The following is a 72,089-nucleotide window of genomic DNA, read 5'->3' as shown; positions in this document are numbered from 1 at the left end:
GAGAGTCGATATGTGTAAATTGGTAGATGGTCACCAAGTGGGTCTGGGAGGGTGCCATTATCAGAATAATGCTGACGGTGGGAGACTAAGATCCAGTCAAGTATGCTACCATTGGATAGGTTTTTTGAGGGGTGGGTTGTGGAGTTAATAAGCTGTGAGAAGTTGTAAAGGTTGATATTTAGCGGATTTGTGGGAGCTTGTATGGAGGCCCAATTGATATTCATGTCTCCCAAGACTATTATTTCATTTGAAATGTTAGCAGAGAGCCAAAGTAGGATATCTTCAAGTATTGCGATATTATCGCCAGGGGGAATGTAGAGGGAGGCTATGCATATGTGTTTGTGTATATTAACCTGAAATAATGCTAGGAGTATTTCAGCATTATTGAAGTGGGGAATATGTTTGTTATATGGGGTAACAGACAAGGAGGATGAGTATAGAAGAGCAACTCCACCTCCTTTTTTATTGGTTCTATCATTTCTTAAGATTGAATAGTTTGGTGGTATTATTTCAGAGTCTTTTATGTGGGGTTTTAGCCATGTTTCAGAGATGGATAGGAAGTCAGGTTTGTTGTAAGTAAGCCATCATGGAGATTTGGGATTTTGTTCACAATGCTTTGGGAATTTAGTGAGGTAAATAGAATGGCTTTATTTGTGGTGGATGAGGTGGGTGGGCCAGGATTGGGGTGTATGTCACCTGATAATAGTGTGGTAATTAGGTATAGGATTGGGTTGGAGAGGTATTTGGATTGTTTAAAGTATATGTTAGGCTTAATTAAGATGTTGAAGAGTTTATTAGGTGATGTGATAGAAGTATTTTTATTCAGGGTGATAGGTTTATAAGGAAAGAGTAGACGGTTCATAGGTTCATAGGTTCATACTAGGCTATCTGCCCTAGGGCATTTATAAGCCTAGCCAGAGTGTGTTTGGCTTTCGCCACCCATTTTAAATTAATTTTGCTATGCCTTTTTTTGAGGTTAGTATACTGTGCCTCTGTCTAACAGTGACACAGAAGTGATAGCCAGGGTAAACCTACGATCTCCCATCCACTCATCAAGATTCCTCTTGAAGAGAGTCAATGTGGGACTCTGCCTAACCTGGACTGAGATTTTATTCCAGAGTGAAGGGAGTCTCTGGGTTATGAATCTGTCCCTGCAGCATGTCCTATTTATTTCAGTGCTGAGGTTCAAGTCTCTCGAGCGCGTAGCTCGATGGGATTTGGATTTTCTGAGGTGCAGCATGTCCATTAATTCTGGGTTGGACATGGCTTTATACGTCAGGCACAGATCGCCTCTGAGCAGGCGGTATGCCACTGATTAGAGCTGGAGTTTCTTTAACCGGGCAGCATATGGCATCTGTTTGAGCCCTTTGATCCTCTTGGTGAGGTACTTTTGGGGTCTTTCCAGTTGCTGCAGGTGGCTGGTAAGGTACATCCCAAAAGGGGCATTGTACTCAATTATGGGCCTGATGAGGGATGAGTAAAGAAGTACGATGACCTCCCCTGATCTAGATATGAATCCCTTCATGATTAGATGGGCTATATAAAATGTTTTTCTAACCACTTTGGCCACGTGGTTGTCAAATGAGAGATTGCTATCAACTTGGGTCCCCAGGTCCCTAATGACTTCTTCTGTACTTAATGGATTACCACCTATGTGGTAATTTGTGGGCACTTTGTTTTTGCCAAAGGGGATGACTATACACTTTTTGGCGTTTAGCTTGAGGCCATGGCTCTGGCACCAGTTGTCTGTTTCTATGAGGCCCTTTTGGAGGATGCTTGTGTCGGCTGGAGAGTTGAGTATGGCACCCAGTTTGCAGTCATCTGCGAACTTGGTCAGCCACAGTCCTTCTGTGTTGGCCTGTACCGCCGAGAAATATATACCGAACAAGAGAGGTCCCAGGACTGAGCCTTGTGGGACACCACTTGTAACTGGTTTGGAGTCTGACATGGCTCCAGCAATTCTAACCATGTGGGTTCTGTCCTTGAGCCAGTTTGCAACCCATCTAGTGACATAGGGGTTTATATTTAAGCTGGTGAGCTTATCTATAATGCCCGAGTGGGGTATTGTATCGAAGGATTTTGCGAGGTCCAGGTAGGCTGTGTGGACCACCTTCCCCTCGTCAATGGCCTTGGTGACTGTTTCAAAGAAATCAACCAGGTTTAAGAGGCAGGATCTGCCCTTAACAAAGCCAAACTGGGTAGGATCCAGTGTCTGTAGGTCCCCAATATCTTTATTTATGAGGTCCATGATGATCCTTTCCATAGCTTTGCAGACCAAGCTAGTCAGGCTTATGGGGCGATAGTTTCCAGGATCCGTTGAGGCACCACCTTTGTGGAGAGGGACCACTGTTGCTGTACGCTACTCTTTGGGTACATATCCTGTAGTAAGGCTAAGATTGAACAGTAGTTTTATGTTTGGGTTTAGCTCTTCTTGGAGTTCATGTAGGACGCAGCCTGGGACACCATCTGGTCCCATTGATGCTGTGTTTTTTGCTTTGGAGAGGGCGGCTCTTACCTGAGCATCTAAGATGTCAGGGGGGCAGCACTCTGTTGGGATAGATATTTGCCCTTTTGGTGGGGAGGGGGGGGAGAAGTTTGCACTGAACCTGTCAGCTAGGATGTTGGCAATGTCTGTGGGCTTGGTGTATTTTTTGTCATTTTGGACTAATTCTGAGCATATCTGGGAATTCCCACCCAGGTTCCTAACATAACTAAAGAAAGCCTTGTGATTATTCTTAGTGTCCTGTGCAATTTTTCTCTCGAAGCTGGCCTTAGATGATTTTATGAGTGCCCATAGTTTTTTGCTAATACTGATCAGAGATGCCTTCCCTTTTTGGGATTTTGCTCTATCATGTAGTAGCTTCCTCCTTCTATTGTATAGTTTGTTTATGGCTGGGGTCCACCAGACAGGACGTCTGCCTTTGGAGGATTGGGTGTTGGTTTTATTTGGGATTGCATGATCCATGCATTCCTGAAGGTGTTCATAGAATGCGTTTATAAAGGATTCTGCGGTCTGGGCCGTATTTTCCACAGGCCCGGGGGCTTTGAAGGATTTCGCCTCGGTTTTGAGGCATGTGAAATTTGCTTTAGAGCAGTTTTTCACTGTGGTTTTCTGGGCAGGGGGTGGGGTCGGAATGTGAATATCCAGTGAGATTAGTTTATGGTCTGATCTTACCAGTGAGGGATACACTTCTGGTCTGGAGCATAGTGTCCCCATGTTGGTGATGATCAGGTCCAGTATGTTTTCCCCTCTTGTGGGAGTGGTAACAAGTTGTTCCATAGCATTTGAGTTTATAAATTCTAGGAACCTTTGGGCTAGGGTGTTGGAGCTAGAGTAATGCTCCCAGTCTATGTTTGGGTAGTTGAAGTCGCCCAATATAATGGTGTTTGGAGAGACCTTCATATTTTCCAGTATTCTCAGGAAGGCCAAGTGGGGTTCCTGTGTTTGGGAGGGTGGTCTGTAGCAGGCTATAAACTGGAAGGCAGTTTTACCCACAGTTAGTTGCACATGGATAGTCTCTGATGCTTCGTGCTGTGCCACCAACCTGGAGGTGTGGGTATGTTTGACGAATATTGATACTCCCCCTCCTTTTGTGGTTTGGTCCAAGTTTTGGGGCCGAAAAGCATGGTATGAAGTATAACCTGGTAGTGCTGGGGTGCTCTCGGGAGCCTTGAACCAGGTTTCTGTTACTGCACAGATATCGATGTTCTCCATGCTAAGGAGAGTTTCGAGTGCGTGCATCTTGAGGTTTAGACTTCTGGCATTGAGTAGCATTACTCTTAGTTTCTTATCCCTTGTGATACCTATGGAGGTGGGTTTGTCTTTTGAGTCTTGCCTAAAAAAGGCACTATGGGGTAGCAAGAGCCTTTGCCAATATCCAAATCCCAGGGTGACAGGTGCAAGCCGTCCCTAGCGAAGCATCGTGGCTTGTCGAGCATGTCATCCCAGGCTGACAGGCATTGGATCCCCTTTGAATGACACCAACACTTAAGCCAATTGTTGAAATTGATCATCTTGTCTTCATATTGTGGCATCATTTTTGGTGAGGGTAAGATGCTACTCAAGGTCAGGGTCATACCGGCCTGGGCTACATGCTCAGAGAGCTCCTCTATGTCTCTTTTCATGTAGTCCAGGGAGGTACATCTCAGGTCATTCACACCAGCATGGACAATGACTGAGTCATATTTGTACTTGCCTTGGAGTGACCTGAGTGCTTGTGTTATGTGGCGGATCCTAGCGCCTGACAGGCAGCTCACCGTGACCTTCTCCTTGTTCAGCCTGGTGAGCGGGACGTCAGTGTGCCTGATGATAGAGTCACCTATTACAAGTCTATCAGGTGTGTTGTTTAGCCTTAAGGGCTGTGACTGTTTGGCACACTGGCTTTGTGAGTTATGTGTTGCACGTGTTTTGTTTTGGGGTAGCGGTTGCTTGGGTGTCTGCTTTGGAGGTCTCTGCTGCTTAGGCAGATTTTTATTTAGAGCCTCCGAGTATGTTTTTGTGTGTTTATGTGTTTGGTTGCTGATAGTGTATAAGTGAGGAGATATTAAGATATGGGATTTTAGGGGAGGTGAGATGTGATGATTTGTTACATGAAAACATTGTGAGTGTATAGTGTGATTGGACTGAGTAAGGTAGTGGAAGTAGGATATAGAGGGAAGTAGTAGCAACAGCATGAGTAGAGATGGGGATTTGGAGAACATAATGGTGTGGAATGTTATAGATTGCAGTTGTGAAATAGTGTGAAGTTACTGAGTAGAATGTGGTTGTACATTCTGACATTAAATCCCTTCTTCTAAAGCTTAAACCATGTTCTCCCTCTACCGATAACCTACCTCCTACATTTCTCAAACGTGCTGCTGAATCTATACCCTATCCTATATCTATTCTGATTACCAGATCTATACAAGAGGCTACGGTTCCTGCTATCTGGAAATCCTTCTTTACTATCCCACTACATAAGGGTAGCAACTCCACTGATCCATCTAACTATCGTCCCATTGCCATTCTTTCTCCCATCTCCAAGATACTCGAGAAATGCATTCACTCACAACTTCTCAACCACCTCCTCCAACACAACTTTCTCATTCCCACTCAGCATGGTTTTCGTCCCCACCACAGCACATCCACCACCCTCCTCTCTTTCACTCATACCATAGCCAAAGCTCTTGACAACAATCAACTATCCTGCCTCTTCCTTGACCTTTCCAAAGCCTTTGATACAGTCTCTCACTCAGTACTCCTTTCTAAATAATCTAACCTCAACCTATCTTCTTCCCCCCTTGCCTGGTTCTCCAGCTATCTCTCAGGTAGGCAGCAATCTGTCAAATGGCTCTCCTCCTGCTCTCCCTTTATATCTGTTCCAATGGGTGTTCCACAAGGCTTTATCTTGGGTACCCTCTTATTCAACATCTTTACTAATGAACTCTTCACCTCTTGCAGACAATCTTCTCTTATACAATATGCAGATGACTCTACACTCATCTCAATCTCCAGTAGTATTATAGACCTTCTCTCCCTTACTCAAAACTCATTTATATCTACAGAGAAATGGCTATCTGCTGATCTTCATATCCTTAACCCCAAGGAGACCAAGCTCTTGCTCTTTCTTCCCCACTCACTTTCCAACCATAAATCTACATTTACTATAACATCCTCCAACAACACTATTATAAAACCTGAACCACACACAAAATTGTTAGGTGTTATTATTGATGACGAACTCAAATTTAACTTACACTTACTGCAAGGAATAAAAAAAACACACCAGAAACTTGGCTTGCTCTGTCACAACAAAGGATTTCTTATTCCAAATGCTAGACTCTCCTTAGCACAGTCCTTCCTCCTGCCCACACTTCTCTACGCAGCCCCAATACTAACCAATATACAAGCTACTACCATGAACAAACTGCAACAAACTTACCACAAAATTGCAAGATTCATTACAAATTCCCCCTACAACTCCCATCACTGCCTTGCCCTGAACTCATTACAATGGCTCAAATTCCCTCAACTACTGCTACTTTCTCAATTTCAGGTTATTCACTCCATTCTATACAGACATTCATCCTGTCCAGCTCTCACTACTTTTTTATCTACCTACCCCTCTTCTAGAACCTTCCACACCTCTAACCAACAATGTTGATCATCCAAAGAAGAACATAGGCAAACTACAATACAACTGCTCAATAACCCACACTTGTAACAAACTTCCTCGACACATACGCTCCATCATACACCCTGTACACTTTAAAAAGGCACTCAAACGTTATCTTCTCAATACCAAATCATGACCCTGCTTAGAACCTACCTAATTTTCTACTATATCCAATGGTGCTTTTTCTCTCTGAACTCCTGAAAGCATATATACCTTCCTAGGAATCCTAGGCAAGAAATCTGATCACTTGTATATAACTTGTTTGATCACTTGTATATAACCTGTTTGTACATATATAAAAAAAATAGTTCATATACTTATAGGTTCGTAGGTTAGTACTAAGCTAACTGCCCTTGTAAGCCATTTTAAGCCTAGCCAATTACCCCTTGTGAGACTCAAACCCTGCACTTTGTGTTTATAAGGCAAACATCTTAACCATTAGGCCATCCTCCCAACCCTTATTTCTTTTAGACTATTCTCTTAGGGTAATCTAAACATGTTTGATTCAAAGTTGTACTAATATGATTTGGAGTGAAACTTGGTTATGTTACTTTCTATTTTTGTTACCTATGTAATCCTTAATTGTTTTGTAACTGGAGCTTTTCCCCTTGGGTCTCCACTGAAAATGGGCCCCTGGCCCAGCTGGACCAACCCGGTTAACAAATGTCAATAAATACATAAATAAATAATTAAATAAAATACCAAGAAAGCAGTTTAGGAAATAGATAAATTCCTCAAAGTGTATTAAGCAGTAACAAGCTCACTGGATCTAAACAGTCTCCCTACTATGATACATGTTCCTTAGCTACATGATTACATTTATATAGTGCAGAGCACTGTAAGTATGCGACTGAGGTATTAAATCATTAGCATTCCTGAATACTGCAATCTGCACAAAGTGTGGGGAAGTTAAACAAGGTGCAAGGAGCTACACAATTACATGCACACGCCCTAGCACTGCAAGGCTGAGCATTGAGAAGTGTTACCTGCTAATGACTTGTAGGTGTCAGTTATTAAGTTGACTGCAGGAACAACAGTGTTTCATGGTCTCCCCTGTTTGATGTACTTTTCATAAGTGTGTGCCAAGGAAAAAAGATTTCCCAAAAAGTCTGGAAGTACAGTGACTGAATTAGGAGAGCAGTATTTCTAATATTCAAATGCTGTTTTAATGACCACAGTTAATGCTGTGCATATTCAACTGAGCACATTACTCATTAATAGAGATAACATATGCAATAAAAATGAGATAGCATAGTTATTAAAAAAACATAGATAAGGGAATGAGGCACCATAAATAAAGAGAAGAATACAATTGGCTGCAGTGTTTGCACTCTGTTTAATATTGTGTGAGTAAATGGTTATCCTAACTGTTGCCAATATCCCAGTCATCCAGACATTTACTGGCAAATGAGAAAGGACAACTTTCATAACTTATTTCTGTTTTAATTTCAATGAGACTTGATACAATTTCATATTCTGAGTACATTGAAACATTTTTTTCTCCTTGATAATATGTCTTTATCTGTGGCAAATATGGGAAATAATCTGAAATGATTGCTCTTAATATCCTGGTTTGATGGCTCTAATTCATAAAGGTTACTGTTGCAAGATAACAAAGTTGAGGAAACATCAGAAGTGTACAATTTGTTTCAAAATGTATCCTTTTTTGGTTTATCCTTTGACATTGCACTCCATTGACTGGCAGCAGCGGTCAGTAGCAGTGAACAGCAGTTCACTTTCCAAGGTAAAAACTGACAAATTTAATTTGGAATACCATCAGTCGTGCAATTGAGATTGGCATTAGTGAACTTTCCTCAGCAATCTGAAAAGTACTGAGTGAAGAAATTCAAGCTGTCACATACCTATCTCTGTGACATAAGGTGTTAATGAAGTGAGCTAGAGAAACAGTGCAGGAGATGCAGGGTTTGAAACCTGTTTACAGATCATTTTACTGAGGAAGTTAATAAATATTGACACTCATTTTGCTATTATGAATGTGTTGAGGTGGGTGGTAAACTCAAGTCATCTCAGTACTGCGTAAATTTGACAGACACATATGTCATTTGAAATGATGCCACTATTAATTTTGTGCACTGTCAAAAATTTAAATATTCTGCTTACCTCTGTCCCCTTTTCCATTGCCATAGAATTACTTAAAGTCCTGATATTTTGAGACAGAAGTTATAGTGATGTGACAAGGAGAGATGAGAAGGCTGGATGTGTCAGTGTAATGCTCTAGTAGCGATGCTCATTGCTAGATATACACTTTGATTCATTTCATGTTCCTTTAAATGATCTAAAAAGCCATTTTACTGCTTAAGGAAAATAGTGAAAATGTCATTTGGTTTGTCTTCAGTAGCACAGATAAGCCTGGTGGTGGTGCACGGCTATCAGCACCCTGAATAGTCATGACTGAAGAGAATGCACATGACTGGTGTCCACCTCTGTGGTGCAAGGTGCAAGTGAAGTTCATTGACAGAAATAAGGTAGATGATGCAGTACTTGAATCCTGCTTGAGATCATACTTTAATTATTCTCAATATGTTTTTTTAATTTACAATCTGCATTTACTTGCTGTTCAGCAGTGTGCAAACAGGGTTCACTACCAAAACATTTGGTGTCATTGTGCAGCTGTCAGCACTCCAAATAGTAATGACTGCATAAACTCTATCTATGTGTATGGCACAAGCTGTAAATACATTTGACTTTGGAGACATGACATAATGGAATAGCTGTGAGGTTCAAATCATTAGTAAAGATAGTTTTGATAATGGTGTCAGCTGCAAGGATAGACACACATTTTGGAAGATGAATTACACACCCAAAGTGTGTGTGATAAATGCTGAATATGTTACCTGTAGTCCTTATGTCTTGCTGTTACCAGTGTGCTATATTAGTAAAATCCTTTATACTTTTTGCTAATGCCAACATTCACAATACATGATGTCAGAAATAGTTTCTGAAGTGTGAGAACATATATTTAAGAACAGGATGAATGTTGCCTTTACCTGAATGATGATACAATCCAATGATGAAAGTAGTATTGACATTTAGTTCGTACTTTCATAACAATTTTATATAATTTACTTCCTTGCCTTTTTTGCATTTCTGTGCTGCTAAGTGGAGTACAAATAACGTTTTACTGCTAAAGGGAAAAAAGGAAATATTTTAATTTGGGCTGCCTTCTGTAGAGTGAACATTTCTGGCACTGATGCATGGATATCAGCAGTTTGGATAGTACTTAGTGAATAAATTCCGCATCTCAGATAACTATCCCTGTGGCACAGGGTGTTAAGTGAAGTGAATTGAGAGAATAAGACAGGTGATACATTTAATTTTGGCTGCCTTCTGTAGGGCAAATACACCTGACAATGGTGCACTTTTGTCAGCACTCTGGATAGTACAGAGTGGAGAAATTCCACCTGTCACTAATCTATCTCTGTAGCACAAGGTGTAAGCATAGTGCATTTAGATGAAGAACGCAGGTGATTAAAGGTTCAAATTCAGCTAAAAATAATTTTGCAAAGGAAGTCAGAATCCCATTTCTCACAACATACTGCAAGCAATGTATCAACAATGCTTGCATGCCTAAACTCTTCTATTTAGCATATATCATTAATGCTTCACATATAGCCTCAAGCTAATGGTGTAGAATTTCTTAAACATGGCAATGATCACATTTAATTTAAAATGTACTTTCATATGTATGATGGACACAATAGTTCTGTTATAATCATCATGACTCATTGCATGTGTTTAGGACAGTATGTGTTGTAAAGTATGTATATAACATATCCCAACCTGTATTACTGCACCTCCATCCATCTGAAATATATTTACAGACAGAAATGCTGACTATTACATAGGAATACATTCCCAGAATTACTTAAAATCACACACATACAGGCTTCTTTGAAGTATATCTCAATTCATTCTGAAATTAGTATATCCTCAATAACTATTCTTAAAAGGAATTAATAAGCTAACTTTCAATTTTTTGCATTCTTTATCCCAGTGGTTTAATTCCCAGATGGTAAAACATAATTTTAACAGTGTGTAAGACCCAACATCAAAATATGTCTCCTATCCCTTTTTTCTACCTGCAGCAAGCACTTTTATTGTACAGAGCATGATAGTATAATAATGAGGTAATAAGTTAGAGTAGCACACCCTGCAGATGGTCCTACATCTCCCACAGAAATATTTGTTTCTATTCCTCTCGCCAACTGTCTGCATTTCTCTCTCTTCACCCCTTCTGCTTCAGTAAAGTGGTCACTATCCTTCAATTGTGTTATTTAAAGTTCATAGGTTCATAGGTTGGCACTAGGCTATCGGCCCTAGGGCCTATACAAGCCTAGCCATAACAATTCCCTGGATATTTCTTCCCACAATATTTACTTCCCTGGACCCCTGTCTAGCAGGGTGACTGATATGATGCCTGGGGTGAACTTCCTACCTCCCATCCAATCGTCAAGGTTCCTTTTAAAGAGGGCCAAGGAGATACTCTGCTTGATATGTAGGGGCAGTCTATTCCAGAGTATGGGGAGTCTCTGGGTCAGGAACCTATCCCTCCAGCATGTTTTGTTTATTGTGATGACAAGGTTTAGATTCCTGGAGCATGTGGCTCTGAGGGATTGGGATTTCTTTAAGTGTAGCATGTACAACAGCTCAGGGTTTGACATGGCCTTGTATGTTAAGCAAAGTTCACCTCTGAGTAGACGATATGCCACAGAGTATAGCTGGAGTTTTTTTAGATGGTCAGCATAGGGCATCTGCTTTCAGCCTGTGATTCTTTTAGTGAGGTATTTCTGTGGCCTTTCCAGCTGTTGCAGATGTCTTGTGAGGTACATACCAAATGAGTCGTTGTACTCTATAATGGGTATAATGAGGGATGAATACAGTGGGACAATGACGTCCTTTTTTCTGGATGAAAAGCCCTTAGTGATGAGGTGTGCCACATAGAAGGATTTCCTGACTGTTGTGGAGATGTAGTTATGGAAGATGAGACCACTGTCCGCCTGTGTCCAAAGTCTCTCATCACACTTTCGGTGTTTAGTGTACTGCTACCTATGTGGTAATTCATGGGAACATGTTTTTTCCCAAAGGGGATAACTATACATTTCTTGGCATTAAGCTTGAGCCCATGGCTCTGGCACCATGCATCTGTTTCTGTAAGGACCTTTTGTAGAATAACTACATCATTTGGGGATTCAGTAATGGCTCAGTTTGCAGTCATCTGTGAACTTTGTTAGCCAGAGTCCCTTAGTGTTGGCCTGTACTTCAGAGAAGTAGATGCCAAACAAGAGCAGTCCCAGGACTGAACCCTGAGGTACTCTACTTATCACTTGTCTGGAGATGGATTTGGAGTCAGCTACTTTTACAGTCTGGGTTCTGTCAGTAAGCCAGTTGGCAACCCATCAAGTGACATAGGGATTTATGCCTAGCTTAGTATGTTTATCTATGATTCCAGAGTGGGGGATGGTGTCAAAGGCCTTGGCGAGGTCCAGATAGGCTGAGTGAACCACCTTACCCTCGTCCACAGCTCTGGAGACTGATTCAAAGAAGTCAATCAGGTTCAGGAGACAAGATCGGCCCTTCACGAACCCACACTGGGTGGGGTCCAGTGTTTGAAGGTTGCCAATGTCTTTGTTTATAAGTTCTATGATAATGCGTTCCATGCCCTTGCAGATCAGGCACATCAGACTGATGGGATAGTAGTTCCCGGGATCCAAGGTGGATCCCCCCTTGTGGAGTGGAATAACTGTTGCTGTGCGCCACTCATTGGGCACGAAACCTGAGGTGAGGCTATGATTAAACATGACACTTAGGTGAAGTGCCAGTTCATTTTATAGTTCATGTAGTACACAGCCCGGGATGTCATCTGGTCCCATGGATGCTATATTCTTAGCTTTGGCGAGTGCAGTTTCTACCTGTATGGCTGTGATTACCAAAATTTGGCAATCTTTTTGTATTGAGATGGGCCCTTTGGGGGTGAGAGGGAGGTGAAGTTGGCACTAAATCGATCTGCCAGGATATTGGCAATATCTTTGGGATCAGTATATTTAATGCCATTCTGTTGTAGCTCAGAGCAGATCTGAACATTGCCATTTAGATTCTTGACATAACTATAGAATGCCTTGTGGTTGTCTTAGGAATCTTTGGCAATTTTATTTTTGTAACTAGCTTTGGAGGATTTTATGAGGGATCTTAGCTTCTTACTGAGGCTGGTAAGGGAGTTTTTTGCATCCTGGGATTTTCCTCTTTTCAAGTAGAGTACCTCAGGGTTCCGTCCTAGGACCGCTGTTGTTTGGCATCTACGTCTCTGAAGTACAGACCAACACTAAGGGACTGCTTCTTCCTTCTGTTGTATAGTTTGTTTATGGCAGGGGACCACCAGATGTGCTCGTACAGTGCCTTAGTGTTGGATTCAGCAGTCGAACTTTCAGATCCCGTCTGCATGGGTGTCATGAAGTTTGTCACTTCTGACTTGAGTAGCATGAAGTTGGCTCTGGAGAAGTTTTTTACGGAGGTGTCCTTACTGGGGGGTGGGGTTGAGATGTGGATGTCAAGGGTGATTTGCTTATCGTCAGACCTGACCAATGAGGCTGTGACCACTGGTGTGGAGCATCTATCCCTCATGTTGGTAATGACCAGGTCTAGGATATTGGAGCCCCTGGTGGGACAATGGATTAGTTGATCCAGGGCACTGGAATTTATGAATTCCAAGAACCGTTGGGAAAAGGTGTTGGTCCCCGAGTAGTTTTCTCAGTTAATGGCAGGGTAGTTGAAATCACCCAGTATTAGGGTGCTTGATTGTATCTTAATATTTTCCAGTATGTTTAGAAAGGTGTAGTGAGAATCTTGGGGCATGGTGGGGGATCTGTAGCAGGCTACAATTTGGATTGCAGTCTTACCTAGTGTTAGTTGCACCTGGAGAATTTCAGATGCATTGTGTTGGGCAACTAGCCTAGAGGTGGAAAGATCCTTGGTGAATATGGACACTCCTCCACCTTTAGTGTTTCGGTCTTGGTTTGGTGGCCGAAAAGTATGGTAAAAGTTGTAGCCTGGTATTGCAGGGGTGCTCTCTGGAGCCTTGAACCAGGTCTCAGTTACTGCACAGATATCAGTTACTGCACAGATATCAATATCGTGTATGACATAGGAATTTATTTGTGGCTTGATGAGATAATGCTCAAATATGTAGACAGATTTTTGCATACTATCAAGTGCTCTAATCCAGGCATTAGCAAAGTATTACAGACTGTTTTAGTACACAATGTTATGTGCAGCAATTGGCTACATATTGTTACCTACCAACATTATCCTTCTGCTTCTGTCATAAGCTACTTGGTCCCTGCTTTCCTCTCACCCTATGTATCTTCTTCCTTCTGTGTCATCAGTCTATCACTTCTGTATTTACACAATGTCTGGCACTGAGCACCAAGTGCAGCTGAGGCTAAATACAAGTCCACAGCTCATAGCAAAATCTTGTGTGAGTTTTTGCCTTTGGCACATAACTGTGGTGCTCTTCTTACTGTTGTTCTTAGCTATGTATAGTCCATTTAATTTATTTTTCAATAATTTAAAGAGCTGAATGTACATCTTACAGTTGTCGAGAGGGTAATGAAGAAGAATACACCAATTCTCACTTTCTGCAATTTCCTGTCACATGGGAACCTTGTTAAGTATGACTTCCCACATGGTGTGTTTAGATAATATTTATGTATTAATTTTTTTGTGGAATGTTCTCAAGGTTCATATCTAGATATATGCAAACATGTTTTTAAATGTTTTGTATGACTCCTGTGGCTGTATATGTTGGCTACACCTTTCCTTAATACACCGTTATCCTGCTGCTGTATTAATGTGCTGCTCCCTATTGTGAAGCCTGTTGGACAGATCTTGCCTGAATAATTATAGAGATAAAGCAAACAGTAACAACTGGAATATCTGCAGAAATGAAACATGAACTAATGTGTTATCATGTCTGTTGTGCATTCCTGTCATGAAATCTCCACCACTTCCCATCACTTCTGTGTCATCCAGTAAACCTCCTGATTTCAAAATGTTTCCAGAAGCCATGTTTCCCCATCAATAACATGTCTGGCCCTTCACATGTTTCATAATACACCTGTAGTATTCATATAAGGATTGAATAAATGCAATTGTCATGGCAAATGTGTAAATCATGAAACATAAAACATGACCATAACACATATCTGTTCTGTATTCCAGCAGGTTCACATATGGTTGTATGTGTATAATGTTTCTTTGTGCAAAAGTCAGCAAAGAGCACCACAGAGTACTGATAATTCCCATTCTAAGTTCAACACCTCAAGATATGATTACGCATGTACGAATACTTTGCCATGAGCAGCACAAATGAGCTTGGCAGCACTGCTCTTCTGGCAGAAAGTACAAAAAAATACCACAAATAATTATTTGTTTAGGTTGTACAATGTTCGTATGCCTGTACTGAATTTTGACAACAAACTATCTTGATTCCAGAGTGATGCTGACTCAATTAATTCAGCCAGTTAATGTATGTCTGCTCTCCAATGGTTACACTAGCAACTGTGTTGGTTAACCTATTCATACATAATACATCACTGTTATTCTGCAGTGCACTGTCCTATGTAGAATATGTAGGAAGTGTCTGTCTTGTCAATGCACATTGTGCAACCATGAGGCAAGACCAGTGTGCAATCATCCGGGAATGAAGTGGCAGGAATGTTTGACTGATAATCCACTGATTTGCAACTGTGATTTTCGTTGTCATTCAATACTGTGAAACAAAATAAGAATATATACTTAGCAGCTTCCCAAAGCTGTTCCGCTTTTTATGTAGGTAAAATCAACAGAAAATTTAAAGAAAGGATTTTATGCCACGAGTAATATAAAGAACTGTGTGAAAATCAGTGCTCTAGCAAATCATGTTATGGAGCATGTTGGTCATTTGTTTAACTTTATGGTTCTTGAGACTCTTCAAGAAAATATAAGGGAAGGTGATGTACACAATAAAACAAAGATCAACGAAGTTAAATGGATAGCGGACTTGCGGGCTGATCAAAAGCCCGGTTTGCATGCAGTACTTCCAATAAAACCCGTGCTAAAGGGGCGGCACCCTTATTTAGAAGCACTGAATAGTCAGAAAGGAGTTGTCCTGTTCTTAAGCTTCTGATTGGTTGATTGTTGTACTTAAACAATTTGCTAAAGCAGAAGAAACTGATGATCTGAAGAAGGCTATTAAGCTGAAAGTCCTTATCCATTTTCTCTGCTGAAGCTGCAACTTATTTTTCTTTTGTTTTTATGGTTTTCAAGTTGTTTTATTAAAAGGATTTTAGCTCAGCGGTGGTCTGTTGTGGATATTTTGTTTGCTGTGTTTCAATACTATGAAACAGGTACATGTCCTCACAGTAACACAATATACAAGGTGGGATAATCTCTGGGATACATACCTGTCTCTTCAGCAGGTCCTATTTATATTACAGGCAAGTTTTAAGTCTTTAGAACCAGTAATTCTGGTGCTGTTTGTTTTGCATATATGCAGGAGCCAGAGTGGAGTCTGACAATGCCCTATATGCCAGGCGTAGATCTCCCCTCAAAAGCCTGTAGGAGACAGAATACAGAGACAGAGCCTTGAGGTGGTCTGCATAGTACAGTTTACTTAAGCCCTGTATTCTTTTAGTGAAGAACCTCTGTGAATGTTCCAGTTGTTGAATATGCCTGGTTAGGTACATACCAAAGGGAGCACTGTAGTCAATTGGTCTTATGAATGCTGAATACAGTGGAATAATGACTTCCTTGGACTTAGATGCCATAACTTTGTTTATAAGTTGTGCAACATAGAAGGATTTCCTTACTACTGTAGACATGTGATAGTCAAAGGCTAGATTACTATCTGTGTGTGTCCCTAAGTCTCTGACTACTGGGGTCAACTCTAAGGGGTATGTTATCAATATGATAGTTACCAAGGGTGGATGACTTCCCAAAGGACACTATTATGCATTTTTTGGCATGTAGTTTTAGTTCATGGCTCTGACACAATTTGTTTGTCTGTGTCAGTCCCTTCTGGAGAACATTTGTGTCAATGTGGGATTCAATGACAGCTCCTAATTTACAATCATCTGCAAATTTAGTCAGCCAGAGACCACTGACATTGGCCTTGACTTCAGAGAAGTAAATGCCAAAAAGGAGTGGTCCAAGGACTGATCCCTGAGAAACTCCAATTGTGACTGGCCTCTTTGTAGAAGTGGACTCCCCATTTCTAACTTCCTGGGTCCTGTCTGTGAGCCGGTTGGCTATCCACCGGGTGACATATGAGTTTGTACCTAACCTTTTGAGTTTATGAACAATGCCTGCATGAGGTATTGTGTCAAATGCCTTGGCCAGGTCAAGGTAGGTGGTGTGAACCATTTTGCCCTCATCCATTGCTTTGGTGACCTTATAAAAGAAGTCCACGAGGTTGAGTAGGCATAATCTACCCTTGACAAAACCAGACTCGGTTGAATCCAGTGTCTGGAGATTTACTATATCACTATTGATCATTTCCATGATAATTCTTCCCATTGCTTTACATATAAGACTAGTCAGATTTGTGGGTCTAGTTTCCAGGGTCTGTAGATGGTCCACCTTTGTGCAGAGGGATGACTGTTGCTGTTTTCCATTCATACTGCACAAAGCCTGTGTGGAGGCTATAGTTAAATAGCAATTCCAGAGGCTCTGATAGGTCATGTTTTGTGCTATTAGAAGACATCCTGGAATATTGTCTGGACCCATTGATGCAGTGTTCTTGGCCTTAGAGAGAGCACTGAAGACCTCTTCCCTAGTGATAGCAGGGGGAGTTATATTAGATAGTATTTCTGAGGGAAGGTTGAGGGAGAGAGAGGGGTAAAGTTGCAGCTGAATTTATCTGCCAGTAGGTTTGCTATATCTTCTGGTGGGTCTATATTAGATAAACAAACTTTCAAAAGTTCAACTGTCATATGGTCGACACCATATAATCAAACTTTTAAAAGTTTGAATATCTAATAAAAAAATGAACTACACAAATAACCTACCTGAACATTTTAAGCAAGGGGGCAAGCCCCTCTGCACCCCCAAACGTAGGGTGCTGCGCCCCCCACTCTTTAAATATACCAACTCCGAGATTGCACTACAATGCAAAAAAGGGAAATCTTTGCATTCCACGCTGTACAGAGAACTCCATTAAAACGTCCAAATTTTCAAAAATTCGATCATATGGTGTCGGCCATATGACACTCGAACTTTTGAAAGTTCGATTATCTAATATAGACCCTGTTCTGGCTTAGTAACCTAATAAATCAACAAATGAAATCAGACTATACCATAAAACATGTTTTTAGCCTGGAAAGCAAAATAAAATTATTGCCCAGTGTGTCACGCTATCAAACCTTTCCCTGGCTCATTCTCTCTACTACACATTCCAATAGGTGTCCTCAAACAATGCAAAACTGAATCTCTTACCATGTACTTTAAATGCACTTGCAAATGCCTAACAACCATAAAATGAATACCAATCACTAATTAAGCTCTTATATATGCAAACCTTCTGTTCCATAACTATCACTCAGCTCTTTCCTCTGCACTATCATAAAAAAGGTCAGAAACTCACCTAAAGCCACAGCATGTTCACCTCAGACATACCATTCATCACATAAGCTCTATACCACCACTGAAGCATTCTGTATTTCTTACTTTGTATGGTAAATGTACTCTCAGATGCTTAAGTACCATAAATGATTAGCAGTCACTGATTAAGCTCCTATCAACTCACATATACAACCACCTTTTCCTTAACTAATGCCCAGCACTCATTTCTGCATTATCAAAAAACACATCCAAACATTCAAAGGCACAAAACATTCACCTCACACTTGGCATCCATCACAGAAGCTCCATACCAATACAGAAGCATTCTGGAACTACACAGGACAAAATCCATGCCATTGATGATATCAACTGCCTCATTTTCCAAAGCAATAAAACTTTGACCTTACTTCTCCATCCCCTTCATCTATTCTTCCAACTCTGCCTTTGTTACCATCTCCAAGACATCTACAAAACCCAGTCAGCTACTCGACTTCAATTTTCTCCTTCTGTGTAATGAAAACCTCATTCCCTTTCCAGTCCCATCTCCCTCCCCTCACCATTTTCTCTTAACCTAACCTCCAACAGTTAATAGCCTTCTTACTTGTATATACATAAACCTCTCAAATGTACTTCATTTAAACTGCATGTTCCTCATTAAAAGGGTCTGTCACACATTTAATAATGACATTTATTTATTTTATTTATTTTATTTAATGACATTTGTTAACCGTGTTAGTCCAGCTGGGCTTTTGGCCTATTTTCAGTGGAGACCCAAGGAGAAAAGCTCCAAGAAATACAGTAACAAAACAAATTCAGCAATTGCATTATACATTGTTGATAAAAGAAACATTTTAGTAATGAAATATTCAAGACATTGAGTTATACAGAAATTATAATATTCAACACATACATTGTAGCACACAATTATCTTATTTGGTGGGGCTTAATATACAGGGGAGGAGAATAAAAAATAACAAAATAGAGTTATTTGCATATTTACAGATAGTAAGGTTTGAGCCATTTTTAAAGTACCTAAAGTATAGAGAGGTATTTAGCAATAAAGGAATTTCTGATGTTCAGACATATATATATATGTGTGTGTGTGTGTGTGTGTGTGTGTGTGTGTGTGTGTGTGTGTGTGAGAATAGGGAAAAGAAGGTAGATACACTATAAGGTATACTTAGATGTAAGAGAGGGGATGAGGTTCAAGGTAATTGAGTTGGGAGAGCTAAGATAAGAGAGGGAGGGGGTCAAGTTGGGGTTGTACAGGAACACATTTTGGAGCTAAGTAGATGGAGTTTGAGTTTTTCTTTAAAGTGGGTTGGGTGAATAGTAGAGCCTATGTCTGCTGGAAGTTTGTTCCAAGCCTGGGCTATAGAGCATTTATATAAGAGTTTGCCAACAGTTTTCTTTGGTTGGAAAGACTGAAGTAGGTGTAGGTTGGAGGTACGGAGGGTATAAGCAGGTTTGTAGGAAGAGATGAAAGCTAAGAGAGCAGGACAAGATGCAGGCTTGTAGTGAATAGAGTGAACCATTTGAAGTTGTGAAAACAGCAGTAAGTGAGGGAATTCAAGTCAGTTAAGGGATATAAGGGCTGTGCAGTGGTGTGTTTTGTATGGAGAGTTTGTGATGAATCTTGCAATCTTATGGTAGGTTTACTGGAGTTTGTGTAAAGTTGTGGTTTGAATGTTAGTAAACAATGGGGCAGCATAGAGAAGTAATGGGAGGAGAAAAGCTTGGGCTAGGGTGAGTCTAGCATTTGGAGTCAGAAATTTTTTATTTCGATAGATTAAGCCTAATTTCTGGTTGGTCTTTTTTATACAGTGTAGGTGGTGTAGGTTAAATTTGAGTTCATCATCGATAATGACTCCAAGAAGTTTAGAATGAGCATCAGGTTTAATAAGAGTGTTATTTGAGGAACTGATTGAGAGGAGGTTTTGAGGTGGGAGAGGAATAATAAGAGTTTAGTCTTTTTTGGTGTTGAGGATGAGTACGTTATCTGCTAGCCACTATTCAGTGGATAGAAAGGATTGCTGAGTAAGGGAATGAAGTTCAGAGATGTTGTCAGAGATAGAGATGAGGGTAGAATCATCAGTGCACTGTATGAGGGAGGATAGCTTACATGATGTGTGGAGGTCATTGGTGAAAATATTGAACAGGATTGGTCCTAGGATGGAGCCCTGAGGAACCCCTGTTGGAACAGGTAAGAAGGGAAAAGAAGAGGGGAGCCATTTAACAGATTGCTGTCTGCTAGACAAATAGCTAGAAAACCAGGAAATGGTGGAGGATGATAGGTTGAGGTTGGCGAGTTTGGATAGAAGTAGAAGGTGGGACACTGTGGTGAAGGTTTTAGATAGGTCTAAGAGCAGGCAAGAGATGAGTTTATTATTGTCGAGGGCCTCAGCAATGGTGTGGGTGAATGTTAGGAGGGCAGTAGTTGTGCTGTGTCTGGGACAGAAACCGTGTTGTTTGGAGTGTGAAGGTTATGTTGAGAAGTTGAGTATGAATGCTTTTTTCAAGAATTTTAAAGAGGGGGGATAAGATGGTGATAGGCCATTAATTGGATGGGTCTGTGGAGTTTCCACCTTTGTGTAAGGGAATGGTATAGAAAGATTTCCACAGGGTAGGCACAGTGGATTCTTGGATAGATCTGTTAATGATAATAGAGATTGGGAATGCTATTGAGTCAGCTGCTAATTTTAGGAAAACAGGAGGTAAGTTGTCAGTGGAGGGGGAGCAGGGTTTTAGCTTTAGAAGAAGAGCTCGGATGAATGATGTGGAGACAGGTTGTAGGGAGAAAGAATTGTTGTTAGGTGAGTTGAGAGGGGTAGATGGAGGAGTAGTGCTGCTGCTGGATGTTAAGAGAGTCTGTATAGTATTGATAACGTGAGTATTTAGTAGTGTAGCTGTTTCTTGGTCGGATGTATTAGGGTAGGGAGAGGGATTAGAGGGGTGGCCAGGAGAGAGAATATTGTTAATGGCTGACCAGAATTTCTGAGGGTTTGATTTGCTGTTTACTAGATCAAAGTTAAAGAAGGACTTTTTGTCCAGTTGATTTGTTTTTCAATTAGATTTCTGAGTTGTCTGTATTCTTGGAGGAGGGGTAATTGCTTGGATTTCATCCATGCTTTCCATGCCTTGTCTCTTTGGAGCATAAGGGATCTCGAATCTTTAGAAAGCCATGGGGCATAATTAGCTTTTACTCTAACCTTTCTGAAGGGAGCAAGGGAGTTAAGGGCGTTTAAGAATATGTTATTGAAGCTGGATACAGCATCATTTAGAGGGATCTTAGTCAGAAAAGACCAGTTGATGGAGGATAATATGGAGTTGAATTCTGTAGTATTAAAGTTTGCAAGTTTACAGCAGTGTCTGAAGAGGTTTGATTTATTTGGTGGGGAGGTATATCTAAAAATAGAGGTAGGTAGGTGGTCACTAAGGTGATCTGGTAGTGTAGAGGGTTGGTGATACAGGTTAAGGGAGTTGGTTAGTATCCAGTCAATTATGGAGCTGGATAATGAGTTTTTATGGATTTTGGTGGGAGAGGTTACAAGCTGTTGAAAACCATGCAGATTTATGCTATTTTGAGGGGAGTCAGTTTTGAGTTTGGCCCTGTCAAGGTTAGTGTCACCTAGAATGAGGGTTTCGTAGGGTATGTTTTGGGAGAACCAGGAGAGGATTTTTTCTAAGGTGGGTAAGTTATTTCTTGGGGGGATATAGATTGAGGAAATGGCTATTTTCTTGTGAGGATTAAGATGGCAGTTATTAATGAGAAGTTCAGCAGGGTGAAAATCAGGGATAGGTGAGGGGAAGGGAGAGAGCTTTAGGTTGTTTGAATGAAAGATGGCAACACAGCCCCCTTTTTTAGACTGTCTATCTAAACAATAAATATTGTAGCCTGGTGGGAGGATTTCATTGTTTGTGACATGTGGCTTAAGCCAGGTTTCAGGTAGATATAGTATGTGAGGGGTTTTCTGGGCAATCCAAGCATGAAGCTCAGTGATTCTATTGGTTAGACTTTGCATGTTTAGAGAGTATATGGATAGGTATTTAGGTGGAGTTGGGCTGGGTATGGTAGATGGGGGAGAGGTGTTTGGAAGGTTGGGAGACATGTAAGAATAGAGGATGGTATAGTTAAGTGTGGAGTTAAAGGAGAGTGAGGATGTGAAATTAGGTCTAGAGTGGGAGGGACCAGGTTTGGGGTGGATGTCACCTGAGGTAAGTAAGTTATTATTAAGTACTGTGACTAGGAAGATAGATTGGTGTAGCTTGAACAATTTGGACTTAGGTTTATAAGCTGGGGGGAATATGTCTAATCTGGTAGATCTTCTTAGGAAACAGTTGGGGAGGTTGAACAGAGGTGGGGAGATATCAAAGTAGGATGGAATAAAATAGGTGTTTGAAGTGTTTAAGGTATAGGAGGATGAAGAGTATGATTGATGAGGGGGGAAGGTGGGAATGGTAAGAGGTCTGAGTGGTTAAGAGAAAGAGGAGTAGGGAGGTTAGATTGAGGTATTGCATTTTAGTTAGGTAGTTGTTGAATAAGCGGATTGGTGATTGTAGGGAGTAAATTAGAGAGAGGGAATGAGATATGGTATATAGGTAGGTGGTTTTTAGCTGTAGTGGGAGAAGTGGGATATACTGGGGGGACAGGAAGTGAAGAATAGTTTGGGTTGACAGGAAGTTGTTTGTTACTGGACAGTTGGAGGAGGAAGGGGAGGGAATGGATGGTATAAAGGAAATTGTGTTGGGGTGGGTGAGAATGGGAGTAGGGTAGGGGAGCAAAGTGAGCCCGAGTGTAGCGAGGGCGAACGGAGCGGGCCACTGCCCAGGTAAGAAATGGCACAGGAAAAACCAATCAGGGAAGATAGGGATTGGCTGGATTGTGGAGAGAGATTAGCACAACTAGGGAGCAGTTACTTCATTAGCTTTCTTTAGTTTTTGTTTGGTTTTCCTCTTATTTACTGCAAAGCCAAAAGCTGAGCAGTTGGAAGACAAATAAAAATAGCAGTCGATCTTGCTGGAGAGAGGAAAAGGATAGCCCTCTACACAAAAACAGGGTAGACTAACATGAGTAGAGAATAGAGAGAGGAAAAAAAGAAGGGATAGAAAATGTTAGGCTAGGGCTGCTGGCATCCTGTTTCTTGACCTAAATTACACATGGCGTAAGAGCGTATTCAGACACTAGTTAAACCACAGTAACTCTAGGGGCATTGAAACAACTGTAGGTAACACAGATGCAAGGTTAAAAGTACCACTTTCTTTCACAATAATTATTTGTCATTGGAGACACATACTTTTGTAAAAAGATGTTAGCTGTTTGCAGAGCCACTTGAAAGAAAGTTACTGTTTGTCGTTTTTGCATTTAAGTTACCTGTAACACATTGCATTTAAGTTACCTGGCACTTGCTCACTAAAGCAATTATATAAGTCAGCTCTAAAAAATTAAAAGCACTACACCCTCACAAACTCCCCTTGAGTACATTGTTCCCCATTGGCCCTTTTTTTCAATTATAAAGGAATTCCCAATACTATTCTAGCATGTCCAAAGGTCAGTTGTCAGTCTCTTCTCCGGTCCAGCTGGTGAATCTGGGAATCTTGAGGCAATGTTACAACTGCCTCATGTACACAGACAACCCTCTCCTCCTCCCAACAAATTCCAACACATGTGAGAGATGCAACCATATAGCCAAACTGGAGGCTAAGCTCTCTCAACTCAGTACTGGCGTAACCAGTCAGGAGGAGAAGGAAACCACACTCACTACAATTCCAGTCTCACATAGACCTACCACGACAACAAACCAAACACATAAACACACAAAAACATACTCGGAGGCTCTAAATAAAAATCTGCCTAAGCAGCAGAGACCTCCAAAGCAGACACCCAAGCAACTGCTACCCCAAAACAAAACATGTGCAACACATAGCTCACAAAGCCAGTGTGCCGAACAGTCACAGCCCTTAAGGCTAAACAACACACCTGATACACTTGTAATAGGTGACTCTATCGTCAGGCACACTAACGTCCCGCTCACCAGGCTGAACAAGGAGAAGGTCACGGTGAGCTGCCTGTCGGGCGCTAGGATCCGCCACATAACACAAGCACTCAGGTCACTCCAAGGCAAGTACAAATATGACTCAGTCATTGTCCATGCTGGTGTGAATGACCTGAGATGTACCTCCCTGGACTACATGAAAAGAGACATAGAAGAGCTCTCTGAGCATGTAGCCCAGGCCGGTATGACCCTGACCTTGAGTAGCATCTTACCCTCACCAAGAATGATGCCACAATATGAAGACAAGATGATCAATCTCAACAATTGGCTTAAGTGTTGGTGTCATTCAAAGGGGATCCAATGCCTGTCAGCCTGGGATGACATGCTCGACAAGCCACGATGCTTCGCTAGGGACGGCTTGCACCTGTCACCCCTGGGCTTTCGGATATTGGCAAAGGCTCTTGCTACCCCATAGTGCCTTTTTAGGCAAGGCTCAAAAGACAAACCCACCTCCATAGGTATCACAAGGGATAAGAAACTAAGAGTAATGCTACTCAACGCCAGAAGTCTAAACCTCAAGATGCACGCACTCGAAACTCTCCTTAGCATGGAGAACATCGATATCTGTGCAGTAACAGAAACCTGGTTCAAGGCTCCCGAGAGCACCCCAGCACTACCAGGTTATACCTCATACCATGCTTTCGGCCCCAAAACTTGGACCAAACCACAAAAGGAGGGGGAGTATCAATATTCGTCAAAGATACCCACACCTCCAGGTTGGTGGCACAGCACGAAGCATCAGAGACTATCCATGTGCAACTAACTGTGGGTAAAACTGCCTTCCAGTTTATAGCCTGCTACAGACCACCCTCCCAAACACAGGAACCCCACTTGCCCTTCCTGAGAATACTGGAAAATATGAAGGTCTCTCCAAACACCATTATATTGGGCGACTTCAACTACCCAAACATAGACTGGGAGCATTACTCTAGCTACAACACCCTAGCCCAAAGGTTCCTAGAATTTATAAACTCAAATGCTATGGAACAACTTGTTACCACTCCCACAAGAGGGGAAAACATACTGGACCTGATCATCACCAACATGGGGACACTATGCTCCAGACCAGAAGTGTATCCCTCACTGGTAAGATCAGACCATAAACTAATCTCACTGGATATTCACATCCCAACCCCACCCCCTGCCCAGAAAACCACAGTGAAAAACTTCTCTAAAGCAAATTTCACATGCCTCAAAACCGAGGCAAAATCTTTCAAAGCCCCCGGGCCTGTGGAAAATACGGCCCAGACCGCAGAATCCTTTATAAACGCATTCTATGAACACCTTCAGGAATGCATGGATCATGCAATCCCAAATAAAACCAAGACCCAATCCTCCAAAGGCAGACGTCCTGTCTGGTGGACCCCAGCCATAAACAAACTATACAATAGAAGGAGGAAGCTACTACATGATAGAGCAAAATCCCAAAAAGGGAAGGCATCACTGATCAGCATTAGCAAAAAACTACGGGCACTCATAAAATCGTCTAAGGCCAGCTTCGAGAGAAAAATTGCACAGGACACTAAGGATAATCACAAGGCTTTCTTTAGTTATGTTAGGAACCTGGGTGGGAATTCCCAGATATGCTCAGAATTAGTCCAAAATGACAAAAAATACACCGAGCCCACAGACATTGCCAACATCCTAGCTGACAGGTTCAGTGCAAACTTCTCCCCTCTCCCACCAAAGGGCAAATATCTATCCCAACAGAGTGCTGCCCCCCTGACATCTCAGATGCTCAGGTAAGAGCCGCCCTCTCCAAAGCAAAAAACACAGCATCAATGAGACCAGATGGTGTCCTGGGCTGCGTCCTACATGAACTCCAAGAAGAGCTAAACCCAAACATAAAACTACTGTTCAATCTTAGCCTTACTACAGGATATGAACCCAAAGAGTGGCGTACAGCAACAGTGGTCCCTCTCCACAAAGGTGGTGCCTCAATGGATCCTGGAAACTATCGCTCCATAAGCCTGACTAGCTTGGTCTGCAAAGCTATGGAAAGGATCATCATGGACCTCATAAATAAAGATATTGGGGACCTACAGACACTGGATCCTACCCAGTTTGGCTTTGTTAAGGGCAGATCCTGCCTCTTAAACCTGGTCGATTTCTTTGAAACAGTCACCAAGGCCATTGACGAGGGGAAGGTGGTCCACACAGCCTACCTGGACCTCGCAAAAGCCTTCGATACAATACCCCACTCGGGCATTATAGATAAGCTCACCAGCTTAAATCTAAACCCCTATGTCACTAGATGGTTTGCAAACTGGCTCAAGGACAGAACCCACATGGTTAGAATTGCTGGAGCCATGTCAGACTCCAAACCAGTTACAAGTGGCGTCCCACAAGGCTCGATCCTGGGACCTCTCTTGTTCGGTATATATTTCTCGGCGGTACAGGCCAACACGGAAGGACTGTGGCTGACCAAGTTCGCAGATGACTGCAAACTGGGCACCATAATCAACTCTCCAGCCGACACAAGCATCCTCCAAAAGGGCCTCATAGAAACAGACAACTGGTGCCAGAGCCATGGCCTCAAGCTAAATGCCAAAAAGTGTATAGTCATCCCCTTTGGCAAAAACAAAGTGCCCACAAATTACCACATAGGTGGTAATCCATTAAGTACAGAAGAAGTCATTAGGGACCTGGGGACCCAAGTTGATAGCAATCTCTCATTTGACAACCACGTGGCCAAAGTGGTTAGAAAAACATTTTATATAGCCCACCTAATCATGAAGGGATTCACATCTAGATCAGGGGAGGTCATCGTGCCTCTTTACTCATCCCTCATCAGGCCCATAATTGAGTACAATGCCCTTTTGGGATGTACCTTACCAGACACCTGCAGCAACTGGAAAGACCCCAAAAGTACCTCACCAAGAGGATCAAAGGGCTCAAACAGATGCCATATGCTGCCCGGTTAAAGAAACTCCAGCTCTACTCAGTGGCATACCGCCTGCTCAGAGGCGATCTGTGCCTGACTTATAAAGCCATGTCCAACCCGGAATTAATGGACATGCTGCACCTCAGAAAATCCAAATCCCATCGAGCTACGCACTTGAGAGACTTGAACCTCAGCACTGAAATAAATAGGACATGCTGGAGGGACAGATTCATAACCCAGAGGCTCCCTTCACTCTGGAATAAAATCCCAGTCCAGGTTAGGCAGAGTCCCACATTGACTCTCTTCAAGAGGAATCTTGATGAGTGGATGGGAGATCGTAGGTTTACCCCGGCTATCACTTCTGTGTCACTGTTAGACAGAGGCACAGTATACTATCCTCAAAAAAAGGCATAGCAAAATTAATTTAAAATGGGTGGCGAAAGCCAAACACACTCTGGCTAGGCTTATAAATGCCCTAGGGCAGATAGCCTAGTATGAACCTATGAACTTATGAACCTAAAGGTTAGGAAAACGGTTTCAGATTTGTGTTCCATGCATGGTGTTGTTTAAACGGTGCCCAGGTAAAACCACAGGGGAGACTCCACTATAGGTTAAGTGGTGTTTGTAAAAAGAGGTTAGCTGTTTGCAGAGCCGAAGGTCAGAAAAAGGGTTTCAGATTTGTGTTCCACGCACAGTGTTGTTTAAACGGTGCCCAGGTGAAACCACAGGGGAGACTCCACTATAGGTTAAGTGGTCTTTGTAAAAAGAGGTTAGCTGTTTGCAGAGCTGAATGTCAGGAAAAGGGTTTCAGATTTGTGTTCCACGCACATTGTTGTTTTAAATGGTGCCCATGTGAAACCACAGGGGAGACTCCACTATAGGGAGACTAGCGTTATACACTCGCCAGGGAACAGAGATGCTCAGCAGCAGAGTGATGAAGTAGTATATTTAAAAATGGTGCCTGCTTGATAAGGGTACCTATGAAACACATATTTAACACATATCCCTTGTAAATACAGAATCATGTCAATTCATCAATATACTTTTTTAATTATGACATGATTAACCATGATGTGAGCTTTCTAGATGCAAAGTAAAACTTTCACACTATGGGGAGCTACACAGGTATGTACACAAACAACATTCTTAAGTTATTTATAAACTTTAAACCAAACACCACCCATTAAAAATACATATTCACTGTCACTTGTTACTGGCTACTGTGCATACTGCTCTTGTAAAATAAGTTAATCTTTTATTATTATTATTTCTCAAGTGTTGTCTCTTTTCCTTACATCTGTTTTAATTATATATTTTCTTTTATATTTCAATTATATTTTTAATCATCATTTCATTTTGCTAACACCACCAGGGCTGTTGCTGAACTGACATCCTGACACCATGTGCACAAGTAGGGAAAAAAAAGAGGGTTGTAAATGGATCGATCATGGCTGTTGGTTGAAAAGTCAGCCGATCTGTGTATTTTTTAACCTATTTTGACTCTAAATAAAACTGAATTTAATTGACACTGTGGCCAGTTTTTGACTGCAGTTATGAAGTCTTTCAATGGGTAGTTCAGTCCAAGTCAGACTACGTATTTTCTTATTCAGGTATAAATTAAAAAATTCTCAGTCGAAGACAAGGACTATCAGGTCTGAAAATTCCCGCTGAGAGAAAATAGGGAGACATATTTACATTTGTAAACAAAATGCTGTCTTTGGGCTTCAGTTCAAATAACTGACACAATATTCTACAACAGAGTCTTAATAACTTAACCAAAAGCATTTTATTTTAGTTATTTGACCGTCATGACATTTGTTTAACTTACCTCCCACATATCGAAATTCATTTACTCTACAAAAAAGAACAATAAGCATCAGCTGTCCATATAAACATTATTCATTTGCATTATAATTTCTTCACAGTGCCACACCCTGTCACCCTCATTGGTACCAGCTAACTGCTGGACCAAACTGTTACAGCGATCATAGGGTAAAAAGAAATCCACTTGGCACATAGATAAACTTTCCTACTATTTAGCCACAGCATTCACCCTGCCTCACAAGCATCCTACTTAACTTTATTGGTTTAAACAATATCTAGACGTGCGCAGTAGGCCACTCACAATACACCACTGGAATATTTTAGTACAGCTCGTGATATGTGCCTCAGTACTGTTAAGCGTTTGGATAGCTACCTGATGGATGGAATTCAAAATGGATATGTAACATTATTTAAGGGGAGAACTAGGAAAATTACTATCAGTGGTCATTTAGATAATACAGAGAACTGCACATAATACTCTGCCGGAAAAAACTATACCACTTTTTTGGCACCTTGAAAATTGGTAAGTCAATAAAAAACAAGAATTAGCTTACGTCAATGCAGATCACTCCCCCACTGTTGAAGAGCAGTTTCAAAGTTGTTAGTCCCACTGTATTTTTATTTTAAAATTAAATTTCTGGCAAAGGGTTAACTTTTATTCACTGATATCTCAGTTCTCACCAATGCACCTAAAATTACAACGGAGATGCATTTAGAGGTGGATTGTTATAAAAAAAAAATCATTTGACTGCAACCTCCAATCACATCTCCGATGTATTTAGTGTGTTTGGTGACAGGGTTCTTTGGGAAGATTTTTTTTTTTAAATTAGGTACAAGTGTAAAATAGGGGCCAGTGCGTACCCCTGCGCCCATGCCTAAATCTGCCAGTGTATACAGTTGTCCCCAAAACTGTAAAGCACAGTACTCTCTACAATGTTTTTTTTTTTTCAAAATAACAGCTCTATTTATTCACATCATTAACTTCATTAACAGACTTCTTCTGTGGCATTTGTGAATAATACTGTGCTCTCTAGATTGTTTAACTAGATAGATAGGAGGTTCAATGCTTACCTTGGGAAACTTTTGTGTGTGTGTGTGTGTGTGTGTGTGTGTGTGTGTGTGTGTGTGTGTGCGCACGCGCGTGTGTGTGTGTGTGTGTGTGTGTGTGTGTGTGTGTGTGTGTGTGTGTGTGTGTGTGTGTGTGCGTGCGTGAGGGGGGTATAGTGACAGGCAAGTAACACTTGATGCTGTGCTCATTTACTCTGAGGAGAATAGATTTAACATCGCACCAAGCTTCCTAATTCCTCTTTTAACAGAAACATCCTGTCTGCAACACAATGATTAGGTCATCCTGTCAAAAGTGAGCTCTCTCCCATTAAGAGTCAGACTTTTTTGTTGTGTTTTTGAACAATACTGTGCTCTCTAAACTGTGTAACTAGATAGGTAGGAGGTTCGATGCGTAACGTGTGAAGTGTGTGTGTATGTGTGTGTGTGTGTGTGTGTGTGTGTGTGTGTGTGTGTGTGTGTAAAACACTTGGTGTTGTTTCCACTTCCTCTGAGGAGATTACATTTAACTTTGCACACAGCTCCCTTAACCTACTTGTAACAGAAACATCCTCTCTGCAGCACAGTGATGAGGTCATTCTATCAAAAGTGCACTCTCTTCTATTAAGAATCAGACTGTTGCTATGACACTTGTGAATAATACTGCACTCTATAGATTGTGTAACTTAATAGGCGGGAGGTTTAATATTATAAATGGAAATCTTGTGTGTGTGTGTGTGTGTGTGTGTGTGTGTGTGTGTGTGTGTGTGTGTGTGTGTGTGTGTGTGTGTGTTTGTGTGTGTGTGTGTGTGCGCGTGACGGGGAGGTATATAGTGTCAGGTGGACATGTTCTCCAACACAGCTGTGCTAAATCAACTTCCACTCCAGGGAAACATTTTAAATTGCTAGATGACTCCATCATTGCCTTATCCCATCTTTCACTACATCTTCTCTGCAATGCACTGATGAGCTTATTCTTTCTAAAGTGCACTCTCACACTGTGGGTCAGAATGTGTAACTAGTTAGGTAGATGGTTTGAATACATAACTGATTACCATGTGTGGGTAGAGCTGATAATACAGTGGAATGCTTTCACTCAAACATGCAATGTGTAACATTTGAATCAAGTGACATGTTTTGCTTAGAACTATAATCCAACATCAGTATATTGAGTTGTAACCATATTTTTGGTTCCTCAAAGATGCTGTATGTCTCACTTGGTGTAAGACTTCTACTGAGACATGTCTATTTAATGCAATGACCTGTAGATTATTTAACTAGATAGGTAGGATGTTCAAATCTCACAGTGGTGAACTTGTCTGTGTGGCACTGTACAGTCATGTAGGTATAACTTCCACAACAGCTGAAATCAATCCACTTCCACATGGGGACACCTTTAGACAGGTAGATGAGTCCCCCATCCCATTATCCCATTTTTCATGACAACATGTTCTAAGCAACAGTGCAGTCACACTTTAAAAGTCAGATTTCTCCTGTACTGATTGCATTTTTTACACTGTGTTCTAGAATGTGTAACTAGATAGGTAGGAGATTTGAATACAGTAGTAATTACCTTCTAAGTGTGTGTGTGTGTGTGTGTGTGTGTGTGTGTGTGTGTGTGTGTGTGTGTGTGTGTGTGTGTGTGTGTGTTTGAGACTCTAAATGGATTCAGGTTGGATTTACATACATTTGCAGTGGTAGCATTTACAACTCTAGATGGCTATAAAAGTCATTTTAATGCTCACATCTCATTGGTAATACACTGCTGATGTCATCCCTTCATACTTAGAATTTTTCCATGATGCTGGCTGCTGATAGTATACTCTATGGATTATGTAAATAGATAGGTAGATGTTTCAAGTCCATCCTTGCATAAATAGTGTGACTGTGATTACTGTCATATAAAGTTGGCTATCTCATAACAACATTATGTACACTTCCACTTATGAGATGCATTTTCAGTAACATAGTGTTAAATTAGCAAATTCTAGCACCCAAAGGGAAAATACAATTTTGGTAACATAATGCTTACATAACTACAGTATCTGACAGTTGTAGTGCAAGATCATCAGAAAGTGTGGCTATGCCTCTGTTATGACACTTTCTTGTGTGTTGGTGCTGTTAAATTGCTGTTATGTTACTGTTCCCTGTAATTTCTTGTATGCAATGTATGTATGAGATGTGTGCCATTTACCAACAGAAAATTTGAAATCAAGAAATGTCATCGGATCTATGTTGTCATTTGTCACTTATGTATGTTGAGTTTTATTATATTTCCATTCAGCATTTACATGACTATACAGCACAGCTTGTGTATCACATATTAATAGGTGATAAACCCCGTTCCTTTGGGTACCAATAACAGTTATTTGTAAAAACATGTCCCTTTTTGATGTGCATGACACAACAGCTATAAGGTTTATTTGTTCTTGTGTATACATGCTGAAGTAGACAACACAGCAGTTGTGTCGGCTAGCATACATAAATTACTTGTATATACATATGTAGTAACTGCAGTCTGTGCATTTATCCCTTTATGTACTGTCTTTGCTATGTGTTATTCCAGCTCAGTATTTTATTAACCTGTATATCAGATTATATTATCTTTGTTTCTCTGTAGCTTTGTTTTATTCTCACATCCTTTATCAGCATGCCTGTTTTTATTAATGTGCATAAGGTAAGTAGTGTCATTGGGATAACCATTGCATCAATTTGGCAATATTCATGTTACAAATGTTGCACTGACACTTTAGCACAATTACCTGCAGTATCTGAGTACTTTTCCCTATTTTCCTTCCACTCTTGATTAATTCTGCAGTCCAGTCAATGTTTTTCCCCAATATCTTTATTTCAAAACATAAAGTTTATAATGACAAAAAGAATAACGAACATTAAACAGATTTAACAAATAGAACTGAAACTTATAAGAAATGCAAACAAGAAATCAACCATAAATATAAAGCTATTGTGAACTATCTACAACTGTTTACATACAAAAATGCTGTGAGCTCAGTAATTTGAAAGTTTAACATATCCTAAAAGAGACAATAAGGTAAACATTATATAGAAGAAGTAGCAAACAATTAATGATTTTATCCTAACAACTCTTAAAAAAGAGGGATTGAGAATGTTTATTGAATGTTGATTTATTGATCTTGGTTTGCTTCAATGCTGATTCCTTGAAACTATTCCAATTTAGGCCTTTTCTGTCAGACCAGTTCTGGTAATATATAGTTTGACCATTGTACATAAAGTTGTCCATACATTTTGGTCTGTCTTGGCAAGTTTGGTTGGTGAAATATGGAGTTTGGCAGATTCCCATGATAGTATAGATTTTTGACAGCCATTTCTTTCAAACTTAACTTTCAAAGAACACCATAGCTGGTAAGAGTTCTTACAGAACCACAGAATGTGAATATAGTCTGCTTAATGATAATTGCAAACTGTACAGGAAGAGTAAGTATTAGGAAAGAAATTTAGTAGTTTGGATGGGGTCATATAGGCATTACTTAAAATTATAAATTCTGTGTAAAAAAGTTTTTTGAAAAAACATATTTTACCTTAAAATTGATATATTTTTGAACTTGATCTATAGTTAGATTAGGATTTATGTTAGACCAATAATTAGAAAATATAGGGGACTTACTAGATTTTTAAGTTTGAATAAGTTTGTAGGTGTTTATATTAGAGTTGTCAGAAATCAATGTGTCCCATAATAAGTAGAGTTGTCAGAAATCAATGTGTCCCATGATAATTTACAAAATGTTATTTATTATTTACTTGTAGGTTTTTAATTTTGATCTATATTAAATAAACAATTTGACTGAGGGTTAGAATGTAGCCCTTAGGAAGATTACAGGCATTATTATTTTTTTTTTGATGTGACAGTCTCGTCAATTAAGAAATCAAAAATTATTTTATCTTTAAGTAAGGGAAAAAGTAATAGGTTAATATTTTTATTATTAATTTTAAAATTTGGGTTTAAATGAATTGGTTGTACTAGTTCACAGGATGAGTAAATGTCTAATAGTTTGACAAGTTTTGAGCTAAATTTATTCTGCTGATTAGAAATGTATGTACTTTCATAATTTTTTTAGATCCCTAATATTTAAGAAAAGTAAAGCCACACAGTTATAATTACATCTATATAACTGAAAGCACCATAGTTTAACCCAGTTAGGAGTTTTTTGGATGCTAATAATTTTAAGAAGCCTACTATCATTAATAATTAAGTAGTACGAGTATAAATCTGGAAGACTTAAACCTCCATATTTTTTAGGTTGTGTAAGTTTGTTGTATGCTAATCTGACTGATTTAGGTTGCCAAATAAACCTACTTAATGTTGAAATAATGTTTTTAATTTTCTTTTTTTATGTATGATTATGATTTGAAATGAAGAGTGAACTGGAATAGAAGTCTTGGAAGAATATTAATTTTAACTGTAGCTATCTTAGCAAGAGGAGAAAGTTTTAGGTTACTTCATCTATTGATATTATTTTTCACATTTGCTCTGCTTTACTTTTTATTTCTGTAACAAGTATGGTATCTGATAAATGGTAGTTTTGATTTAATGGAAAGAGAATTGATTTATTTAGATTTAATTTGTAGTTAGAAAATTTTGAGTAAGTTGGTATTTGTTTTAGTATTTTGGGAATGTTATATTTAGGTGAGATGAAGTAGATATCAATATCATTTGTGAAAACAGTAAATGGAATAGACAGTTTAGTGATTTTAGTATAGTTGTATAGTACATTTTGTAATAGAGAGAGAAGCAGAGGTTCAATATACGTAAAGATATAGGGATAGAGGACATCCTTCTCTTTCTCCTCAAACAATTCTAATTAGTGGTGAGTTAACTTATTTATGTATAGTTTGTGAATGCATGTTCATAAAGTAATTTAATAGCCATAATATAAGATATGTAAAAGTTAAAATGTTGCATCACTTTATAGGTAAATTTAAGGCTCAATCAAGAAAAGTTTTTAAAGCATCCAAGGCTAGTGTAAAAATGGAGTTTGCGTTGTTTTTTTGTGAGAACTTGTAGTGAGTCAAGTAGAAGGGTATGGTCATATGTTTTAATAAATCCCAATTGAAAGGGGGGTATTATAGTGGGTAAGATGAGTTTTAATGTATTGGCTAGTAATGCTGCATATATTTGTAGGTCTGTGGAAATAAGTGATATTGGTCTGCAATTTAAAGGGTGATTGAGATTTAAGTGTGGTTTGGGAATAAAAATGGTTCTCAAACCTTTTAAGTTAAGATCTATAATGCCCTTAGAGCTTTTATGTTTAAAGATTTGTAAAATACTGTTTGCTATTTCACCAGCAAAACATTTGTAGAACTCTGAAGAAAATCTCTCAGGGCCTGGGGCTTTTCTGGTTTCAGATTCTTAATTATTGTTATTATTTCTTGGTCATTAAAAGGTACTGTAAGGATTTCAGCTTGTTCTTTCTTTATTTTTGAAAAATGTAATTGATGCAGATAAGTGTCTCATTCATCCTCATTTGATTTAAGTGTATCAATACTGTACAGTTGTGTATAAATGTTAAAAACTTGAATTATTTCATTTGTTTTTGAAACTGTTTTATTATTGTATGTTATTTCTTTTATTAATGAGAGCAAATTTCTAATATTTAGTATGTTTGCAAGAGTTTTTGTGGGAGCTTGTAACCATTCAGAGTAGTTTGATAAATATCTCATTTCATACCAGGTTAATTGTAAAGTGTAAAGTTCATCTTAGTCCTTTCTTAACAAATTAAGTTTACGTTCTGTAATGATACAATAATTCATGATTTGTTGTTTTTTCAGTTTTGTAATTTCTTGTTTTGAAGTCTTTTTTAAGTCTATAAAATGTCTTATAATAAGATGCTTACAAATGAGAATTCCTCATATATGAGCTTTTAAAGAGGCCAGATGAATATGTGGAGGAATCTTGGGGTCTTTTAGATTATGTAATATGTCAATAAGTAAAAGTATGATTTCTTGTTTAACCTCTTCTTTTTCAAGTAGTGTTGCATTTAGTGTCCAGTTGCAGTGATTTATTAATCCAGTCTTAAATCCAGACCAATCAATGTCTGATTTTATTTTTGAATGATACAAAAAATATCTAGGTTCTGACTGATAACCTAAGTGGTAAGTATGAAAAATGTTAGAGACTAAGAAAAAATCAAGTCTTACCAAACTTTATGACATTGTGAGAAATAAGTGTACCTTGAGAAAGGTATTTTATTGTTGGGAATATGAGTGATTCAAACAAATTATAATCATCTACTAAGTCAGCAATAGCTAGGGAAGCATTAAAGTTATATGTTTTCGATTTACTGGTTTTAGTCTTTATCAGAATCCAGTACCATATTCCAGTCACCTACTATGATATAATACAATTCTTAAAATCATCTAGAAAGTTATATACTCTATGATAAAGTCATGTTGTTTTTGACAAGGTCCGTAAACATTTAAAAACAAAATTGTATTCCTGAAAAAATTATGTCTACAGATGGAGTAACACCATGTCCCTATATGGTCCAAACCATGGTCAATAATCAGTCTAGAAAAGGAAGATTTAACAAGGATAGCTACTCCTAAACTGTTAGAACTATTACTAGGTGCAAAAATGTGGTTTATCCATTTTTTTCTAAATTACTTTCCATTGTTCTTTTGTCATATGTGTATCTTGAATGAAAACAATTTGGGTTTTTGATTTATAGAACAGATGGCAACATAACTTCCTCTTGTGTAAAAGTTGAAGTCCTTTAAGGTTCTAGAATTCTATGGTCCACATTTATTCCAAAGGGGGAAAAAGGGTGATCCCTAAACCTAAACCTATCCCCTACCTTTTGGGAGGAGTTATTATATATTTTTATATAGGTGTCCATGATATTAAAATAGCAAATATTATCCAAGTAGTCTACAAATTCTAAATATGGTGTAATAACTATCATTTTAAATTTAAAACATTCACCATTATGAACAAACAAATTTGCTGTGTTTCCATGCGTTTGCGCATTAACAAGATATAAGTAATTGAAAAAATAAAATACTCCATTTATGGTATGAAAAATATTTAGAAAACAGAATTTAAGGATTATTATAACTAAGAAACAAGCCATTAATGTTACATTTTCCATTAAAATGTTCATATAGCTGAATCTGAGCTTTAATATCTGTGATTTTAATTACTCAAACTGAGTAAAAGAAAAAGAATAAAGTCAAGTAGTTATACTTGTACTTGAATTTATAATGCCACCAGGATTAATTGTTAAACTTTTGTAGAGAGTTCCTCATGTAGAGGTAAGGTAGGCTGTTGAACCAGAAGTGCACAAGTATGTTGGTCACAGGTAGCAAACAATTAAAGAAATACATGGTAGTGCTACTTGAATGCCCCCAGTAATGGCATACTAGCCACTTTACTCACCCTCAATCCATCCAACGAGAAGAAATGTGATAAAGTAATAACTAATAAGTTTCATATAATCCCCAAAAGATCACTTCATCATTGAGGTGCCAAAAGATTATAATGTGGATCAAGCTGACTTAAAATTAAAGTTATAAACAATTGTTTAGCTTCCTAAAAGATTGGGGTATCACATTTAAAACTTAATATTCTTAGAGATTAGAAAGGAGCAATAAGAAAAAAGTCTCAGTCTATCTACTTTTATTTGATGTGGTAGATCTTGGGCAAAGGTAATTTTGTTCTCTTTCCAAAAAAAAGCTGTTTCTTTTTTTAAGCTGCTCCAATATTTTAAGAACATCTTGATAGTTTAACAATTTAACATAGATGAGTCTTGGATAATTATTGGTGGCAGCTGATCTAATGGCTCTATGTGCCCATTTGATAGTAATAGATTGAGCTGCTTGGTTGTCTTCTAGCAGGCTGGTGAAAATCAAGTGCAGCGTTTTCAATAGTACATGCTAATCATAACTTTCAGATAAACCTTGCACCACAATGTTGTTAAGTCTACTCCTTCATTCAAGGGCTAATAATTTTTCTTTAATGTTTTTGAGACTTTCTGTGTTTTGATTAACATTTTTGTCTGACTGGTCCAGCTTATCTTACAGAGGGCAACACATTTTTCTGATGCCTCTATTCTAATTACAGTTTGATTAATTGTTGTATTAGTTGCACTTACTTGGTCTGAAAGGGATTGAATGGCTTCTTGGATAGGTTGAAGAACTGATTTTAATTAATTGCTCGGGTTTAGGTTTAGACTAATTTTTCTAGTCATCCTTGATAGAGGTTCTTTCCCTTTTATAATTTCTGTCTTTTTCAGGGGATAATATTGCAGATAATTTTGTTTTTGCAGTTTGAAAATCCATATTATCTGTGTCCCTAGACATAAAGCTATTGTTGCAGTGCTTCTTTTACAGGAAGGCAACTCAACAAGGTCCAGGCTGGGCTCTTCTCTGTCAGCGAAAAGATGAGTGTTATTTATTTTATTTTTATGTCCAGTTAATGGAGCAAATTATGGCCTAATTACTTGATTATGTCAATAGCTTATATCATCTTTAGTCAGAAGTATTTTTGGTAACTAGCTAAACTAAGATAAGTATATTTGTGAGCAGAGATGCACTCAGCACTGTCTACACATTGGTAGCCATCTTTGAATCCCATCAATGTTATTTGTGTACAATTCCTCCATTTCACTTCTCCTCCTTTAGAATTTTTTCACTGTATTTGCCCTTAGTATTTCTGTGCTACAACACATGCTTGTATATTAGGTTTGCCTACAGGCAAGCTGTTTCATTTACATTCTGAGCTTGTGCTTGCAAGCACCTTTCCATAGCCATGAACACTATTGCTGACTATGAAAAGGTGCTTGCAGACTTGTAGGAGGGATCTGCAACATGCATACTCAATTAGTGATGCTGCTGGTCATCATGCTAACACACTTAAATCATGTAGTCTTATGCCGAAGGTGACAAGATTGTTAATAAAGCCTAGGATATATCTATCCATCTGCATATCTTTATATCTACATCTATATCTATATCTATCCATCAATCTAACCATAAATTTACAACATTTACTAGTAGCACATTCTATATTCATTCCTCCCCCTCTCAGGACCCATGGAAGGATCAACAGTAAAACAGGAACCAATGTGAACAAAACTCAGTAAGGAATATTTTAGAAGGCTAAAATTAATACCAGAAATAGCCCTATCACTTAGGAATAAAGTCCAAGCTATAATCTAGTTTGCTCTTCTTGTTCTAACTTAGTTTTGGGGTGATTGACTGGCTTCAAAAGGTATTGATTCAGTTGGACAGGAACACAAGAAATCAAATAATATATAAAAATCAGTACATAACAAGATTATACATTCCTCGTTCTGGAGGAGATATGGGTCTCTTTGAAATTGATTAGAAGATCTGTAATCATAGGACTGCATACATATCTGCTGACCTCACCAGATCCAAAAATAGTGAAAGTTTTAAAACATGCAGAGAACAATGACTTCTCTGCTTAGTTTAGTGGAAACATATCATTGTCAAGTGGGAATGGAAATCAAACAGAAGTAGACAAAAATCAGACAGCAACTGAATGTGCCAAAAAAAAAAACAAAAGAAATGATCAGATAAGGCAAGAACTGTGGAAAAGGCAAAAATATAGTTGCATGCACAAAAAACTCCTGGAACAACCTCATATTGATCAGGAGCTGATGTAGGAATGGTTAAGGAGAGATGAATTTAAACCAAAAGATGAAAGGTTAATATTGGCAGCCCAAGTTAATGGATTACATACAGGTTGGTTTACAAAGTCCATTGAACATGTGCAAGAAATAGACAAATGCAGGTTCTGTAAAGCAGAACTGGAAACAGTTGCACATCTTGTTGCTGGGTGTGATACACTAATGGCAGGTGGCCGATATGCTGAAAGGCATAATAATATGGCAAGACTGCTACATTGAGGATTGTGCAAACATCACAATATTTGAAGCAGCTGAGATGCATTGGAAACATGAGCCACAAAGCATTACTAATAATGATAACATTTATATCACATAGCATCATCCATTACCAACAGTTCAAAAAAATAGATGTGAGAAAATCAGAAATAGTAGTCCACAAAAGGAGACAAAAGTATCATTGATCATTGAAATGACTACACCTAGTGATTAGAGTGTTTTATGTACAGAGAGAGACACAAAGTTATAAAATACCAGGATATGCAGGCAGAAATTAGGACAATGTGGAAGAAGAATACCTAAGCAGTACCAATAGTGGCACAAGCAATGGGTCTAATAAAATAGAATTTGCAGTCATATTTAGATATGCTACCGATACGTGTAACTCCATCTGAATTGCAGAAGGAGTCATTATTGGGCATATTACGGGTGCTGCGAAGAGCACTTCTGACTAACATCAAAGACTGAAACATTACTAATTTAATGAACTTTAATCATACTATGACTTAGGAATGAGTCCCTTTGACTTAGGAATAGGTCCCTTCCTGTCATGGTATTAGAAACCTGACAGACTTGGAGAAATTAAATGTGTCAGTTGCAATGATTCAGTGAATAAGATCACTACTGCGTGAGCAGATTATGTGAAATAAAAGTTATGTACTTACCATAATGTTAGATCCTTTCATTCATGTCCTTTCAATATGGCATATGGGTATTAGGAGCTGCTTGTAGCTCTGACCAGGAACATCACTGCTCTAGCCGTGAGCCTCATACAAATTGTCTCTGGAATAATGTATGTTTTCCCTTGACTATGACAGATGTCAGATTGGATGACTGACATACTGAATGAATAGGAGGATCTACAGTATGTTATCGAAGAACCTAGTCAGCAAACGCCTTTTCGCCGACCAATAAACAGCGAACTGTCATTTCTGCGAATGGCCACTTAAGCAAATTTTTTCCTAGGGGGAAAAATTGCTTAGCCAATGAAAAACGAGACACTATTTCAAACCCTTCAAAGTGTGGGGGGGGGTCACCCCCCACACCCCATAACTAAATATACCAACTCCGAGATTGCACTACAGTGAGGAAAAGAGTGAATTCCTGACAATGGACAAGTGATTTTTTTTCCCCTAGGAAAAAATTTGCTAAGTGGCCGTTCGCGAAAATGACAGTTCGCTATTTATTGATCGTTGAACAGGTGTTCGCTGACTAGGTTTTCAATAATGTAATATAGACCCTGAATAGGATACTGAGTGCATATGTGTGTGTGTGTGTGTGTGTGTGTGTGTGTGTGTGTGTGTGTGTGTGTGTGTGTGTGTGTGTGTCTATGTATATCTATCTATATATATATATATATATATATATATATATATATATATATATATGGTTTACCATTAGTATTTTGAATGTGCCTTTTGTGAACCTGATATGTGCAGCATTTGGAATGCAGAAAACTCAGTAGTTGATGGTTGGAATGTCAAATAGAGATGTTCGATTGCATAATGGTAATCGAGCCAATGCAGTCGAGCATGACATTTTCGGCCATATGTAGTTTGTCAAGTGGTGCATACATGGACGATATTTGTATTGAGATCGAGGAACAGTGTGGATTGGGAGATTTACCCTTTTCCACACTGTAGTGCGATCTCGGAGTTGGAATATATAAGTGGCAGGGGGTGTGGGGGTGCAGGGGGGGCTTGCCCCCTTACAAAAACATTACTGTTAGTGGTGTGCAGTATGGATCTGGTCCGGATGTACTGCTGTTAAGGGGGAAAGGACATCTGAAATAAAATTTGACTTTGTGTATATTGTTTTTTCGTACTTCAGCCTTTTTACATTCTGAACATTGAACATGTAAACAGGATTTATGAACGGTTTACGTTCTGATGTTTGATGTTTTATATATACATATATATATATATATATATATATATATATATATATATATATATGTATATATATGTATGCAGAAATGGACTCTGAGAGTGTCAAAGGAAATCTGGCTACTTTTGTGAAGGACTTCTGCCTACTGGACTATAATAATTTATGAGGGACATGAATCTTCTATAAGCTCTGATCTCAGGAAAGACATTCATCTTTTTTCTGCTAAGTGACTTCAGTTATTTCCTTTTGTGCTATTACTCCATTTATTCTAGGATAGGGCTTCTCTCAGTGATCACCACTAGTGTGCAGTCCAAAGAGGGGAAAAACAAGGGTGCTGCTTAAATTCTTAGCAAAAGGAGACCATCAGTAATTTTACTATCTTCTTTGTGTGTGTGTTTTTTTGAACATGTACTTTTGTTCTGAGCAGGAACTTTCTTTAGCTGAAGCAATGGATACTCTAAGGCTGCACAGCTAACCGGACACATTCTCAATGGACTCTCTTCCTACTGTTTTTTTTCCTTTCCTTTCCTTTTTTTCTTTCTTGACCAGTCAGAATAAACATTCTTCCAGATGACTTTTCTACTAACCTGTCCTCTTATTTACAATCATCCTTAAGAATACTTTGCCATGGTCTACATCCTTAAACAGCAGTCAGAACTACTGATGTCGCTCCATAGTGGCTGGTCCTGTATGCATTTTTCTTGGTTTTTCACACACTTCGGTTGATCATGAGCTCCCTCTTGACCTAATAACTTATTCATTCCTTCATCACTGTGGGCAACAGCCAGCTGAGATCGGCCATCATTCAGTCAGCCATCAGGAGCAGTCAGCAGTTTTTTTTTTTCTTTTTTTTTTTGTTCTTCAAAAGGATTATGCTCGTTTTCTGCCAGGAATGTGGAATGTACAGTGAAATGATGGTACTGTACAGTTCCTAACTTCTATGAGGGACATATACCAGCAAGTGACCTTGCCCACCATTTGCTGTCTAAGGCCTGCTGATTGTCTTTACTTCTCCGTATTAAAATAATTTAAATATCATACATTGTCAATGCAGCATACCTCCTGGCATGAATTTCCCCTTTTATAGCCCAACAACTTCTAACATACCTGTTACCACCTTGAATTCCTTTCTACACTGCCATCTCAAGGCAATATACCAAAAAAAGGTTCTGCAGCTCTTGGACAAAATGTATATCAGATTTCCCTAGAACTGCTTCAGCCAGCCCCATCACGTTCAAGCCATTTGTATGTTATCATTAATCAGTCTATTATGACTGGTGTTTTCCCCTAGCTTCAAAAAAACATATGTTTTCCATCTGCCTTAGGTTTTCTCCTCATCTGACTACTCTAAGTTTTGTCCACTAGCCAACCTATGCCCTATCATAAAAATCTTTGAAAGTTAAATTGGAACCTTCCACTGAACCAGGTAATTACAGACCCACAAGTCTGACAAGCCTCAAATGTAAAGCCATGGAAAAGATCATCATGGAGTTGTTCAATAAGGACACAGGGCAGCTCCAAACATGGTGGCGCCCTGTGTGGCTGCAGCTGCTTCGGCTCCACAGATGAAGGTGCATTATTTGTCTTATTTTAAAATGGAATCAATAGAAAAGGCAGAATCAGGAACAAAAACTGAAAGTATGCTAACTTATACTGCTAATTTACTCCTGGAAATGTGATCTCCCAGTCTGCTGTGCTGTGTTTGATGAGTTGATGTTAGTGAGGTCTGTAAGGCCTAATACACTCCATGAATTCAACAAACTGGGAAACATATTACATCGTGGGCATAAGTGCTATGGTGGAGAAAACATGTCCTTCACCACTCAGAGGATGCGTACTAAAATAAGGAGATATGACAGAATAAGGAAACATGGTTCTATGGCTGGTATAACTGCAAGACTTAAAGCCAGCTACCACAGGCCTGCACTTCCATCCATGCTACTAGCAAATGTTCAGTTCTCTGGATAACAAGATGGATCACTTATGGCTGGAGCTCTTCACACTGAGTAAGGTGAAAAGCTGTTGTTTGCTTGTATTCACTGAAATGTGTTTGAACACTAACATTAATGACAGTGCAGTCCATGTGGAAGGCATGACATTATTTCGAGCTGACAGGGACCAGGCTCTCAGTGGTAAAGCCAGAGGAGGGAGCATCTGTATTTATGTAAACAACAACTGGTGCAACAACTGTGAACTAGTTAAGACCCATTACTCAGAGAACATTGAGTTTATGTCACTAAAATGCAGACCCTTCTACCTGCCAAGTGAGTTTGATGCTGTGAGCATTACAGCTGTGTACATTCCTCCAAAAGCCATTACCATAGAGGCACTGGCTACACTTTACCAGTTTATAAATGATACCCAGAACAAGAATCCCAAGTTTGCTTACATATTAGCAGGTGACTTCAACAAAGCCAACCTGAAATCAGTACTACCTAGATTCTACCAGCATGTGGAATTTGCAATGTAGGGGGAGAACATACTGGAAATGTTCTTCACCAATGTTAACCAAGCTTAAAGGGCAATGCCTCATCTGTACCTGGGTAATTCAGTTTACCTGGCCATTATGCTAGTCCCTGCATATAAATCACTGCTAAACAGAAGCATACCATCTAAAAAACAAGTAAAGATTTGGCCGGAGTGTGCAGTTTCAGCACTACAGGCCTGCTTCGAAAGCACAAATTGGGATGTGTTCAAGGAGGCAGCTACAGTAAATCACCAAGTAGACCTTGAGGAGTACACAAAGTCAGTGATGGCCTACATCACAAAATGTATGGATGATGTCACAGCACTAAAAGCATGACCACACGGGCAAACCAGAAACCATGGCTGACAAGCAGGGTATATGAGCTCCTGAAAGCAAGGAATGACACATACAAAGCAAATAACAAAGATGCACTCAGGGTGGCCAGAGCTAATCTCAACAGGGGGATAAAATAAAAAAAAGTGAGTACGGACACAGAATACAGGGCCACTTCAATGACATCAAAGATGCTGATTGACTGTGACAGAGGATACAAGCTATAACAGACTACAGCCCTGCTTCTTCAAAGTGTGACAACAATATCAAATTCCTGAATGAACTTAACAATTACATCTGTAGGTTCGATAAGTGGAACAACACCATGGCAACTAAACTCCCCATCAAAAAAAATGAAGAAGTGCTCTGCTTTAACCCAGTGGACATCTGAAATATCCTAAGCAGAGTAAATCCCAGAAAAGCAGCTGGCCCTGACAACATTCGATGGAGAGTGCTCAGAAAATGTTCTGCTCAATTGTGAACAGTATTTGTTGACATTTTCAACATATCTCTGAGACAGGCCTGAGGACCAAGGTTCTTCAAGAATACTACTATAATACCCCTAGCAAAGAAATTGCAGCCAGACGAAATGACTACCATCCAGTTGCTCTAACCTCAACGGTGATGAAAAGCTTTGAGCGGCTGATCAAGGACCACCTATCTGCAAACCTACCAACATCACTAGATCTGCTTCAATTTGCCTACAGGGCCAACTGCTCAACAACAGATGCCATCTCATTTGCTGTTCATGAATCCTTGAGACATCTTGGCAACAGAAACTGTTATGTAAGGATGCTATTCATTGATTTTAGCTCTGCCTTTAATACAGTCATCCCTCAACACCTGATTGAGAAGCTTGTCCAGCTGGGCATTAACACCCACTTATGCAATTGGATTCTGGACTTTCTCATTGATAGACCAAAAGGTATGTGTGGGCAACGACACCTCAGGGAGATTAACACTAAGCATGGGAGTCCCTCAGGGATGTGTCCTGAGTCCTCTGCTGTTTACCTTACTAACTCATGAGTGCATCACCAGACATAATTCAAGCAAGATCATCAAGTCTGCAGATGACACCACTGTAGTGGGTCTTATCAGGAGTGGAGACTGCCTACAGAGATGAGGTGAACCACCTCATTAACTGGTGTGATATTAATAACCTGGCCCTAAACATGAATAAAACCAAGTAGTTAGAAATGGACTTCAGAAAGAATCAGGACTCATACCACCCACTCATAATTAAAGCAGAAACAGTGGAGAGAGTGAGTAGCACCAAATTTCTGGGTGTGTACATTTCTGAGGACTTAGCATGGTCAACAAATACTAACCAAATTGTAATTAAAGCACATCAATGCCTGCACTTCTTGCGGAAGCTGAGGAAAGCTAGTCTCCCTTCCTCTGTCCTCAAAAGCTTCTATAGGGGTGCCATTGGAAGCACCTTGACTAGCAATCTCAGTGTGGTTTGGGAACTGCAAAGCCTCGGACTGAAAGGCTTAATTTTAAATTTTCTGTGTGTAACTGGATGTATAAAAGTAGTATCACTAAGTATAAATTTACAGTTAACACAACTGAAAGAGGGAAAAGTCCCTTTTTAACTACTTTCAAGAGTAACAGATATTATAAGAAATAACTGGGCTGTTCTCATGGCACACGCTAACTTACATAATATTTTGGGTGTTACACCTTTGTTTACCAATAGAAAAGGTAAAAACTTAAGACAGCAGTTATATTATAAGGAAATGAAATATTTTAAGTGCTTTCCAACTTGTACCATGCAATATGTGGTTTATTTAGCTACTTGTGGGATGTGTACATCATTTTATATAGGTAAATGTAGTAGAAGGCTTAAAGACAGGGTAACAGAAAATCTATCAGATATCAGACAAAAAATTTCTACTAATGCTCTTTATAAACATCAGTTGGATGAAGGTTTAGACCATAAGTTTAAATTTAGGGCTGTACTACTGATTTATTCTAATAAAAGAGGTGGTGACATTAATAATAGGTTAGACATAGCAGAATATGAGTGGATTGTACGTCTTAGTGCTGATAAACCACTGGGGCTTAATGCAGCCATGAGCATTAAGCCAGTATTAAAAAGAAAGCAAATGCAATTATAATATTGTTTTTGCCCCCTTTGTATGGTGTCTTTTTTATATATGTTTCTTTAAGTGTTTTAATTGATTGTCTGTTTTGAGTATTTAAATAGACTTACTGTTTTTAGCATTTTTATCACACTGAAGAAGGGCTTGTTACCCGAAAGCTTTTAGGAGAATAAAATAGTTTTTTTGCTCTCATACTTTCACAATGTGCTATTTTGTGGATTTCTTGTTTGCTGTGCAGTGGACTGTGTTTACAGGTTCTCTTTCTCTTTTCTTTTGTGTATTGCATGCATCTGACACATGTCATAGCAATGGATATTGTCTGAAGCATCTGCAATTGATGTGTGAATTAAGAAGCAATCTGTGATAATGAATGGCACAGCAGTATGTGAGACTGATGGCAATGCATCAACTATGCCAATGTGAGCAGAAGTTACAGCAGCACAAAGTCAAGTGGCAATGATCGATGAAGCAGTCACTGCACGTACTATAGTATTGTACACATATGAAAGAATACATGCAGCACACTGTATAAGTACATGTCAAACCTCGAGACATGTACCACATAATCACTGTCCCCCTGCCATCATCAGTGAAAATATTATACTGCCATGAAATCCTAACATACATCCATATGTGTTCATGCAAAAACTATGATGTGGTGATACTGATGTGATGTAGCGGTACGTCCTTGATGCAGTACGCTGTACCTATGCTACAAATGGACTTCAAGCTGTACATCACCTCCAAATAAAACCTTGAGTATGAATCACATGTGACACAGGGGAACTGTTAACACAGTTGTAAAACTCTACCTATTTCACTGCATTACATCAGTAGTACAGCATATGCCTATATGTTTATTAGTCGAAATGTGTAGGTGAGGACCTTGACACCATATATGGACACATTACAAATGAGGTGGATGTGATTCATGCAGAACAGTTAATGACACAAATGTTGACAGTCATACAGTGCTGTTGGGAAACACCTGAATAGCAACACAATAGTGCATAAAATAAATTCCCCAAGGTTGCAAGTGAACCTGAACATGTTATATGTTTGCTTATATAACACAACTACAGCATGTGGGTGCACCCAAGTGTATGTGACCATGTAATCAGTATAACGTAATATTGCTGTATATCAGATAACATTTCCATATGGTAGGTATACACATACACACCTGTGCCATACTGCAACTGTCATTGTGATGGTTGAAGGAGAAATGTGTAGAATGTGGATATACTCCACTATCAGAACACATGCCTTAGTAAGGCAACAATATACATAGCATCATCCCATGTCAACAGTCCTCAGGAGGTATATTACTACAGCTGTTATTGGAAGGAACATGTAACCAAATGGCAGCAGCAGACATCAATACAACAGCTCAAATCCCAAATTGGGAAAACACTGTTGTAGGACTACAGTACATCCACACCTTAGCATAGCACATGTGGGTGACAACAACATCGACATATTCATAAGGTCATAGGAGATTACTGTGCTAACAGCCAAGATCCCATACAATTCTAGCTATTATTAACCCATTTAAAACAAAATCACTATATCTATGTAAGGGAAGATAGAAGTTGTATATGTGCATGTGTGTATGTGTTTGGTTTTATTACAGACTGCCTCAGTCCACATGTGACATGTGCACCACCTCATGAGTGAATTAGCAATCACACATCCAGTGGTCTGCAGATGGCTTGTACAGGATAATGTAGGGGCTCTGCTTCATGATGTGTGTATACATCTTTAAGATGATGACATCCTCAGTGCTCCACAGAAAGGATGTTATATGGACAGAGGGGGAAAAGGGGATGTTAGATTTAGGGGGCTATGTAAAAGGTTCTCCTGAGTGGGAGTCAAATGATAACAGATTCAAAATATCACACAGTGGCAGTAATATATCACCAGCTGACACACACCATTTGCCCAAGATCAGATTTGAATACCTTACCTAAAGTATGCAAGATGGATTCCATACAATGTAAGACTAGCACCACCTCAGAAGTCTGACTAAAACAGTGTCAGAGTACATCTTATGGAGGATGACATCATTAGTTTATGTTGAGAAGAAGATTTTGGGAGGAGTGTCTGACATAGTTGTGGACTCATATCCCAGTGAAAAATTGACTCCAGACTGATATGTGAATGAACACATGTACACAGGATGACTGCTGTGAGATTAGAAGTCCTACCTATCTAATTGCACAAGCTAGAAAACACAGTATTCATGCCGGCACAGAAGTCTGATTTTAGTAGTGTCAGAGTGCACTTTATAGATGATGACATCATCAGTCTAGACTGAGAAGAGGATGTTGGGAGGAGAGTCTGACAGAGCTGTGAACTCACACCCTATTGTAAAATTGACTCCTGACTGATAGTTGAAGGAAGAGGCATACACACTAGTTGGCTGCTGTGAGATTAGAACATTTACCTTTCTAGGTTATATAAGCTAGAGTACACAGTACTTAATGCTAGCACCACCACAGAATCATCATCAACACCCTTTTTGTCATTTTCTACATGGGGTCGGGGTGTCGTGTTACCTGTCACCATCTCTCTTGATTCAATGCCACAGTCTTGCCTTCTTCAACACTCATGCCTGACTGTCGCAAATCGTCTCTCATACAATCCATACTTGTCTTTCCTGGTTGCCCTTGTTTCCTCTTACCTTCTTCCTGTCTGTCCCAAATCTTCCTCACCAGATTGTTTGCTATTTTCTCCACATGTGCCCGAATCACCGTAATCTATTCTCTTTGACCTTTTCTGTAATTGGAGCTACTTTGGCTTCTGCTCTTATGTCCTCATTTCTTCATCTGTCCCACAGTGTGCATCCTACCACCCTTCTCAGGCACTTAATTTCCATCACCTCTAGCTTTTACATATGCACTACTTTTATTGCTCAGGTTTCTGTACCATACAGCAGTACTGATCACACCATTGTTTTGTACACCTTGCTATCAGCTTTTAGGCATTCTTTTGAATACACACCACCTGACACTATGCCAGTTGGCTGCAGCCCCTCTGATTCTAGCTTTGACCTCTTCATTCAGATTTCCCTTCTCCTCAACCACCCCTCTCAGATACTTGAAGCTATTAACCTGTTCCACTGTCTTCCCTTCTATCTCAATTCTCAGTTTCTTCTGATTTCCACAATTTGCTGCCATTACTATCTTATTTGTACTTACATTAATACCTTGTGCCTCAATTTTGCATTCCATTCCCCTATCCTTTGCTGAAGTTGTTGCTCAGAGTATGCCTGTAATGACACATCGACTGCATGCAGCAACTTCTTTGATCTGTCCTCTCTGACTTGTTTGCTAATGTAGTCCGTCACCTGTATGAACAGCAGTGGGCTTAGAGCTGAACCCTGGTGCCCACCCACTCCCACTGGCAACCCCTCTGTGAGTCTGAATACTGCTTGTACTTGAGTCATTAGGTCTTTTATACAGCCTGCACTATTTCTACCAATGTTTCTGGGACTTTGAACCACAGCATTGCTGCCCAAATCAGCTTTCTTGTGACCTTGTCATATGCTTTTTCTAAGTCTAGGAATACTCTCATCTCTAGCTTCTTCTCAACTATCTGTCTCACTGCAAACATAAGGTCAGTTGTGCTGCGTCCTGATATGAATCCAAACTGTCTCCCATCTTACTTTCTGCTATTCTACGTATCCACTTATCAATCACCCTCTTCAGATCTCTCAAGCAGCCACCAGAGAAATCTGACTTTAACACTATTAGAGTACACTTTATAGGGGATAACGTCATCACTGTATGTTGAGCAGACAATGTTTGGAGGAGTGTCTGGCAGACATCTGGACTCACATCCCAATGTAAAATTGACTCCAGACAGCTATTTAGATGAAGACACACACACACGTTGTGTGATGTGAGATTAGACCCACCACCTGTCTAGTTACAGAAGCTAGAGAACACAAGCAGATGCCCTATGCTGACCTCCTTAAAAAACTCAAGTTATACTTTGTTGCATATTGTCTACTCAGAGGTGATCTCTGCTTAACATACAAGGCCATGTCAAACCCAGAGCTGTCGGGCATGCTACACTTAAAGAAATCCCAATCCCTCAGTGCCACATGCTCCAGGGATCTAAACATTGTCATCACAATAAACAAAACATGCTGGAGGGATAGGTTCCTGACCCAGAGACTCCCCAGACTCTGGAATAGACTGCCCATACATGTCAAGCAGAGTGCCTCTTTGGCCCTCTTCAAAAAGAACCTTGACGATTGGATGGGAGAAAGGAAATTCACCCCTGGGATCACATCAGCAGCCCTGCTAGACAGGGGTCCAGGAAGTAAATAATGTGGGAAGAAATAGCCAGGGAATTGTTATGGCTAGGCTTGTATAGGCCCTAGGGTTGATAGCCTAGTACCAACCTATGAACCTATAAACCTATGAACATTACTTAAAGCTATCACCACTGCAGAAGTCTGACTTCAATAGTGTCAGAGTGCACTTTATAGAGGAGGATATCAATGTATGCTGAGAAGAGAATGTTGGGAGGGCTGTATGACATTGCTGTGGAGTCATGCAGCATTGTAAAAGTATCTTCTGAGTGCTACTTGAGTGAGGGCAGTAGAGTCTGGACTCATGCTCACCTGATTATGCACACACCCACTCAGACACAGAAACACACATACAAGTTGACTGTTGTGAGATTAGATCCACTACATATCTAGTTACACAAGCTAGAGAACACAGTGCTTAATGCTCACGCCCACATCATCATAGTGTTGTAGGTAACATACAGTGTTATGAGACTTGGGTGCAAAGCCAGGATTTGTGATATGAATGTGTGAGCACAATTTGCAAAAGTGCTTATAAATACATGCTGTCATCCTAGGACAAACAAGCTGTCATGAAAGCATATTGCAGAAGTGAGACAGACATGTACCTGTTTTTCAGGATGTTGTGTAGTTGAGACACACATGTATAGGCACACACATACACACACACACACACACACACACACACACACACACACACACACACACACACACACACACACACACACACACACACACACTTGGGAAACAGCAGTAGTGCTATGATGGAGTTATGTGTCTTCATATTCAGATGAAGGTATGTCCATAAACATAAGTTACTGAAAATATCAAAGGGATATGATCATGCATGACAAATGTTCACTGTCAGTATAAACCCATACCAAATGTGACAATGCACTTAGGCTATGTAATTCTGGGGTCTGTTTGATGTCAATAGCCCAAGTACTGCTATATCATTGCAAGCATATTGCTGCAGGGCACACATGAATATCAGAAAGCATGTGTTCAGTCAATGACACACATCACTGCCCTTCTCTTGTGTTTATCAAAGCATTTCCACATATTAGAGGATTGCAGCCCAGTAACCAGAGTTAGTTAGACATGCAATGTATCTATTCACAAAGGGGATTGCTGACAAGCTAATTTGCGTGGATGATGACAAAATATTAATGCATGCGCGATTCAAATTTCACTGGACTTGTGAAGTAGCAGTGTCCATTGGTGCCAAACTATGTGCAAATAGGAACATACAATAAGTGACCTGATTGGGGTTGACTGCAAAATACATTTGTTTGTTGTTAATGTTTTATGTGTCAGGTTTGCAAGATCTGTTATGGGAGAAATTACTGGCAGTTACTATGATGTGCATGGTGCAGTCTATCTTTGAAATGCTGAAGCCAACCTTTTATTACATAAATAACTGTTGGCCTTGACTTCCCTGTTTGTGTGACATTAATTGTTGAGCAAGCGTGGTTCTCTGCTTAAAGAACACAGTGAAAATGTTAATGTAGTACAGGTTCCTTTGTGCAAGCATGCTCAGTTGTGATGCATGGCCCTCAGCACTCTGGACAGTAATGAGTGTGGAAAATGCATTGACTGCTTAGCTTTCTCTGTGGCACAGGGTATAAGAGCAGTGAGCTGCTGGTCAGACCACAGGTGAGCCAGGATTCAAATCCAGATGATTATCTTTTTTATTTTTTACAAATGGTGTCAGAATGTCATTAGCTAATTAAATGTGATCAGGACTGCAAATGTGTCTATCAATGACTACACTAAAGTGTGTGTCTCCCTCAAAATGTATGATTAATGCCTCAATACACTTCTACAACTAGTAGCTGTTTTGCAGGCCTCTCTAGAAATCACATGTTAATTATGTGTACAGCTTGCTACAAATGACAAGAGGTGGTACATCTTTTGAAATGATTAGTATGACTCAGCAGATATGCTAACTATTTATGCAAGGTCAGATATCCTGAAAAGTGTGTGCAATATGTTTCTTCACAGAAAGGACTGTTTCCACATCATATTAGATGAACATTTCATCCATCATCCTATTAAAGATGCTACAGTATATTCTGATGATACAGAGGAGCTGATGACAGACACAGGGCTGTAGAGGATGTAGGAGTTACTGTCCTGGCACATTCAAGAACATCCTAATGATGTGTTGGTATGACATGTCTTCTCAATCAGAATATGTCCTGCTCTGTAGCATGAATGGCATGAGATAAGGATAGATAAGATATAGAGTGACAATGATTAATATATCCACATACAGCTGTTTGAAGAAGATGTGGGATATCTGAAATATAATGGTGCCATGTGGGAACTGATTTTTGACATTTATATCAATTGTGGCCTACCTTTCAGTTTACCTGATAGGTAGAAGTATCATACTTATGTAGAAGAACTGGTAAACATATGGATAGACAACAGGTAGACAGGAAAGAGAACTCTGAAAATAGCCCTTAAGAGCATCCACTACTGGTGGGGTATAACCCTTGACAAGATGCAAACATGCATTTATACATCTGATAATCCCCTTATCATGACGCAAAGGGCATTCTACAGCAGATTTTGAAACCTTGCACACTACAGGGGCACTGATAACCAATCGAATAAAGGTAATATGTTGGTATTATCCATTAGCAGAGTCATGACAGTATCCAGAAACCATGAGATGACACATCCATCAGCCTAATAGATACACCCATGTAAAGAAGTGTGGGGATGAAGGGAATACAAAGAGAGATGGACACATAATGTTTGGTGTAATGGAACATTCAAGGACATGTTTTTGGTGTGCCTCATTATTAACCTGCCATGCTCTATAGCATGACGTTACTGATATAGGGTAAAGAAGGGTTAGGAGAGGGACAACAGGCTTATGATAAGCAGAACAAGGTTGGATAAATATCTCATAGTTGTGAGGATGGAAGTCACTTGATATATTCTTTTTTGGCCAGTATTCAATATATCTCCATGAGTACTCATAAATGTGGCAAACATGAAGATGTGGGTGATTAAACATATCATAGACATATAACTTCATGGTAAAAAATGATATGAACTGCATCTGGAATCGAAGATACTCTGGGCAAAAATATCTTCAGTAAATTAATTTATATAAACACTCCACATAGGAAGTTGCACTTTGTTATATCCAGCAGTCTGACAACTGTCAGGGTAACTGTTTCAAAGTAGTGCCTTTAGTCTGCTCTAAGTCTGTGTTCCTGAAGAGCAGTAAGTTTATACAGTACTATGTGGAGATAACCTGACTAATGTGGCCATTGGCAAAAATGCACCAGGTTTTTCCATAAGATGTGAACAGCCATTTACCACAACTCAGCACTGGTGCACAATGCCAAAATCTACGCAAATGCAGAGGACAAAAAGCAAAGGCTTTTCCATGGGCCATTTCTGGCCACATATGTTGTGTGGCATCTATATTATATTATCGTACAATGAAAATAGTGAATGCTATTTCATCGTACCGATAATATCTAAGCAACAAAATGTTGAACAAACGGAACAGCAAATTTTTTCCCAGGGAAAAAAATTGTTGCTCAGTAAAAAAAAAAATATTTAAACACAAATTTATGTGGGAGCCTTTGCCCCCCACACCCACCCTAGTTAAATATGCCAACTCCGAGATTGCACTATAGTGGAGGAAATGGCAAAGTCTCGAAGATAGCCCACCGAATTTTTTCCCTGGGAAAAAATTCGATGTTCCGTGACTTTGCTATTTTGCCATTTTGCCAGTATCGGATTGACTAAATAGCATTCACTATTTAGTCCATTCGATACTGTCATATAGACCCGTTGTATGTGATTCTATTTTTTGACCAGATTAAATGTGTGAAAATGGGGTTGAAAGGAAAGTGGTGAAATGGGAGTGGGGGCAGCAGAGTGAAGAACAAAGGGGAAGCAATACAGGCATTTGCAGGAGGGAACTAGGAAAAACATAGATGTCCATTTCCTCATCTTAGTAATGTGCACATGTAGACAAACTTTGATGAATTAGGACTGTTTTCACACCATGGATGGGTGGCAACAATGTAATAATGTTGTATAGCCAATTGGAACAAATCCAGTCTGTTGAGAAGACACACATGCAAAGTGGAGAGCTATGTATGGGACCATTTTTTGGGGGGACAAGTGCCTTTTTTTAATTTCAAAAAGAGAAGAATGTTTGGGAAGGGACCTAGGAATGTGAGGGTCAGGAAGGTAGGGTAGGTGAGGAAGCAGGTGCAGAAAAACAGGACATACAAGGCAGACACAAGGATGATGATGGGTGCAAAATGTAGGGGGATACCATAAACTGGGATAGGTAAGGTACATTGGAGGCATGTGCCTGTCAAGTGTGGGAACAGTGAGAATCTCACCATCGAATCTGTCATCACTGTCTCATTCCTCAGTTGCCTGTGAGACTGCTTGACATAGGAGTTTCTTTTCGATTTTTAGGAGTAACTTCTCCAGTAGGCTGATGTGGGTACCAAAGCCACTCTCGATTACATTGCACACCACTCCTGGCAGCTCCTGGTGGGTGACATAATCACCACCTCCACCAGTACTCTGGAGGGTACAACTGCACCACCAGGAAGGGAAATGCTACCTGATGCTGATGGACCAGGTAGAGCAGGGGTTGTGGGGGCAGTACTGCCATGTTGCATCCCAGAGATGCTGGGTGTTGGTGTGGCAGACAGTGGAGAGTTGGCAGACCAAGCAGCAGTGGTTGGCCCACCTCCCTGTGCTGAAATGCATTTGGTTTGTTGACAGAAAGGTATGACATCAGAATGGTGTGATTTCAGGTACCCCCCCAAAAAAAAATAAAAAAAAAGATTGATAAGTGGTGAGGTGAGACAAAAAAGAAAAGAGATGATTAAAACCATGATGCATCACATTCATTCTTTATTACAATAAATAGCCATTTATTATTATCCTAGCTATAGAGCTTTCACACTCCCAAAATGATTGTGGATTGTTACAAGTAAACCTTGGAATATGAGCATATTCCATAAATGCGTTCAAAGCTACTACAGAGTAAGTTAACAACATAGCATTAAAGCCAGTATTGCTGCATTTCAACTGTAAAAATAATGCTTGTTGAATGTGAATCTATATTGGTTCAAGAAGCAATACCAGTAAGCAAAACAGAAGCAGAACAGAGGTTTACACTGATGCCACTGAAAGTTAAGAGTTAAAGGAGAAAGAGTGCAGCTCCCTCTGCAAAATGCTCTAAAAACACAGTTAGGATGTGTAGGATGTCCTCAGGCCTCTATTTGCTGATATGTTCCTACATTGGTAGTAACATAAAGCAATGTCTTTCGGCTTTTCCCAGTTAGGGGTCACCACAGCAGATCATCGGTCCACCAACTGATTGCCAGTGGTGTTTCTACAGTGTTGAGTTGCCAGCTCGGCACCCAGCCTTCACTGGAGGCACATGGATACACACACACACATACCTACCTGGATGTCTTTACAACTCACTTAATTGCAGGGAGGACATGCAGAGCCCACATAGAAGGAGCTCCAGCCAAGAATCAAACTGGAGAAACTCTTTCTGTGAGGTGACAACACTAACCACTGCACCACTGTGGCCACCTACATTGGTAGTGACATAATATGCAAAAGTAGCAGACTATTCAAGAATGAATCAGTTCTACACACAGAAACAGTAAGAGGTTTTGCAGACGAGATATTTGAGACTCAGATCTTAAATCTCTTTATAGAATTGCAATTAATTTGGGGCCTGTATATGACAACCAAATGCAGAAGCAGAAAACAGATCAGTGGCAAATTATAGAGACACGCTGTAATGGAAAACAGCAAGGATGGAGACGTGCACAAATAATTGTAAATGTTGACTTGATATAGGCAGGCAATAGGTGACAAATAATACAAGCAGCAGCATTTTAGTGTTAAACATTATCAGTATACTGTGGACAACAGAATGCATTTTGTTTTGTTGAAAGAATAAATGCTGTTTAGAAGCCACAATGCAGGATATATGCAAGAGCCACAAAGTTCAGCAGTTAACACAATTATCTTGGTATTGCAATTAGGCTATAATTATATGATGCAAATGACCTTTTAGCTATAATTAAATGAGAATGAACTTATGCAGTCCTGCTAGGGCAGAGTGGTCATTTACATAGCAGAGATTCTGTACAAAGCAGTGAGTACTATGAAAAAACAGGTGTTCACTTGGCAGATGATTTACCTTCAACTGAAAACATGCAGTGGCTGATTTTAACCCCTAGAGGTCTCTTTATTTTACAGCAGCAAGCTGCAGCTACAATGAACATTTACTACATGAGAAGAATTTGCCCAGATATAGAAAATACAAACTGACAGCAGAAAGAAGTCATACTGTGGTAAATTACCTTAGTCCATTGGATAAGTACCTAGGGTGTTTATATGGAGCACCAGGGTGGAAAGCTGACAAACTGTTTTAATGTGAAATTCTTTTGCACAGAAAATTGAAATACTTTTTTCCCAGTTATGAAATTGTTTTGTTCTAAGACTGTTTCTTCTATGAATCGCTTTGGAGTTAAAATGGCTGTCAGGTCTGATGTTAGATGCTGAATTCATTAACAGAGCTTAGATGTGAAGGGAAACTCCTGAATGTCATTTAATGTCATCAGATACTGAGATCCAAGGCAGAATGTTCCATGTCAGTGTCTGTATGAACACAGAAGGCAGCAGATGACAAATGGAATAGCATTTCAGTCATGGTGGGATGCTGATGGAAATGCTGAGTTTCTGTCTGTCTGAAGGGTGTGAACTACTTAAATTGTTATGCTCTTGGCTTCCATTATTGCAGCTATGTTAGGCCTTTAATTGTTTCCCCACACAGCATGCTACTTGAAGTCCACAGATTGTAGAATACAGGGGTAGACATCATAAGGCTAAGTGGCATATGTACATTACCTGTGGAAAAAAAAGAATATTTGTGAAGCTGTTATCCTGTAATGCAGACACTGCTATTATTCAGACACAATGTAGTGGGAATACAGAGATCCCCCACAAGACTCTGTACAAGCTACTTACAATTCTTTCAGCTCCTTTTGTGTAGGACTAAGACAGATGAGGTACATGGTTGCATGGCTGCAAGTTAAGTCAGAGAGAGTTGGGGTGAGAAGGATAATGTCAGGAATAAGATATGACTTGTGAAATAGCACAAGGGTTGGTCTTGTGTTCTATGTTTTTCACTCTGTTTCAAACATACCTGATGGAATGGGAACAATGTTAACCTCTTTATTGATGACAAAATGGTAGGTGCAGCTGTGGATAAAGGAGGAGTGTCTAAAGAAAGACATGGAAAGATTCACTAAGTGGGCACAAGTGGTGACAAATGAGGTTCACTGGGAGTGATGCAAAATACTACAATTGGGCCAGAGCAACCTGCTGCCTGTGTGAATTATTAACTGGGGGTGGGTGGAACAGATGGTAACAGAGCAGTAAAAAAATTTGGATATGTGCACTGGACTATTAGCATAAGAGTGAAAGGACAGTGGCTGCAGCCAAAGAAGGCTGTGATGAACCTTAAAGAGAATGGCCTCTAGAACCAAACAGGTAATGGTGCCATCAGGCCACACCTTGGATACTGTGCACAGTTCTCTGCCTGCACAAGGGAAGCGATAACAGGTTGCTGGAAAGAATCCAAGGAAAGACACCGTAACAATGTGGGGAATGAAGGAAAGGATAAGAATAGGAAACAGAGGCTAGAGGAGCCAGATCTGCTTTCACTACAGACAATAAAAGATGATGGGTGGATAAGATATGGGTGCAAAAGTCATGTCAGTGGTAAATGAAGGCTTTTCAGAATGAGCAAATAAACCAGATAAAGTTATATACTTGATTATCCTTTAAAGGATGTTCACAGACTCACTACCATATTCATGCACTTTGTGCTCATTTGGATTAAACAGAGAATTTATGAAGAATAATGGGCAGCTGTAGGAGCCAGCTGCACCCTGGATCTGCCAAAGAGGCAACACTACACAGACCTCCGTAACAGTAGGACGCTGGAGTAACTCCCACCACCAACACTGTCAATGACACAGTTATTGGAGTAACTAACCTGAACCCATCTCCCTAATAACTGTTATTTGAAAAAGTCCACCAAAAAAACATTGTCGGTAGATTAGGATGTACAGATTTAAACAGGCAAAGTTGTAACAGTGCTACAAGGGTTTAATAGTGTTACAAAAAACAGATACAGCCTTTATGGCAGAGCTGGAATGCAAGGTAGAGGCACAACATGGGGTAGATTGATTGTTGTTATGATTATTATTGTTGTTGCCAACAGTCTGATTATTAGAAGAAGAGTGGTTGTTGCCAATGTTTCTAATTCTTTCACTTCTTCATGGTGTATTATCTTACCTTGGTAAAGCATTTGTTTCTACAGCGAAATCATTAAACTCATCATCATGGCAACAACAATAATAATCATAACAACAATCAATCTACCCCAAGTTCCTAACAGGTTTTTCCAGTACACCAGTCCAATCCATCGAACAACTCGAGAATGCCCAAGTATCAAGGGTGCACACAAAACCGAAGGAATCAGCGGAAGAGATAGTAAGAACTAATGCATTAAATCCACAAATTCTTTCTAACTCTGGAGGGGACTTTTATATTTACAATTATTCTGATATGACTTTTCCTCAGGAGATTATTGACTTTTTTGCTTTGGGTTTATCTTTTGTCCCAGATTCAGGAATGAACTTGGTTAACATGATTGTTGATCTTAAACTATTTGTTCGTAAGATCAACCTTAATGCCACTATGGGTACAAGTTCTTCCTTTACCAACTCACACCAAGTCTCTAGCTTGTTTAATCCACCCCTTCACCCTAACATTCTTGCCTTCAAAAAAATGTGTGAAATTGACTTTAGGTCTTTTGCTAATACAGGTCTAAGAACTAGGAAAAGACACTTTAACATCAGTGAAAAGGAACGGGACTTTATTAAACTTTTGAAGGACTGTAAGATTAGGATGATGAAGCCAGATAAGGGGGGTGGCTTGGTCTGTATGGACCACATTACATACATATCTAGCATGATAGGAACATCTAGACAATTCAATATATCAATCTGTAAGTTTAAATGAAGTTAACATGGCTTACAGAAAAATAAGGTCTACAGTTGATGAACATTTTATTGAAAAAGCTATTGATTTAGATCTGTACAACTTTGTCTTATGAAACCATCAGAATCCACCACGATGTATAGAATAAATCCAAGCTTTTTATTCAAACAAAACCAGGAACAAAAACAAGCGCTTTCACATACTCCAAGTATGCTTCATCTGGTTACAATAAAACACAAAAATCATTAGGTTTATATACAAACTCAAACACTAATTAACAAGTCAATTGGCTTCATTCTTAATTAAATATTTGATCCAATTAGCATTTAAAGAAACATCATATTGGTCCTAGTAGATCTCCTAGATCAGAATAGTTTCTGTGACAACTCACAAATATAAAACAGAACATCCTATTATATACATAATTGATACATGTAAATCTAATCAAAAATTAATAATTAAAATAATCTATGTTGTCAATTAGAACCATATCATAAAAAGCTTTTTATAAAGCCAATGACATTATTAAAAGAAAGCATAGTTGAAGCAAACGTTGTCATATACATAAAGTATATATAGCAAATTCATATTACTATAATAAGAATAATTGCAGCCCTTTCTGTTCTACAATCACATAGCGTCCTATATAAAACCGACAAATATCAATAGTGTGTCAAAATTATCCAAGAACGCATAGTTAATATTAAAATAATAAATAAGAGTTCATATAAAAATAATAAATATATATGTAGGTAAATTGCATATCACAAAATAATAAATTTTCATAATAACAATTAGAAAATACATTTGCTTAAGACCAGCAATATATGACTACATATAAAATAGCCATAATGCCATTAGACAAAATTTTACCTGCGTGCTGCTAGTATAGGTTTTATATTAATGGCACTATTCAGACCAGGTTGCAAATGTGCCCTCAGTCTGAATATCCATTCCAATTCTGTCCTCTCTAAAAAATTCATATTGTCACCACCTCTTATTGATTGCTTAACCACTTGCAAGACCCTAAACTTAAAGCTATGGTCGTGGTGCTTATTAATATGCTTAAATAAAGCATTAGTTGAAATGTTGTTTCTAATTTCATGTGTGTGATTATATATGCAGTCCTTCAGTCTCCTAGAGGTTAAACCCACATAATAAGCTTGGCATTTATCACAGGTGGCTAAATAAATGAGATTAGTGGTGTTACAAGTGGCATGTATAGTGAATTTATGCACATAATTCAGTACAGGTACTATGAATTCATTCTCTGTGCTTATAAACTTACACATTTTACATTTTCTACATGGCCAGGTTCCTATCACAGTTCTAAAATCTCTTCCATTAAATGGACCTGGAGCCTTATCAACACACAGCCATCACTTTAGATTCTTGCTATTTCTATATCTAAAGTGCGGTGTTGGCCCTACTATTTCTTTCACATCCATATCAGTAAGAAGAATATTCCAATTTTTCTTTATGATATTCACTATATTACTATTATCACTTGTATATTGTAAAGGGCACCAGCTTCATCTTATCAACCTGTTTACATCGTGGTGCCCTCATGTGGACTCCCCGTATATCCCAGTTATTACTCACAGTATTACTAATATTATGATCCTCCATTAAATTTATTGGATAGCCTCTATCCAAAAATAGCTGCTTTAAAGTAACCAAGTGTCTATCTCTATCAAGGGGTTCATCACATAGCCTGACAATCCTAGCTTTTTGATTTTTCACTATATTAGGAAAAATAAATCTAGGATGCATGCTGTTATACTGTAGGATAGCATTTTTCCAACAGGATTTTCTAAAAAGGGTAGTAGCAAGGGAGCATTCTTCTCCCTTGTATAGAGAAATATCCAAGAAATTAATCTTGGTCATGGAATATTCTAAGGTAAATCTTAAGAAATCTGTGGTTGATTCAAGATATACTACCAAGCTCTCTAAAGATGACACATCCCCCTTCCACAAAATAAGAATGTCGTCTACAAATCATTTGTATAATATAATATCTTGCATATACTCACTATTAAACAGATGTTTAGACTCCCAATAGTACATTACCAAATTTGCATATGAATTGGCACATGGGGTGCCCATAGCTACACCCCATGTTTGTATATACAGATTCTCTTTTTTTTGCTGAATAATTTTTATTTTTTTTGTTTGTAGACAAATTATGATACAGTAAATTTTAAATTACAATTAAAAATAAAAGAAAATAGTTAATAACTATAACAATATGTACAATATTTACAGGTGGTCCAATGAAAAGGATTAACCAATAAGGTTATAAAGAGGAATAATCTCATAGAACTAGTATAACCTTTACTGGCATATATTCACATAAGTTAATCTTAGTTTATGACATTTCAATTTCATGTAGAAGAAATTCTGTCCTTTTGTAATGTGTCTATAAGTATTAAGATTTTATTCCAAGGATTGTCTGTCCAACGTCTGGGAAAAATTCTTTCTTCTTTGACTTTTATTTCTTTCTGTGCAGATTCCTTTAATAGAGATATGAAGTCTTCATAACTTGGAGGAACAGTGGATTTCCATTTTCTTGTTATACATTTTCTGGCTACAGCCAGAATAGACCATAAAAGATATTGATCACTTTTACTCATAGTTACTGAGTCATCTACATTCAAAAAAATTAAAGATTTTGTTAGAACAAATTTATCATTATAAATGGCTTGAAGAAATCTATTAATATCTTCCCAGAATTTTTTAATGCAATCATAAAATATATGTACCCAATCTGCCTTACAGATTACAGTACATCTCCAGCATGTGGACTTTTGGGCAGGGTCAAATTTGGCTATTTTATATGGTGTATAAAAGGCTCTATGTAAAAATTTCCATGTGAAGATTTTCCATATCTGGAAGTTTGATGTTAGCTTAACTGACAACAAAAGGTCATTTATACCTTCAGATGATAGATTTATTGTCAAGTCCTTTGTTAAAATGTTCACAACATTTTGACCTATTTTGGTTTTATACACTATTAAAATTTTGTATAATTTAGATATAGAAATTAGCTTATTATGATTTCCATAAATCGATTCTTGCATATATTTTATGAACTTAGGTATAGTATTAAAGCTTGAACCATTAATAATTCTACATAAATCACTTGCATATTGTAGTATTTTTTGAAGTTCTGTTCTCTCTATTTCAGATATACTAAACTCATTTATTACTTGTTGGGTGGTTAAAGTACTGTGATTATTTAAGCATTGAAACCAGTAAATAAAGTTTTTGAATTCCCAATTAATGAGTATTTTTTCTTGGATTTTTTCTTTAAAATTCTTTGATGTTTTAAATGGTATTAAGAGATTGAACCATAATTTTATATCTGGATTTGTAATTATAAATTTTCTAAATAGATTATAAATATTATTCAGATATGATAAATTAATGGGCTTTGTTGTTTTATTTTGTAAGCTATGACATAGAACATGCCAAAATATGTTGTTATAATTCTCCAAATCCATATTTTTTAATATTTTGTTTTCATTTAAGAAGAAAGTTAAATGTAAAATTTTCCATGCGGATGAATAATTTGGATTTACCTAATTTAGTATAAGTTTAATGATGGAAGCTTTAATATACGTTTCTATGTCTGGAAATGTAATTCCTCCCAAGTCCCAGGGTCTAATATGATGTGAGAATGCAATTCTATTCTTTTTTGGATAACAAAGAAAATCCATTAAAAGTTTCTGTATTGTCTTTATAACTTTTTTATCTGGTAAAATAGGGATTGCTAATGCTATATAGTTTATTTGTGGTAGTAATATCATTTTTATTAACTGTAACCTATCTTCCAAGTTTAACATTAATTTATTCCAGCTATTAACTTGTTTTTGAATTAAGTTTTGGATTTTATTATAATTTAAAGTCATGGTAGTATCTGTGTTCTCAGATATAAGAATTCCTAGATATTCTAGTGAAGAAACCTTTTCTCCAATTATTTGATATTTATTCAGATGCAAGTCATCTATTTTATTTAGAAGTATATGTTTTGATTTGGATTTATTGAAACAAAGACCTGAAATGAAAAAAAATCTTCTACTTGTTTCTCTAATTCTTGCATGGACTCTTCATTCGGTCTTAAAGTCAGCAATATATCGTCAGCAAATAACATGATTTTAGAATTAAATTTATTGTAAAAGTTAATTCCTTCTATTTTTAGATCACTTATTGCAGGCATAAATAATTCTATCGCCAGGGCAAACAGGATGGGAGACATAGGGCAACCTTGCTTAGAGCCTTTAGTTATTTTGAAAGCTTCCAAGGTAAATGGGCCTAATTTTACATAAGCCAGGTTGTCTTTATATATATTCTTTATTAAATTTATAAAGTTTAATGGGAATTCAAAAGTTCCAAAATTTTAAATAGATACTTCCAGTTTACCGAATCAAATGCTTTCTCTATATCTAATGTGATTATAAGAGCTTCTGAATTGTCTCTGTTCAAAGCTTCTATAATGGTTAAAATTCTCTGAATATTGTCATATGTGTGTCTTCCAAATATAAAGCCTGTTTGGTCTTCATTTATGACTTTAGTCAGGGATTTCTTAATTCTATTTACTAAGATAGACATAAAGATTTTATAATCATTATTAAGCAGGGAGATAGGTCTATATGAACTACATTGGGATGGATCGCTTTTATCTTTTTTTATAGGGGTAACTAGTGAATATTTCCAGGATGGTGGAGTAATCATTTGAGTTTGAATATCATTTAGCATGTTATGAAGTAGAGAAATTGCTGAATTTGGAAAAATTTTATATAATTCCATTATTATTCCATCAATTCCTGGTGATTTGTTGTTTTTACTTACTTTAATTATATCTTTTATTTCTTTTATGGAGATATGCTTGTCCATTTCTACTTTTAATTGATCAGGTAGTTTTTTTTATTAAGGAACTATTAAATTTCTGATCTGAAAATAAAATATTATTATCATTATTTCCATAATGCTTAGCATAATAGAACTTAAAAGCTTCAAGAATATCATTCACATCAGATACCTTTTTTTCCCTTTTCCTTCATGTATTATATTTATGATGTTATTTTCTAAGTTCTGCTTTTTAATTCTCATTGCTAGATTATGTAAGTGTTTTGGAGAAGTTGACATTGAAGGAAATTTTAGTTTTTCAAAAGCTAGATTTGCTTTATGAGTGAGGAATTCATTGTATTTTTTATTTAAATCTATAATTTCTTTTTTTTCCCTGAGAATCTATTACATCATAAGAACTTGTATTTATTTCTGTTATTCGTTTTTGTATGTTATGCAATTCAGATTCCCATTCCTTTGTTTTATTTTTAAACCATCCTATAATCTTGCCATACAAAAAAGCCTTGAGTGTATCCCAAGTTATTATATTATTTGTATCGTTAATAGGATTTGTTTCTAAGAAATATTTGATTTCTGAATCTAGCCAAGGTTTAAACTCTTTTAATTTAAGGATGTAAGCTGGTATTCTAGTTATAGTGTTTCATCTTTTGAAATCAATTTGTAGTTTAAGAATTAAGGCATTATGGTCTGAAAGGGGACATGGGATAATAGAACATTTTGTTATCCTACTATTTAAATCAGAGGAGACCAATATTTTATCTATTCTTGTTTTAGTATTAAAACGATAATCGCTATGTGTGTAACTTAATGAGTTAGAATCTTTAAAATTAAATGTATCTATTAGATTTAAGCTTTCTAACCATCTCTTGAAATATTTACTTACGGGTGTGAGAAGTAACTTTCTTTTATTAGTTGTTTCAGAGTTATCTAAAATACAATTGAAATCTCCCCCCATTATTATCATACCTTTATTTACTTTGTTAATTAATTCTATGTGTTTTTTAACCGTAGACAATCCTATTCCAGGAATCCAGTAAATATTTATTAAAGTCCAAATTCTAGTTTGATATTTTATTATTACAATTGATATTAATCCTTCTTTATTTTCGTGTTTGTAAATGATCTGGGGAATAACTACACTTTTTTTCCATAAAATTATAACTCCTCTTGTTTTTTTTTGTAAAGGGAGTGAGAAAGAATTAGATAGTCACTAGGTTTCCATGTGAAATTATCATCTCTTTTAAAATGAGATTCTTGTATAAATATGATTTGTGCTTTTTGTAATTTCAAATATCTTAGAAAATTCGACCTTTTTATAGAATTATTTAAACCATTAATATTATAGATAATAAAGTTGTGTCTGTCATTTTTTAAAGTACTTATTTGTACTTTTGGATTGTTTGTTCTTGAAATTTTGTTTTACCTTGGAAGTTAATGTGTTTTGAGTATTAGATTTATCCTCTCTTTTAAAAGTTATTTTGAAATGAATATATTTATTTCTATTTATGCTTAAAAAAAGTTTCAAATTGGACCACTGAAAAAAGAAAAAGCTGAAAAACATTGCGTTAACATAAATTGAATAAACAATTAGTGATTTTACCATTCTAAATCCCAAACATGAAGTGTCTAGCACCTCAAATCTGTTTGGACTTAAAAGTTCAAACAGATTTACCCTCAATAATAATAGTTGCATTAATGAGGAAATGTTGCTTTAAATTGAGCTCCTCAAAAAAATGAAAACTAAAACCAGAGAACAAGATACACTTATTATGTAAATAACATATATACCTAGTCTGTGAAGTTTTGTTCATTACTAATTAGATTCTAAAATGAGATATTATTTCAAATTGCAAACAATTTTAAATAAGACATTTGTTAATTACTTTAACAATATATTAGATGTTCATTTTTCATTAATATTATGAAATTTTTGCAAATTACCAATTGTAAATAATATATTAGCAAATGTCAGATCATTAATTGTCATTAGTGATATTTAACATTGTTATTAATAATAAAAAGAAGTAGAGTGAGTATGATAGATAGATACTGTTTGAAATAAAAGAGATGTTTTTACATATTTTTAGATCTATATAAAGTATTACGTCAGCATAGTGAAGTTAATTGACATATAGCTAACCACTTTATCAAAACCAATTAAAGTCTTTACAGACAATAATATTCATTTATAAGATTTAATATAATAACAGTTAGAATTAAAGCAATATTTATAGTGCTTTACATTAAAGCATTTTCTCATTCTTCAGTCAATGTCAGTTTTATAACTCTGATAGTTCCACAATCTAAAATTAATAAAATGTGTAAAAAATTTCACTCCTAAATTACTTATATGTGATCTTTTGTAGTTCTGTTATTAGTAAGTTATTATTCATAAGATTTTCTCTATTAAGTTCAATTTAAAGATCACACATATCAGAATATTGACTTCTGCTTATCACAAATATAGTGAACGTCTGGTAACTAGTAAAGGGTCTCAACTTATATGTTAAAACTATAAAACAGAAAGGAGAAAGGTCAAAATTAGAATTATTCTTGCAAAGGAAATCTACCTTGATAATGGTGCAATAGCACTCTTGTCCCATAACTAATCATTTATAATAAACATTTTACATATAGTACTTCTTTTATACAATAACAAATATGATAAAGCAATCTTTAGATAAATGAAAGTATAATTCCCAGTAAGCTGACACTCAGGATCTTCACCTTCCCTTTTCCTTCCCTCTTCTTCCATTTCTATACAACTTAACAACTATAAGAAACTCATCTAACCCAGTGTCGGTTAGATGTGTTCACAGAGCGCATGTATTATACTTTTACCAGACACTCACCCATTAAGACACAACAGTATTTAAATGATTCACTATCTTTCTTGTTATAATAGCGTTGTCTTCAAAGCAGATCTAACGCTATACTTGCATGAGATATTAACTGAGATTGATAACAAACCATAAATTTTTAATAAAATACGAAAGAATATATGAAGTGTGAGAATAATTGAAGCAAACGCTTCCTTTACTGTAATCAAAACAGCGGTGTTAAGGAAAGAACTCTGCGATAGTGCATGTTTACACGCCATCTTGTGATCAGTAACTTAAATTGCATCTAAACACGCTAGGATATATTGCGTGCTTATGAATGTGGACGGTGAACAACTTTTCAGACAAAAAAACTGAAAAAGCCGAGCAGAAGGCTAATGAATACTGTCCACCTTCAGATAATACTTTAATGTTCTAGATGCTTCCCAAAATGTTCACTAGTGGTTCCATTTTATAATATTTTCATTAATATACTTTACATTAATTCAAATGAACAAATTGTAAATGTGTACCTCTAAGCTACATAAAAGCATTCACCAAGAACAACAATATCCATTCAGGCAATGATAGCGCACTATTCTGGTAACTAAATACTTGTATAGGGAAGAAACAGCAGTGTTAGAGAGGAAAACTCTGCAATAGTGTGTATTTACATGCCATCTTCTGGCCAGTAACTTAAATTACATCTATGTACTGTTAAATATATCGTGTGCTATGTATGAAGCGGTGAACAACTTTTTAGATAAGGAAACTAAAAATAACTGAGCAGAAGGCTCATGGATGTTTTTTTACTTTCAAATAATACAGTAATATACTGAATACATCTAAAATGTTCATGAGTGATTCTATTGTATAACATTTTTATCATAATACTCTACATCAAACTAAATCAATGAATTTTGAATGTGCACTTTTGAATAAATTGTTATTTTGCACTGTTATAGTAACCAAATACTTGTATAGAGAAGAAACAGCAGTGTTAAAGAAGAAAACTCTGTGATAGTGTGTATTTACACGCCATCTTCTGACCAGTAACTTAAATTACATCTATGTACAGTTAAATATATCACGTGCTATGTATGAAGTGGTGAACAACTTTTTAGATAAGGAAACTAAAAATAACTGAGCAGAAGGCTCGTGGATGTTTTTTTACTTTCAAATAATACAGTAATATACTGAATACATCTAAAATGTTCATGAGTGATTCTATTGTATAACATTCTTATCACAATACTCTACATCAAAATAAATCAATGAATTTTGAATGTGCACTTTAAAATAACATAAATGTGATTACTAAAAATGATAATATTTATTCAGGCATTGAAAGTGCCTTAATTTATCAACTGAGTAGTTGTAAGGAGAAAACCAATTAAAATGGCAGTTTATATTAAAAGCTTAGTGACAGAATAAAAAGAATGTCTAGTAGACTTCATTGGTTATTGTTTTCAAGTATTTAGAGAATAAGTATATAGAGAATAAGTATTTAGAGAATAAGTAAATAGAGAATAAGTATATACTTCAGGGCTTTAATAAGTTATTAGTTAGTACTAACATTTAAGTATTATATTAACCTAAACAATTAAGTAAGAAAAGAAAAAAGAAAAAAAAAAGAACTGCTTTATACTAGTGTATTAAAGAGTTTAGTTTTAATATATTATAATCATACCTTAGTTGATACTTTGAGAGAAATAGTATCATCAGAGTTCTTTTTGTCAGTCTTTTGTTTCTTTTTTTCTCTTGCCTCTGACCAAATATTTTTTCCTGGAGCCCTTTTTAAAGAGGATGAATTTAACCAGTCCATTTCTTCAGGTAGTGGAATTATGTTATTATTCTTTATGAAAGATGTGGCTTCCTCTATGCTATTGAATGTTCTCATGTCATTGTTATATTGGATTCTTATTTTGGCTGGATAAGAGAGCTGCGCTTTGATTTTATGTTGTTTTAAAAGTTTTACTAATGGCCATGTTTTCTTCCTTATATCCAGAATTCTTGTTGAATAGTCATTATCAAATCTTAATAATGACTGTTTATACATAACAGGACTTTTCCGCCATGCAGATCTCAGTATAAGCTCTTTATCCATAAAAGAAAGAAATTTAACTACTATGGATCTTGGAGCTGATTTAGAAGAAATAGAAAGTGGCTTACCGATAGCTCTGTGTGCCCTCTCTATCCCATAAGATAAGCCTTCTTTTAGTCGGAGAACTTCAGGAAACCAAGAGTTCAAGAATGAGATAATGTCGTCACCTTCAGATTTCTCTGGAAGACCAAAAATCCTTATGTTTGTCCTTCTTTCTCTATTCTCTATAACATCAACTTTATTTATTAACCAAGTGTTCTGTTGTAGCAGAAACTGAGTATGTAGTTCACTTTCTTTTAACCTCCCATCAACATCACTTAAGGAAGTCTCAATGTCTGATATTTTTCTTTGTTGCTGTTGTAAGATTTCTTTAAAAACTTCTGTTTGTTTTTGGCAGTTATCTTTAAGACTTTCTAGATTTTCAGTAAATCTGTCCATTTTTAGAGATAAGTCCAGCAAAGTAGCAGATATCTGTTGCATCTCTTTTTTTATAATAGAGTCTGAGTGTGAATTCTTGGAGTTACTCATCTTCAAACAGTTTGGAATGTCCTCTGTAGTATTTGACAGGAAAATTTCAGAATTTTTTCTTCAAAATTGGTAGTTTTGTTATAAATTACTTCATCTTCGATATTTACCCCAATTTTTTTAAATATATTTAGTTTTTCCTGTATTTTCTAGTATGAGTATGAAGAGCTCAAAATCAAGCTGCTCTCAGTTAGCCATTAGGCTCCGCCCCTATACAGATTCTCTTGATATGAGAAGATATTGTTATTTAAAACTAGATCTAGCAGGGTACATATTAATAACTGTGTATCATTATGCATTGATCCTTCATGATGCAATATATCTCTCACTGCCTCTATTCCGTATTCATTGGGTATAGTAGTGAACAAGTTCTTAACATCTAGCGTAGCTAGTAGAAAATTAGACTGTAAGTCTTTTTCTTTCTCTTTCTCTTGTATCGGATGTTCTATATCCTTCAATAATGAATATGTGTCCTTCAGAATAGAGGGTATCTGTTTTACAATGGGTCCTAATTTAGATTCTAAATAGCGAGAGATATTCTCAGTGACCCATTTTTCCCCTGCTACTATCGGTCTCATTGGGGGGGGAAATACTTCCTTGTGCATCTTCGGAAGTCCTTTTATATTTGGAATTGTGGGTTTATCTATCAGAAAATATTCATAAAGCTGTTGGTTTATTTGCCTGCACATGAGTAAATCATATAATGTGTCTTGGACAGTATTAATAGTCTTCACCAATCTATTATTTCCTATTTTCTCGTATTTTTCATCATCATCTAGCATTTTTAGCATCAATTCTTTATAGAAGGAGGTGTCTAACATTACTACCCCTCCTCCCTTGTCTGCAGGTCTTATAGTTATTCGCTGGTCTCTAGACAAATTCACTAGAGCCTGATGTTCATCTAGGCTTAGGTTATAAAAGTCTTTGCCACTTTTTATACCTTTCAGCCTACCTGTGAAATAATCATAAAAGTCATTTTCACACATAGAAATAAAACAACTTACATTAGGTAAAATATCAGGCAAAAAAGTCCTTCTCCTCTTATAACAATCATAACTATTGGCATCAGAAACTGATGAAGTACCGTTGAACATTTTTCTAAGAGCTATTGTTCTTGCAAATGTCTGTAGATCTACTAAAATCTCGGCCAATTTACTATTTTGTGAGGGGATAAATGACAAACCCCTATTTAATACATTATGCTTGCTATCTGTAAGCAAGCGACTGGACAAGTTGAAAAACAATTCATTCAGTTCTGCTGTCTCCTTCTCCCATCTGTAGTCTCCTCTGAGAACTTTCTTTTCCTTCTCCCTCTGCTGTTCAATCTCATTCTGTTCTGCTGCCGAAATTGCACGGGAAACGGAAAAAAACTTTGTGAGGTTAAGCTGGTTGTGGCTTTAGGTTGTGCTCCGTTTCTACAGTCTAAATGCTGTAAGCCCTCCTGATTAGGGGGTGGGGTGTCAGCCACATCAATTACTCCCACTCGTAAGTCACAGTCAGTATTGGATACATTAGTAAGGGTGGAGCCCAGTGAAACTGTCTGTGATGAAGGATTAGAGGCAGAAGCATTAGCAGTTCTAATATGTGGATCATTCAAATCAACATCGTTAGATCTCTGTGTTACCTCTGCATAGGAATGACGGATCTGTACAACTTTCTAACAATGCCAGCTCCTAAGATGGCATCACTGTTTGGCATACCTAAGATCCACAAGCGGGTTGTTGATCCACCTTTTAGACCCATTGTTGACGGACGTGGATCTATTATGTATGGTTGTGCCAAATATGTTGATAGCATTCTTAGACCTTTAGTTGAGCAGGAGCACCAAATATGTAGAGACTCGTGGAGCTTTTTAACGGAGCTCAGTAATATCCCTTTTCATCGGGGCTATCAACTTTTGACAGTTGACGTAAAGGACTTGTACACGGTCATTCCCCAAACCTTGGGGCTGGAGTGGATTAGGGACTTTTTGCAATTAAGAAAAATTAACAACGCTATTTATGTGGTAGAAACCCTCCTAGAGTTAGTTCTTGTTAACAACTTTATGTGGTTTGAAGGAAAGACTTTCCTTCAAAAATCTGGTGT

The sequence above is a fragment of the Protopterus annectens genome, chromosome 4.part0 (assembly GCF_019279795.1).
Source record: "Protopterus annectens isolate FY-2018-M chromosome 4.part0, PAN1.0, whole genome shotgun sequence".
NCBI classification, from domain to species: Eukaryota; Metazoa; Chordata; order Ceratodontiformes; family Protopteridae; genus Protopterus; species Protopterus annectens.
The sequence above is the reverse complement of the archived record's forward strand: the minus strand, read 5'-3'. Positions refer to the sequence as shown.